Source organism: Camarhynchus parvulus, chromosome 28, assembly GCF_901933205.1.
Source record: "Camarhynchus parvulus chromosome 28, STF_HiC, whole genome shotgun sequence".
NCBI classification, from domain to species: Eukaryota; Metazoa; Chordata; class Aves; order Passeriformes; family Thraupidae; genus Camarhynchus; species Camarhynchus parvulus.
Genome location: NC_044598.1, coordinates 448,852 through 517,039, shown reverse-complemented (window position 1 = coordinate 517,039; position 68,188 = coordinate 448,852). Strand labels below are relative to the sequence as shown.

General features: G+C 52.2%; 3 protein-coding genes and 1 long non-coding RNA gene across 6 annotated transcripts; 1 reads left to right on the top strand and 3 right to left on the bottom strand.

Annotated features, from left to right (window-relative positions):
• Window positions 1-14,747: 14,747 nt before the first annotated feature.
• On the bottom strand, window positions 14,748-17,683 carry LOC115914349. The gene is made up of 3 exons (XR_004061420.1): window positions 17,361-17,683; window positions 16,130-16,265; window positions 14,748-14,938 (listed from the first exon to the last, which is right to left on the bottom strand). It is a non-coding gene; the product is annotated as an uncharacterized LOC115914349 (long non-coding RNA).
• A 2,542-nt stretch (window positions 17,684-20,225) lies between these two features.
• Window positions 20,226-46,386, top strand: UPF1 (UPF1 RNA helicase and ATPase). Of its 2 annotated transcripts, none has more exons than XM_030966871.1 (24): window positions 20,226-20,492; window positions 26,915-27,057; window positions 27,640-27,729; window positions 28,464-28,631; window positions 29,396-29,576; window positions 30,024-30,185; window positions 30,776-30,860; window positions 31,009-31,107; window positions 31,311-31,419; window positions 32,214-32,373; window positions 32,492-32,610; window positions 32,847-33,011; window positions 33,193-33,307; window positions 33,923-34,066; window positions 35,396-35,609; window positions 36,538-36,655; window positions 37,697-37,853; window positions 39,293-39,435; window positions 40,075-40,249; window positions 40,884-40,965; window positions 42,257-42,418; window positions 42,508-42,725; window positions 43,058-43,180; window positions 44,036-46,386. In XM_030966871.1, the coding sequence occupies exons 1-23, from the start codon at window positions 20,268-20,270 to the stop codon at window positions 43,175-43,177; spliced, it is 3,354 nt and encodes a 1,117-aa protein (XP_030822731.1). In that variant the 5' UTR covers window positions 20,226-20,267; the 3' UTR covers window positions 43,178-43,180; window positions 44,036-46,386. The 2 variants fall into 2 exon arrangements, with proteins under 2 accessions (XP_030822731.1, XP_030822730.1); XM_030966870.1 differs by having other exon boundaries at window positions 31,302-31,419.
• Window positions 46,387-46,403: 17 nt separating this feature from the next.
• Window positions 46,404-50,759, bottom strand: GDF1 (growth differentiation factor 1). Its single transcript, XM_030966884.1, has 2 exons — window positions 49,858-50,759; window positions 46,404-48,981 (listed from the first exon to the last, which is right to left on the bottom strand). The coding sequence occupies exons 1-2, from the start codon at window positions 50,123-50,125 to the stop codon at window positions 48,182-48,184; spliced, it is 1,068 nt and encodes a 355-aa protein (XP_030822744.1). The 5' UTR covers window positions 50,126-50,759; the 3' UTR covers window positions 46,404-48,181.
• A 709-nt stretch (window positions 50,760-51,468) lies between these two features.
• On the bottom strand, window positions 51,469-67,444 carry CERS1 (ceramide synthase 1). Of its 2 annotated transcripts, none has more exons than XM_030966886.1 (7): window positions 67,208-67,444; window positions 58,129-58,288; window positions 56,476-56,656; window positions 55,419-55,580; window positions 53,326-53,473; window positions 52,487-52,623; window positions 51,469-51,910 (listed from the first exon to the last, which is right to left on the bottom strand). In XM_030966886.1, the coding sequence occupies exons 1-7, from the start codon at window positions 67,427-67,429 to the stop codon at window positions 51,868-51,870; spliced, it is 1,053 nt and encodes a 350-aa protein (XP_030822746.1). In that variant the 5' UTR covers window positions 67,430-67,444; the 3' UTR covers window positions 51,469-51,867. The 2 variants fall into 2 exon arrangements, with proteins under 2 accessions (XP_030822746.1, XP_030822747.1); XM_030966887.1 differs by having other exon boundaries at window positions 52,487-52,599.
• Window positions 67,445-68,188: the final 744 nt, after the last annotated feature.

The window sequence follows — 68,188 nt, the reverse complement described above, 5'->3', positions numbered from 1 at the left end:
AAAACTGGGAGATTTTTTTTTTTTTTTTTTTGCCGCTTTTTTTTTTTTTTTTGGTGCTAAAATAGGGAAAGAAAAAAAAAAAGCTGGAAGGAAATGAGAGTGGTGGGGTTTTTTTTTTTGTTATTTGTTTGTTTGGTTTTTGTTTTTTGGGGGTTTTTTTTGGGTTTTAAATTTTTTTTTTTATTTTTGTGCTAAAATATGGAAGAAAATCCCAGGTTTTTTTTGCTTTTTGTTTTTTGGGTGGTTTTTTTTGGGGGGGGGTTGGTTTTTTTGGTACTAAAATAGGGAAGAAAATCCCAGGTTTTTTTGCCTTTTGGTTTTTGGATGGTTTTTTGGGGGGGTTGGTTGGTTTTTTTGGTGCTAAAAAAGGAAGAAAATTCCAGATTTTTAAAAAATTATTATTATTTTTTGTGCTAAAATATGGAAGAAAATCCCAGGTGGTTTTTGGGTGTTTTTTTTTTTTTTTGGGGGGGGTGGTTCCTTTTATTTTTTTTTTTAGTGTTAAAATAAGGAAGAAAATTCCATTTTTTTTTCTTGAGCTAAAATAGGCAAGAAAATTCCAAAATTTTTAAATTTTTTTTTTTGGTGCTACAGTAGGGAAGAAAATTCCAGATTTTTAATTTCTTGTGCTAAAATAGGCAAGAAAATTCCAAATTTTTTAATTTTTTTTTTTTGGTGCTAAAGTAGGGAAGAAAATTCTATTTTTTAAAATCGTGATTATTTGTGTTTTAGCAGGGGTTGATTTCTCCCTCACGGACACAGGGCAGACGATGATTCAGGGGTGGATTTCCCTTCATTTTCTCCCAGACCTGCAGAAAATGCTCCCTAAACTCCCCAAGGGCAAATTGCCCCAGCATGAACTCGGATGCGTTTCCATTTGCAGGGTTTTTATTCCCAAACCCTTTTCCAGAGGGACTGCAGGGGGAGTTTTGTTCCTGCAGGAAGGACAAAGTGCAAAAATGAGGTGGGGGGGGAAAAAGCAAATTTTACAGATTTTTCTGTCCATCAGGAAGCACGGACAGCAGTGAGAAATCCACCCTGGAAAAACTTCCAAGAATTTCCCCAGAAAATTCCAGGTGGGAGCTGGGAAGGGCTGGAACATTCCAGAAAAACCCCGGGAGAGGCCCAGGGAAAGCCCAGGAAACAGAAGCTCAGTCTGGAAGAAGCGGGAGCAGCAGGAATTCGGGATATTTACAGAAAATTGGATTTTTTTCCCCTGCTTTTACCTCAGACCTCCCAAGCTCCAGGTCCCTGAGGGCGCTGCTGGGCCCGCCCAGGCCCCAAAAGAAATAAAAAATTAAATGAAAATTAAAAAAAAATTAATTTTTTTTTTTTCTCCTGTCTGGAGTTGACATCACAAACGAGAGGAGCTCACAAACAAACACCAAAAAAGCGAAGCTCCTGCTGCCTGCAAGCTGAAATATTTTCCATTTCTCTGTTTTGAACAGGCCTCTGCCAAGAGAAGGACAAAAGTCAGAAGGAGGAAAATGTTATTTTTCAGCCTTGGAAGGTCAGGGTCTAAAAATAAGTGGAAAACATCTCGGGCCTGGAGCTGGGCTGAGGAGGTTTCAGAGGGGCTCTGATGCATTTCTGGGGTAAAAAAAAAACAAATTACAGAACCTCAAAAAACTTCTCATTCTCATCGCAGTTTGGGCTTCCAGAGGTTTCTCTTCCCCTGTTTTTAAATTATTCCAGCCAGGGGGATGCAGGCAGTGAGATTCCCAGTTCTGAGGGAATTTTAAGGCCATTTCTCCTTTTTTTTCATTCCCCCGGGGACTCCAGGAGGAAATTTGTCCCTTCACTGAGGTTTGGAAAACTTGCAGCGCAATTCCACGCTTTCCTAGGATCCTGGAATTCCAATAAATCCCAATAAATACAAATAAATGCCAATAAACAGAGATAAATCTGAATAAACCCCAATAAACAGAAATAAATCTGAATAAACCCCAATAAATCCCAATAAATCCGAATAAACCCCAATAAACAGAAATAAATCCGAATAAACCCCAATAAATCCCAATAAATCTGAATAAACCCCCCAAACCCCCCAAAAAACCCAATAAATCCCAATAAATCTGAATAAACCCCCAAAACCCCAATAAATCCTAAAAAATCCCAATAAAATGATGCTTGGAAGCCAAACCTTACTTGAAAAGAACCATCCTGGTCCCAAGGTGCCAGGCCCAGCCTTGCCACGGCTCAAATTCCATAAACGGGTGAGAAAAGAGCTGGAGAAATAAAGGACAGAGTGAAACAGTGAGGGGCAACGTTAAAAAATGAGGGGCGAGGTTAAAAAAATTAAGGATAAAGAGAAGAATATTAAGGATAAAGTGAAAAAAATTAAGGATAAAGTGAAAAAACCTTGAGGATAAAGTAAAAAAAATTAAGGCTAAAATTAAAAAAAAACCCCGAGGCTAAATTGCACAATGGAGCTGTCTCCAGGTTTGATTCACTTTGCCACTGATTAAATGGAAAAAGAAAAAAAAAAGCATTAAAGTGATTTAACAAAGGTCTTTAATGGCTTGATTTGCTGAGGAATTGAGAGCGAGACACAAAGCAGAGTGCAGCAGGCTGGCTTTGCTCAGAGCTGGGACAAGCCCGGCCCGGGATGGATTCTTAGTGCTGTTCCCAGGGATTAGTGGGGTCATTTCTCATTTCTGCATCACTCTGGTGTTTGTCTCACATCAGCACTGCTGCTGCTGCCCGTCATTAATTAATGAATGTCTGCAGGTCGTTAGCTCAGCTCTGAGGGGATCCTTTTGGGATCTGTTTGCTGGGATTGTTTTAGCAACGGATGAGATTGGGGCTTGAACGGGATCAAGCTGGAAAATCTGGATCCTGATGTTTTTGAAATCTGCATCCTGATATTTTCAAAATCTGCATCCTGATATTTTTAAAATCTGCATCCTGATATTTTTAAAATCTGGATCTTGATCTTTATAAAATCTGCATCCTGATCTTTTCAAAATCTGCATCCTGATCTTTTCAAAATCTGAATTCTGATCTTTTTAAAATCTGGATCCTGATACTTTTTAAAATCTGGATCCTGATATTTTTAAAATCTGCATCCTGATCTTTATAAAATCTGGATCCTGATGTTTTTAAAATCTGGATCCTGATCTTTATAAAATCTGGATCCTGATCTTTATAAAATCTGAATCCTGATCTTTATAAAATCTGGATCCTGATGTTTTTAAAATCTGGATCCTGATCTTTATAAAACCTGGATCCTGATCTTTGTGAAGTCCTGTTTGTGCGGGCTTTGAGCAGCAGGGCTTTGTCAGGTCTGGGAGCAGGAAGGTGGGCAGGAAGGAGGCTCCGGCCTCCAGCTGTTCCCATGGGGGATTTGGGGAATTTGCAGATGGAGCATCCAAAGTGTGGGATTCTGATTTCTTTGTGGGGTTCCTGATGGATCCTGGTGAGGTGGCTCAGGCTGGTTCCGCTCCACATCACAGAACTCCAGCATGGTTCGTGTTGGAAGGACCTTAAATCCCATGGAGAGCCTCCAGGTGGGCTGGGCTGTGGGGTCACCTGCAGCACATCCCAGGGATCTGCTCGGAACAGGAGGTGACACCAGAGACACGTCCCGCCCCGAGGTCTGTCCAGAACCAGGGATCCTGGGTCACCTTGGACATGATCCTGCACTAAACCAGGAGCCAGGAGCTCTGCTGGATCCCAAATCTGCTCAGGAACAGGAGGTGACACCAGAGACACGTCCCGGCCCCGAGGTCTGTCCAGAACCAGGGATCCTGGATGTGATCCTGCACTAAACCAGGAGCCAGGAGCTCTGCTGGATCCCAAATCTGCTCTGCGCCTCCCAGCCTGGTCTGACATTCCCGCTCCCACACCGGTGATCCCAGCCCTGCCCAAATACCCCAGCCCTGTGCCAGCAGGATCCTGAGAACACCTGGAGTTCACCTGGGCTTGACTCAACCCAACTCAACCTGATGTCAGCAGGATCCTGCCCCAGAACACCTGGAGTTCATCTGGGCCTGACCAACCCAACTCAACCCAACCCAACCCGACTCAACTTGGTGTCAGCCGGATCCTGTTCCAGGAGAACACCTGGAATTCACCTGGGCTTGACCAACCCCAATCCTGGTGTCACCAGGATCCTGAGAACACCTGGAATTCACCTGGGATTGACCAAGCTGAGCCCTGGTGTCACCAGGATTCTGAGAACACCTGGAATTCACCTGGGCTTGGCTCAACCCAACTCAAGCCAACCTGGAGTTCACCTGGGCTTGACCAACCCATGACCAGGAGGCTGAGGCAGGTCCCCCAAAGTCCCCGCGCAGCCCTGGCAGGGACAGAGGGGACAAATCCCAGCGGGAGGTGGGGTCAGGAGGAGCCGTGTCCCATCCTTCCCAGTCTGCCCAGTAAGGAGCCTGCAGAGGGGGGTGGGAATGTGGGAATTGCGCCGGGGCCACGACCTGGGAGGGATTCCTGGCACATCCGTGGCCGGGAGCGAGTCGCCAGGAGCGATTCCCCGTCCATGGCTGGGAGAGATTCCTGGCACATCCTCGGCTGAGAGTGATTCCCAATTCCCCTGGCCCATCCATGGCTGGGAGCGATGCCCCATCCATGGCTGGGAGTGATTCCTGACACATCCATGGCCGGGAGTGATTCCCCATCCATGGCTGGGAGAGATTCCTGGCACATCCATGGCCGGGAGTGATTCCCCATCCATGGCTGGGAGTGATTCCCCAATCCGCCAGCACTGCCATGGCTGGGAGCGATTCCCCATCCATGGCTGGGAGTGATTCCCAATTCCCCTGGCCCATCCATGGCTGGGAGCGATTCCCCAATCCCCCAGCACTGCCACGGCTGGGAGCGATTCCTGGCACATCCATGGCGGGGAGTGATTCCGCAATTCCCCTGCATATCCATGGCTGGGAGCGATTCCCGATTCCCCCGTCCCGTCCATGGCTGGGAGCAATTCCCCACTTCCCAGGCACTGCCATGGCCGGGAGTGATTCCCTGACACATCCATGGCTGGGAGTGATTCCTGACACATCCATGGCTGGGAGTGATTCCCCATCCATGGCTGGGAGTGATTCCTGACACATCCATGGCCGGGAGAGATTCCCCATCCATGGCTGGGAGTGATTCCTGACACATCCATGGCTGGGAGCAATTCCCCATCCATGGCTGGGAGCAATTCCCCAGGAGCGATTCCCCAGGAGCAATTCCCCATCCATGGCTGGAGCGATTCCCCATGAGTGATTCCCCATGAGCGATTCCCCATGAGTGATTCCCCATCCATGGCTGGGAGCAATTCCCCACAAGCAATTCCCCATCCATGGCTGGAGCGATTCCCCACGAGCGATTCCCCACGAGCGATTCCCCACGAGTGATTCCCCAGGAGCGATTCCCCATCCATGGCTGGGAGCAATTCCCCACGAGCAATTCCCCATGAGCAATTCCCCATCCATGGCTGGAGCGATCCCCCAGGAGCGATTCCCGATTCCCGATTCCCGGCCCGTCCATGGCGCAATCCCAGCCCCAGGAGGGCTCTGAACCCCGCAGGAAACCGCTCACATTTTTTCCTGCACGATTCACGGCCTTCTCTAGCGGGGACAATAAAAGGTTTGGAGCTCCGGATTAAGATCGTTTGTAACAACGAGCTGCTCTTCCTCCAGCAGCCAGCGGGAGCCCAGACACGCCAGCGAATCCGGGAATAATTCCCTGGAATTGCGCTGGAAAATGGGGGGAGGCTGGGGGATGTTTTGTCTGAGAGAGATGCAAAGTGATGAGAGAGCGAAGCCATCTCTGCTTGCTGGGAATTGTTGGGACTTTCGTGCTCAGAGTCTTCAGCTTTTCCCACTAAAAGTCCTTTGGCTGCGATCTCCCCTTTTTTAGTTTTCTTTTTTTTTTTGCAGGATTTTCTCCTGCAAAACACTTCCCAGAGCCATAATGACAATAACACACATTTACTGCTCCGTGTTCCCAAAACCCTCTGGGATGGCAAAACTTGAAACCAAAAGCTGTTTGAAGCAGCCTGGCTTTTCCTTTTCCCCTAAATGATGCATCCCACTGATTTCTTGGTGAAATCCCTTTTGACCGCTGTTTTGTCTGGTATCCCTTTTTTGGTTGTACTGGGGTGAACGTTGGTGAACCGTACTGTGGGCCTTGTCGTCCGGTCGTTCGGGGGTGAATCCTGAGTTGGGGTCCAATATATCATGATTTCTGTGGTGAAAACGCCTGGATTTTGGGAGTCAGGGGTTCCAAATGATGCATCCCACTGATTTCTTGGTGAAATCTCCCAGATTTTGGGAGTCAGGGTCCCAAATGATGCATCCCACTGATTTCTGTGACGAAAGCTGCTGGATTTTGGGAGCCAGGGGTTCCAAATGATGCATCCCACTGATTTCTTGGTGAAATCTCCTGGAATTTGGGAGTCGAGGTGCCAAATGATGCATCCCACTGATTTCTGTGGTGAAATCCCCTGGATTTTGGGAGCCGGGGTCCCATGTGCACCCACTGTTTCTGTGGTGAAATCCCCTGGATTTTGGGAGCCAGGGGTGCCAAATGATGCATCCCACTGATTTCTGTGGTGAAATCCCCTGGATTTTGGGAACCAGGGGTGCCAAATGATGCATCCCACTGATTTCTTGGTGAAATCCCCTGGATTTTGGGAACCAGGGGTGCCAAATGATGCATCCCACTGATTTCTGTGGTGAAAGCTCCTGGATTTTGGGAGTTGGGGCTCCCAAATGATGCATCTCACTGATTTCTGTGGTGAAAACTCCTGGATTTTGGGAACCAGGGGTGCCAAATGATGCATCCCACTGATTTCTGTGGTGAAATCCCCTGGATTTTGGGAGCCAGGGGTGCCAAATGATGCATCCCACTGATTTCTGTGGTGAAAGCTCCTGGATTTTGGGAGTTGGGGCTCCCAAATGATGCATCTCACTGATTTCTGTGGTGAAAACTCCTGGATTTTGGGAACCAGGGGTGCCAAATGATGCATCCCACTGATTTCTGTGGTGAAATCCCCTGGATTTTGGGAGCCAGGGGTGCCAAATGATGCATCCCACTGATTTCTGTGGTGAAAACTCCTGGATTTTGGGAACCAGGGGTGCCAAATGATGCATCCCACTGATTTCTGTGGCGAAATCTCCTGGATTTTGGGAACCAGGGGTGCCAAATGATGCATCCCACTGATTTCTTGGTGAAATCTCCTGGATTTTGGGAGTCGAGGTGCCAAATGATGCATCCCACTGATTTCTTGGTGAAATCCCCTGGATTTTGGGAGTTGGGGTCCCAAATGATGCATCCCACTGATTTCTTGGTGAAAGCTCCTGGATTTTGGGAACCAGGGGTGCCAAATGATGCATCCCACTGATTTCTTGGTGAAATCCCCTGGATTTTGGGAGTCGGGGTCCCAAATGATGCATCCCACTGATTTCTGTGGTGAAATCCCCTGGATTTTGGGAACCAGGGAAAAAGGGAATTCTCAGCCTGTCCTGCCCCAGAGGGATGGGAAGATGGGAGTTGGGAATTTCCCAGGAGTTGTGGACTCGAGCTGCCCTTCCCATGGGCATCCCAAGGGAACTCCAGAGATTTTCCATGCCAGGGCTTTGCTGAAGGAAACCTGCCCAAAAATCTCCTGAATACACAGCAAAAACCAACCTTTGATTCACTAATTCAAAATTAACACCACTTTTCTTGCCTCTTCCTCTCACTAACTGCAACAGGGGCTGGGTTTTTTCTCTCAATTTTCCCTTTTTGCATTAAAAAAAACCCTCAACAAATGCAGCGGGAAGATATCTGGGATAATTTAACAGCTGGAAAAAGGCAAACCCAGCAATCAGGTCTTTTCAGGACACCAGCGATCAAAGATTGTGCTCCGTACAGATGATTTTGCAGCCGGCTCTTGGCAGGAGACAGAAACCTTTTCCCTGCTGGAAATGAGATTTAAGTTGTAAGGAGAGGAAGAAAGGGATCGATCGCTGTGTGTTAATTCCCTTTCTCCCAGCTGGAAAGACTGAGCGGGACAGAGAAAACGGGGGGGAAATAAATTGATTATTGAATGCAATATTCTCTGTCTCATCTCAGGAAGAGATTAAATTCACTTAAATTCGGTTTTAATAGGAGTCATTTAACACTTGTGTGAGGAAAAAGGGCTTTTTCTTGTCTAGGAAAATGGGGGAGAAAACCTTTCTGAGTCACAATGAGCACCCTGCAGGAGAGGTGGGGTTTCTGCTGTGGGATGGGGAGATTTGGGAAGAACACAAAGAAAAGAAAACAGCAGATTCTCCACGTTGATCTTTGAAGCGGGCTCGCAAAATGAGAATCTTGAATAAGAAAATGGATTTATTATCAAATTCTTCCTCTTCTGGGGGGTGCTGGAGCCGAGCTTTGTCTCGATCCTTTTTTGCCCCGTGCCCCTTTCAGCTGACATTTCACCCCCAGCACACCTGAAGGAAGTTTCCTGCCCCAAAATCCGCTTTTGGTTCCTTTGGGAGCTGCTCCCAAAATCCTGAGCGCGGGAGGATTCCCGAGCAGAGAGGGACAAGCCCAGGGCGGGTCAGTTCCTCACCCTGTCCTTTGCCCCCTCTCCAAAGAAAGATTTCCTCCAATAAAAAAGATGAATTTCCCAACGGGAAAGAGAGGGAATTCCAGCAATAAAACCCCGCAGCAGTTAGGGAGCAGTGGGAAACACTTCCACGCAGGAGAAAACCTTCTCCGTCGGGAGCTGCAGCTCCCTCCTGCAGGTAATTAACAAATGTAAATCAAAATCATTCATTAAGGAGGCTCGAACCAACTCGTGCTCTCGTGGAAATGCTCATTTCACCCCCTCATGGCTTTTGGGACAACCCCTGGCTCTCAAATCCATTTTTTTTTGTCCTGGCTGCCACCCCCTCAGCTCCCCTCATCACCCATCTCTCGTCTCCCACGCGTTTTGTTTTGCTCAGCTTTGAGACATTACAGATTCCCGGCCCCATGTGCAGATGGTGCTGCTTCGGACATCCTCGGTGAGCTCAGAGGAAAATCCAGCATCATCCAGGCCCCGGGCTTGTTTTGGGGTTTATTGGTCACTTCCAGAGGAATGGAAAAACGGCGTGTGCAGGCTCACAAGGGGCGGGAGGCTCTCCAGAAAGAAGCAGGATGGAGACTGACGCAAACCTCTGGAGTTTTCCAGAAAACCTCAGCCCCAGAAATGCCCCAGGAACGAACTGGCTCTGGAGAGGGCTGGCAGTGCCTTCTCCTCACCCCACCCGGAGCTCAAAAACAGCCTCGAGGGCAAAGCTGCGGTTTGTCCATAACCATTGCCAGGATCACGGGCTGAGCAGAGATCCAGAACCAGCCCCGGCTTCACCCGAACCGCTCTTCCCACCCCAAAATTGCAAGGGCGCACTGATGGTTGTGAGAAATACGTGTATTTCATGATTGGCTTTTCGCAAATATTAAAATGAATATTATACGTGCTGTGTTAGCGAGTAATGCTGTATTAATCCTCTCAAGTACTGTATAGTTTTTGGTGATAAAGAAATTGTTGAAATAGAAACTATGCCATGCAAAACACTTTGTTCAAAGGAGAAAACTCGCAGCGAAGTAGCAGCCGCAGGACACCTGAATCTCTCAGAAAAAAGAATTTATTGCCCTCTTATCACAAGAAACGAATTCCTTCTCGCCTCTCTGGCACCATGAGTATTAGCAAGAAGGAGCTGATGATGACCAGACAGAAATCCTGCGTTTGAATGGAATTTATGCATCATGTATGAGGTGCATGAATATGCAACAGGCTATTATTTTTAATTTTACGAGTGTTCCTTTGTTAAAGGCTGTCCTTTTTCCCAGGCCCGTGCTGCCCGGACAAAGGTACCCGGACATCCATAACTCTTTGTCTTTATTGCCTCATATTGTCCTCACCTAGCTCATCTAAATTATTATTACTCTAATTGTATTACTATTTTATAACCATTGTAACTAATTGTATTGCATTTTTTATTCCTATTAAACTTTTAAAATTTTGAAAACAAGTGATCGGTGCTTTTCACATGGCGGCGGCCCCAAATCGCTTTAATTTGAATTCCAGATGGAATCCGCGTCAACCCGCGCGGGTTTTTTTTGCGGTGTTCCCTCCAGGAATTTCCAACTCCTTTTGGCCGCCACTGGGTCAGGTTCTTGCTGAGCATCCCCTCGACGTTGGGTGCTCGTCAAGAGAAAAAACGCCCAGCTCTCCCCTAAATTCCAGCAGCCTCCCTGTGCTTTCTGCACAAACCATTCCGCGCTCCTTCCAGGAAAACGCGCCCGGTTCCAGGAACCCCACAAAGCCTCAGGTGGAGAAACGGGAGCGACAGAAGCAACGTTCGTGCTTGGCAGGGCTGAGTGTCCCGGACACAAAACGCAGCAGAAGCCGCGGAGAGGGCCGAGATTTCCCGAGGAAATCAAATATCCAGGCATGGCTTGGAGAGGGGGACTTCTGGAAAAGAGGAAAGAATGAGTCCAGCCCTGTAGACTCAGCAAAATCTGATCTCGCAGCCTGAGCTCATTGCTGGCTCCCGGCACAGCGGGAACAGAACTTGTTCCTGGGGAGCTCCAAGTGCTAAATCTCCTCCTAAAACAGGAGCTTTCTGTCATTTCCAGCTGCAGGTGCCCCTTCCTTTGCTTGCTTTGTTGGTTTTTTTTTTTGGTTTTTTTTTTTTTCCCCAAATGAGGTTTGTGGTGGAACGGGGAACGAAGAAAGGACAAAATGTGCGAGGCTTTATCCAAGGCTGAGCAAGGCTCAGCTTTCTAAGGCTGGATTAGTGAGATTTCATTTAAAACCCCACGGAAAGCAATGATCCCACCGCGGAGATTTTCTTGGAATGTTGGGTAAATTCCTTGGGAGCTGCCTCCAGGGGAAGTGGATGCAGCTTTTGGCTGGATTTGGGTTAAATCCCAGGAGAAGATCTGGGATCACTCTGGGATCTCAGTCTGGGGTCACAACAATCCTTCAGGCTGCTCCTGTGCTCCAGGATTTGGCTTCTGACTTCCAGACAGAGCAGTGAAAGCCCTGTCCAGGGTTTGAACATCTTCCTCCCCTCCATTTCCTTGGAATCCTCACACTCACAGAAAATTCCAGGGTTTTCATCCACCTTTTTTTGAGGTTATTCTGATTTGGTTTTCCACCATGACCTTCCACTTTTTGGACTTTCCATTTTGCTGCAGTTCCTCCCCACCCTGGCTGCTGGCCCCGGGCTCTGCTTGCCCAAACTTGAACATTATTTTTCAGCTGAAATGACATCATGGCTGAAGTGCTGTTTAAAATTACTGCTCCAGACCTCCCTCACATTCCCTTTTGCAATCCCCTCTTCCAGCAAAGCCATGCTCTCATCTGGAGCCAGGAAGGGTGGCCTAAAACTGGGATGTCTTGTCCCCATCCATTCCAGGACATTTACTCTGCCCTCATCCTATAGCCAAGAAAAAAAAAAAATCCAATTGAACATTTCAATTTTTTAATAACACTTGCTAACAACTCCATAAAAATGATTCTGTGTTCTGGGCCCTCTCCACATGACATCAGGCTCATGGATTTCTGGGCCAGGCTCCCGAGGCCGTTTGCAAACTTCTGTTTGCTCATAAATCAGGGCCAGCGGTGCCGTTTTTAGCAAAAACAGCCCCAGTTCAGAGTTTCCAGCCTCCTCCATGGCTGTGCTGTGCTGCCACAGGCCCTGCTCAGAATCCAGCAGTCCCACCGGGCTCCACTTCCACCACAGCACCTGTGGCAGCCTCTGGAACGTGAACCCCAGCTCTGCTGGTGATCCTGGAGGGAGCAGCATGGAAAAAGTCTTTATCTCTGAATTTCCATGGTTTTTCCCAGCGATTATTCCCTGTCCAGCTGGCTGCCCTTCCCAATGGGAGCTCTGCCTCCTCACGCAGCCCTTGCAGCAGGCAGGAGGCTCTGCTGGCTCTGGAGGAGGCTGGGCTGGGGCCAGGAGGGGCTGAGGTGTTTCCATCACGATCCTGCCTGGCCTGTGCCGCCACATTGCTCTGCACAGAGCAAAGCAAGGCACAGCTCTCCCCAAGAATATTTCTGGGTTCCAGATCCTCTGAACCTCAGAGAAAGGAAAAATGCAATTCTTACCATTTTCTGTGCCTGTGTTTGTGCCAAAGCAGAATGCAACATGGAGATGGTTTCCCCACAGTGATGGTGTTTGTCTGTCAGGAAATAGCCCCACATTGCTCTGCACAGAGGAAAGCAAGGCACAGCTCTCCCCAAGAATATTTCTGGGTTCCACATCCTCTGAACCTCAGAGAAAGGAAACACAATTCTTATTTCATTTTCCCTGCCTGTGCCTGTGCCAAAGCAGAATGCAATGTGGGGATTGTTTCCCCACAGTGATGGTGTTTGGTTCCTTGGCCTGTCAGGAAATATCCCCACATTGCTCTGCACAGAGGAAAGCAAGGCACAATTCTTCCCCAAGAATATTTCTGGGTTCCACATTCTCTGAACCTCAGAGAAATGAAAAACACAATTCTTATCTCATTTGCTGTGCCTGTGTTTGTGCAAAAGTAGAATGCAACGTGGGGATTGTTGGTGTTTGGTTCCTTGGCCTGTCAGGGCCAGGTGTGCAGCCCCACATTTCACAGAGAAAACCAAGGCACAATTCTTCCCAGGAATATTCTGATCTCATTTTCTGTGCCTGTGTTTGTGCCAAAGCAGAATGCAATGTGGAGATTGTTTACCCACAGTGATGGTGTTTGGGTCCCTCACCAGCCTTGTTGCCCACGTGGAAAAGGAGAAAAAGGGAAAAGGGATCATCCCTGGCAAAGGGAGCAGCTGGAAGAGCCCTGAACACCAGGAGGATGAGGGGAAAAGGGAAAAGGAGCAGCAGGAAGAGCCCTGAACATTGGAAGGATGAGGGAAAAGGGAAAAGGAGCAGCAGGAAGAGCCCTGAACATTGGAAGGATGAGGGAAAAGGGAAAAGGAGCAGCAGGAAGAGCCCTGAACATTGGAAGGATGAGGGAAAAGGGAAAAGGAGCAGCAGGAAGAGCCCTGAACATGGGCAGGATGAGGGGAAGCCCTCCCAGCACGCAGGGGCACAGCCAGAGTCCAAGGGTGTCTCTGTTTTCTCTGTTCCAAGCTGTTGGTGCCATGGTGCAATGGGAATGTTCCCCTCCGGGAGTGTGGGACAATCTGGGAGCCCACAGCCCCCTTGATCTCGTCCCAGGCTGTTTGATGGCTTTCCTGGGGCCATTTCCAAGGAGCTCCTGACTTCTGGGAAGGCCTCACAAAACTACACTGGGAGCATTCATGGCCTGAGGGCAGCCCTGGCTGGGTTCCTCCCGAAATCCGCAGAATTCTGCAAGGAAAACATTCCTTGCCCTTCCTCAAACCGTCCCCCCAGACACCACAAACACAGCTCCTTGCAAGGCCCTCCACCAACACCCAACACTTCTGGGTCGCCTCCATTCTGTTTGATTTTTATTCAGAAAAAAAAAAAAAAAAAAAAGAAAAGGAAACTTAAATTTGATGGAATATCACCAGTTTTTTCCTATAGCTGCAGGAGCATAATTGACTTTACACTCCTTGTTTTCCAAACTTGGGAGTATTTGCAAGGTAAAGATAAGGGCCAAGCTGGGCAAATTTAACATCAGAAGGGACTGAAAAGGAAAATTCTTCAGGGATGGAGGCCAGAAAATGAAATTTTCCTGTTTCAGGCATTTTTGGGTGAGGGTGTTTGGTCCTGGAGCCCTCCTGAAGTCCTGGTGTGGCCAAACACAGCTTGGACACATTGGGACACTCAGCCAAACCCCAACCATTGACTCTTTGCATTATTTCATCATTAAGAGCCAAATTAAGATTTTTCCACAGCAGGAAAGAAGGATTTCCTTGGGAGGATTTATTTTCTATGCAGAGAATGTAAATATGTTACTCCATTACACCAAAAGCCAGGGTGGGACTCCAAAATTCCTGATTTTGAAGTGATTTTTTTTTTTCTTTGACGATACAACCCCAACCTCAGGTTTAACCCTGAGTGTTCTGCCTTGCCCCCAGAATGAAAAACCCGCATCACACAAAATCCGAGGAGAAACCCAAACCTGCCCACGTTCCCAAATTCCCATGGGATAACCTGGAAATCCCCCATTTTCCTCTGGTTTTGGGGAGGATCAGCAGCCCCACAGCCCTGTGGGAAGTCTGGATTTTCCATTACTCCACAATCCCCTGCATCTGCCCAGGAAAGCCGCCAGCAATCCCAACAAACAGGGACATTTTGGAGCTCCACATTTTGTTTTTAAGCTCAGCTCCAACAACATCTGCTTTGGAGAAATCCCTTTTTTTTTAATTATTATTTTTGTTTTCCCCCAGAGCTGTGGATGCCCCTCTGGAAATTGAGGATTTTTAACAACTCTGCTCCTTCCCAGAGGCAGCTTTAATAAGGAACAGATCCTCCCAAAGTTCTCCTTGAATAAATTCAGGAATTCCAGCAGTTTTTCCTTGAATTTCAGGAACTCTTGGCTTTTTTTCTTAGTGAGTTTTAACTCCCCATGGTGATTCTGAACCTACAAAAGGCACAAGTTCTTTTTTCCCCTGCATTAATTCCTTGAATCCAGGTCCTGTCCTGTTGTTTCAGCTCTTTTCAAGGAAAGAAAGTTTTAACACAATTTTGGAGGGGAGGATTTCAACTTTCCTACTTTTAATTCTTATTTTAATATTTAACCCTAATTTATTGGAGTTTATTTATTTATTTTTAGTATCCATTTGGAGCTAGTTTAGAGCACCAAGTTTCACTTCCTTTTCATCTCCTGCTGTTATCTTTTATTATTTATCTTTTATTACCTGTTATCTTCTATTATCTGCTATCTTTTAATGTCACTCACCATTCATTTCCGAGAACTTTCTTCATTCAAAATCCCTGGATTTTGCCCAAAATCTTCTCCTCCTTTTCCTTCATGGAGTTACATCCCCGTGGCTTGTTCTGGGAATATTTATCCCCATTTAAACCTGCAGGTAAATCAAAATTAATCAGATTTATCACAATTTGCTGAGGGATAAAAGCACAAAAAAACATGAGGAAAAACCCTTTTCTGTGAATTTTCTCCACTGAAATCAGAGCTGGATTTGCATTTCCTGTGGCACTAAAATTTCTGGCAAATTAAAGAAATTCTGACATTTATTTAATAACACTTTTTGGAGATGTTCTTAGCTTGTGAAAACATTCTGGGCATTAAAGGGCTTGGTAAAAATACAAAAATAAATATATGAAATAATAAAAGTAAATATCAATTAGGAATATACAACAAAATAAAATTGTAATAGAAATATATAAAATATATAAATACAATATATAATATACATATAAAATGTAAATGGTTATATAAATATAAAACTATACAAATATGTAAATATATTAAAATGACCACTCAGTGTCCCAGCACTCAATGGGCCTTTTAATGTGATATTAAAATGCTGTCCCAGAAATGTAAGACTGAAGTCCATAAAGTTATAATTTTTTTTTAAATCAGGATTTTTTTTTTCCTCCCATTTTCCTTTTTCTCAGCATTTTTATCCCAATCCCAGCCTGCCCAGCCAGGGCTTTGCTGACATTAAGGATGAATCAACTGCAGATCCCTAAAAATCCACTCTGCATTAATTCCAAGCCAGGGCATTTCAGGCCTGGGATTTTGAATTCCACAAGAGCCCACGAAATATTCAATATTTACTTCAGGGGGTTTCATGGGGCCTTTGCTCCATGCAGGAATTTTATGGGATTTGGGATTTCCTGGCATTTGCATCATCAGCTGGTAATGAGTGAAAATTCCCTGGGAATAAACAGAAATACCTCCACAAACATAAATTCACTGGGAATAAACAAAAATACCTCCCCAAACCCACAAAATCCTGGGGGATTTGTTGCTCCAGGAGCTCAGGATGGAACAAAATCCCAGCCAGCCCAACCTCTCCCTGTCCTGACATTCTAAAGGGAAAAAGCTGAGGGAAAATGAGGAAAAACTGGGGAAAAAAAAAAACAAAAAACATTTTAACTATTCACATTTCTTAGCCCGTTATCTGTGAAGATTTTTTAGGATTTTAGGGGATGAATTTAGGATTTTAAGGATTTTTTTAGGGTTTTATGGGAGCTGTAGGAATGCTGTGATTCCCAGACAAAAGGGAAATGTGTTGCTGTGATCCCACCTCGAGCTGTTCCTTGGATTCTTCCTTTCCCAGCTCCTTTTGCTTTCCTTCTGTGTCCCTCTCGTGGTAGCTCAGGAGAAATGGCCCAGCTGCACTGGAAAAACTCATTCCCAATTTTTTCCCTATGGATTTAACCCTTAAAAAAAAAATGGAATTTTGTCAGCATTGAGAATACTTATATTTTTTTAAAAACCAGAATATTTTTGGTTGTTCTTTCACTTATTGGTATTCAATTTATTGGTTGGTTCTTTTATTTATTGGTATTCATAAATAAGTAAAATTTTAAAGTATTTTCATTTAGGATTAGTTTTAAGGAAAAAAGGAAAGAAAAAGGCCATGAAGGTGAAATAAGTAAAATTTTAAGGCATTTTCATTCAGGAATAATTTTAAGGGAAAAGGAAAGAAAAAGGCAATGAAGGTGAAATAAGTAAAATTTTAAGGCATTTTCATTCAGGAATAATTTTAAAGGAAAAGGAAAGAAAAAGGCAACAAAACAGAGACAGAAAATGGAGAATTTGGATGAAATTCTTTATTATGAAAGACACTGGGAGAGATTGGTGTGGATTCCCCATCCCTGGAAGTGCCTGAGGACACCTGGATGGCACTGGAACAACCTGGGATAGTGGAGGTGTCCCTGCCATGGGAATGGATGGGATTTAAGGTCCTTCCACCCCAAACCATCCTGGAATTCTGTGAGTTTTAAACCCCCTGAGCACTAAATTAAAAAATATGACCAGAGTAGGGGGGAAATGAAGCGATTAATTGGCTTCATTTATTATTTATTGTGCTTAACGAACACCCTGGGCGCTTTTATGGCTCGGGGTGGGAGCTTCCCTCGAGCTCCTCCCTGCCCACCTGATCCCTGCTCCACCCTCACCTCGCCCTAACCCCGTTTTTATCCATCCCAGCATAAAAATATCCCGTTTTTATCCATCCCAGGATAAAAATATCCCGTTTTTATCCATCCCAGCATAAAAATATCCCGTTTTCCCCCCGTTTCGGCCAGCCTGGGCTCCATTGGCTGTGCCCCCCTCACGTCAGCAGCCTTATCTCCATGGCTGGGAATTCCTGGAGACCAATCCCATCCCTGCCCCGATGCCAGCGAATCCCAGAGCTGCTGGGCTGCTTTGGAATTCAAATCAGCTCCAGGGAAAGGCCTCAGCTCCTTCCCAGGGCTGGCATTTCTCCCCAGCACCTCCAGCTGCTCGGGTTTGTCACTCCTCATCAGCACCTGGGGATAATCGCCTGCACGCTGGCACCTCCTGCGAGCAGAAAATGCCTGTTAAAATATTAAAATATTAATTCATTCCTGTTTCTTCTCTTCTGGTGAATTCCAGCTTCTGATGTGCGGGGAGATGGGGAGCTCAGCACTGTTTGCAGGGAATTGTGCCAGTTTTTGCCTGTTTAAATTCCACACTGGCTGCACAGCACTCAAGCCCAGTGAGTCACAGCCTCTCTGTCACAGACATTTCTTCCATGAAAAATCCTCTTTCAGGATTTTTCCTGCTGGAGCTGAGAAGTTCAGCAACAAGGCATAAACAACAGGTTATCTGCTGCTGTGGAATGCAACAGGTCTGTCTGGCTTGGCCCAGACTGGGTGTTTATAATTAATGGCCAATCCAGAACTGAGATCTCTCAGACACAGTCCGAGAGAGCTGGTTTGTTATTCATTCTTTACTTTTCTTAGCTTAGCTTAGCAGCTTCTGGAAACTCTCTTTTCCTTTTAGTATAGTATAGTATATGTATATCTCATAAAATAATAAATCAAGCCTTCTGATCATGGAGTCAGATCTACGTCTCTTCCATCACCCCAAAAACCCTTGTGGCAACCACCATCACACCTCTCCTCTGCAGCAGCCCGGATTTGAGGGAGAAAACTTGCACAAAACACCCCAAAAAACACAGCCTGGGAGCTCTGCAGCCTTCCTGGGCGTTCAGTTTATCCTGAAAGGCTTCCAAGTGGCCCCCAGAGCTTCCAGCATTGCAACGGAGCAGAACGATCCCAAAATTCACACGTCCGTGCTCTGGGTTGGTATCGGGAGAATTCCGACCTCCAGTTTGGGTTCCCAGCTCCTTCTCCAGCTCAGGCAGGCCGTGCTGGGGGATCTGCAGCTTCAGCACCTCAGACAGCAGCACCACGGTGTCCCCAACGCCACCGTGAGGGGACACATCCCCTCTGCTGGCACCGCAGGGACTCTCCACGCTCGCACCGTTATTCCTGAGCTGGGCAGGGACAGGCGGAGCAGCGGAACTTCGATCCCTCGCCAAGACTTCTGAGGATTCTGTCAAGCAGCCAAATGTTTGGAGTGTGTTGTGTTTGTTAATAAATAAAAGTGTTTGCAGCGAGCAGCCACCTGGCTTTGCACTGTTTTTTCATTCCACCCCACTCTGGTTCCACTTTCATCCTCGAATGTTATTTCACGCTTTCTCCCCGTTACTCTTTGGTCTGAAGAGTTTATTCTACTCAAAAACGAGATGAATTCAGTCTCTCTGCAGAAGTGGATTCTCTGGATTCGTTTTTTCCCCTCTTTTTGCTGCACAATGCTCCCAGGACAATGATGTTTTCCAGTCTCCATCTTTTCAGCCCAGCAGCTGCAGATCTGGAACACGTTGATTCAGGCCGGGCTTTATCCTGCACCAAAAGCAAGAATATAAAATCCAAGTTATTTATAAGAGAAGATACATATTTGCATCTCAACATGGAACTGAATACCCAGCCTTTCCCAACACACAGAAGATTTCTTTTAAAAGGGATTTATTGAGTGCTGATCAAATGGAATGAGGGTAAATCCAAAGGTTTTTGTATTTAAAGGTAGAAATGTGGTGCTCCCTTCTCTGACCTCAGAGAATCCTCAGTCCAGCAGGCCCAAAGCAGCTCAGCTTCCACTCAGGGCTACTGCAGGTGTGACAGGAATTACTGGAGGAGAAATTCCCAAAATTCCCAATCCTTAATTCCCACTTAACCCCCAGCAGGGAGTCAGTTCCAACAGGAACAAGCAGAGCTGGCAGCTCATGGTGGGCACAGGGGATCCCACTGTCACCACAGGGTCACCCACCTCGGCCTCCCCATCCCCTCACGAGGGTCCAGTGCCACCACATCCCCTCAGAGTGACCTGTCCAGGACCTCAGCCCCTCAGGAGTGTCCAGTGCCACCTCAGAGTGACCTGTCCACCACCTCAGCCCCTCACAAGCGCCCAGGGCCACCACATCCCCTCAGTGATCTCTCCACAACCTCAGCCCCCGCCCCTCATCTCGGTGTCCCATTGGCTGCCAGGGCCGTCACTCAGAGCCAGGCACACCCCACACGTAATCTCAAGCACCCATTGGCTGCCAAGGCCGTCACTCAGAACTAAGCCCCGCCCACCAACGTGGGTGGACCGCGCACTCCCACCCTCACTGGCTGCTACGCCTGTCACTCAGATTCAAACCCGCCCCCATGTGTGTGGGAGGACACCCCCCCCCCGCCAGGCGGCTCTGGACACACCCCAGCCCCCTCTTAGCCCTTATCTCGATGGCCCATTGGCCGCCACACCCATCACTCAGCACCAAACCCCGCCCCTTCCCCCAGCGTGCACTGGGAGGGCGGGGCGCTCACTCCCCCTCCCTCCCCCTCATCTCAACAACCCATTGGCCGCCTCACCCATCACTCAGATCCAAGCTCCGCCCTCCCCCGTGAGGGCTGCGGGGGGGGCAGCGCGCCCCCTGGCGGCCGCGCCGTGCCCCCCCCCCCACCGTACGTGCTGCGTGTGCGTCACCCCCCCCCCCGGCCCCCCGTCCCCTCCCGCGCGCGCGCGCTGCCGTCGGCGCGTCCCCGCGCGCGCTCCGCGTCACCGCTCACGGGCCTGGGCGCGCGGCGGCCGCGGCCGGACGGACGCTCGGACCCGGCCGGACACACGGACGCGGCCCCGCTCCTCTCCCTTCTCCCGCCCGTTGGCTCCGGGGCCGCCCGGCGGAGCGGCTGAGCGCGGCGGCGGCGGCGGCGGCGGGTTCGTTTTTGTGTGTGGGGGGGGCGCGCGGCCTGGTGCGCGCGGCGGATCCCGCCGCTCGCGTAGCGCGGCCGCCCGGGCTCGCTGAGGGGGAGGCCCGGGCTGGGGGGGTAGGAGAACGAAGGCTCCCGGCCTGAGGAAACGCCGCCGCCATGAGCGTGGAGGCGTACGGCCCCAGCTCGCAGACCCTCACCTTCCTGGACACCGAGGAGGCCGAACTGCTCGGCGCCGACACGCAGGGCTCCGAGTTCGAGTTCACCGACTTCACCCTTCCCAGCCAGACCCAGACCCCGCCCGGGCCCGGCCAGGCGGGGCCGGCGCAGGGCCAGGGGCCCCCCGGCGCGGGGCAGGGAGCTCCGGGCCCGCTGGAAGCGCAGGTGAGGGGCCGGGGGGCGGCCCGGGCCGGGGGGCTCCGGAAGGGGCGGGCGGGGTTGGGCGCTCGGGCCCCGCCGGGGCGGGCGGGGAGCGGCAGCCGCGTGTGGAGGAGCCCCGGGAGGCGGAATCGGAGCGGGTTGTTCGGGGAGGAAACTCGCGGCCGAGTCGCGATAGTTGTGTCGTTGCGATAGGGAGGAGGAAAAACCACCGGGGCTGGGTGTCAGTTCGGGTTCTTTCTCCTTAAAACAAACGCGGGTTTTGGGTGTGTTTGGTTATCGGAAGTTGGGCGCTGAGGAAATTCGGCTTTTTTTACTTCCTCTCTTTAAAATACGCTTTAATTTCTTCTTGTTATGACTCTAAATTTTAATTTTTTATTTCTTTGCTGCACGGTTGTTGGGCTGGTTTGTTTGGGGGTTGTGTGGCAGGGCCAGGCCTGAGACGAGTTCTGAGCTCTGGCTCCTCGTGGCTTAAAAACAGGTTTTAGTTTTGGGGTTTTTTATTATTACAGTTGATGGCTGGCACCTAAAAGAGAATGAAATTGTATTTATTTAGCAATTCACAGCTCGTAGGCAGGGGAGGAATTAGGATTACAGCTCCCAAGAAGTGCTGCAAATGAAGATAACAATCTCAGTGTGCCCGTAGTAAACAACAAAAACACCAAAGAACTCTCCCGTATTTTTAAAAAAGCCACACTTTCCTGCAGCTTGAAGATCATGGAATATTCAGGTTCCTCACAGAAATCCCATTATTAACCATGAAATGCTTGTACATCACCCACGTGTTAAGGGATGAGTTTAGACAGGAGCTGAGAGCTCTGGGTGAGTTTTTATCCCCAACCAAACCATCCTGGACCTGGTTTTTGTCCTTTTATTTGCAAAAGCTGCCCCAGCTGGGTCTGTGAGGGGAGCAGGGCAGCGCCGAGGGGGGATTTCTCCTGTCCTGGGGGTTATCCCGGCACAAATTAAATCAATTTTTTATGCCTGAAAGTGCTCGGTGACAGCAGGGATGTGCTCAGGTCGCTGTGTTTGTGAGTCAGAGAGCTCAGAGCTGTTGGGTTATTTTCTGTTCCTTTGCACCTTTTGGATTTGGTAGAATTGATCCAGTTTGGCCAGTGAGAGATCAGAGTTATTTTCTACCAGCAGTAAAATCTCGGTGACTATACATTAAAAGAGAATTTTAATCACATGTAATTTGAAACATTTAATGGGTTGTGATCACTCCAGAGCTCCCAGTAGGGAATTTGTGGCCAAGGAGAAGAAAAACCACCCCAAAATCAGCCTCATAAGCTGAAAGTCCAGGCAAGAGGATTATTAATTGGCCTTTTTTTTTTGTCTAAACATGTTTGGAAAACCTTTGAAGTCAAAGTAAAAAAAAAAAAAAAAATAAAAGCTCTGGAGAGCACCTTCAGGTACTGGTTTTGTCTCCTGGCGAAAAGAAATGGATTTTATGTTGTTTTTTTTTTTTAATCAGGGTGGTTTTGAGTTTCTGCAAACTTTTGTGGTCATCCTGGTGCTCATTTTGACGTTAGAAATGTCATTTTTGGGGAGGGACTCTCAGAGGTGGAGTGGAGTAAAACAAAGCCCAGGATCTGCTCAGACCTGCCCCTCTCAACAGGCTCAGGGCTGATAAAATCACAAAATCTGGGTTTTTTATAAGGTTCTGGGCAAAATTTTTGCTGCCCTCACTAGATAATTGAAGTTTGTTGTTCTTTTTGGCATCTTAAATAATGACTTCTCCAATTGATCAGGATTTGCTTAATGAAATATTAGCCCTGTGATTATAATTAAAGCTAATTAAATAAAAAAATTTATTTGGGGCTGAGGAATATTGGAGGTGGAAACTTCTGCTCTGCTGTTTCTGGGGTCTTTTTAAAAAGATGAGTTGAGCAATGCAGGGCACCTCATGTTTTAGGAAAATCTGATGTATTTAGTTTAAAAGAATGCCCTTTCCCAGTATATTTAATTAACAGTTTAATAGTGCTACAATTGATTAACGGTCAATTGCCAAAAGTAGGAGTAGAGCACGAACATTTTCTACAGAAAATTCTATTTCCATTGTTTCCTAGAATTAATTAAACATAAGAATCGATTTTCTGAAGTGTTTGAAGGGGAATTTAAAATCCTCAGAGCAGCTGTGGCTGCCCCTGGATCCCTGAAGTGTCCAAGGAGCACCCTGGGATCACGGGAGGTGGTTTAGGGTCCCTTCCCACCCCAAAACACCCTGGGGTTCTCTGCAGTGTCCAAGGAGCACCTGCCTCCGGGGTTACTGTTTTAGGGTCCCTTCCCACCCCAAACCATCCCTGGAGTTCTCCCTCCTGCCTCCCTTTCCCCTGCTGGACCCTCGGTGTCAGGGTGAGCTCAGCGGGGCTGGGGCAGCTCCTAGGCTGGCGCTCTGGCCTAGGCAGGCCGGGTTTAATTTGCAGGGCTAACAAAGGCCGTGTTGTCCGGGCCAGACGAGTCCTTGTTGCTCAGGTCCCATCTGGAAGCGCCGCTCCCTCCCAGGGGCGAGGCTTTCCCAACTTCCTCCTCGGGAAAGGGAAAGCCAATCGCCCTCGAAGGGAAATGCACAAACAGCAGCAGCTGCCTTTGCCAGCCCACCCCAACATGTGGCGTTTGGGGGATTCCCTGTGACAATCCAGCAGCGGGGTGGTGCTGAAGCCTCGCTGCAGGACTGTGCTAGCACAAAACCTGCTGGAGTTCAGGTGCAGTTGCAGCTCTTGTTGCAGCTTGAATGCAGCACCTGAAAGCAGAGCTGGGTGAGGAAGCTGCAGGTGTGCTCCCCTGGGGCTGTGTGTGCTCCCCTGGGGCTCTGTGTGTGCTCCCCTGGGGCTGTGTGTGCTCCCCTGGGCTGTGTGTGCTCCCCTGGGGCTGTGTGCTCCCCTGGGGCTGTGTGTGCTCCCCTGGGGCTCTGTGTGCTCCCCTGGGGCTGTGTGTGCTCCCCTGGGCTGTGTGTGCTCCCCTGGGGCTGTGTGCTCCCCTGGGGCTGTGTGTGCTCCCCTGGGCTCTGTGTGTGCTCCCCTGGGGCTGTGTGTGCTCCCCTGGGGCTGTGTGTGCCCCCTGGGGCTGTGTGTGCTCCCCTGGGCTGTGTGTGCTCCCCTGGGGCTGTGTGTGCTCCCCTGGGCTCTTGTGTGCTCCCCTGGGGCTCTGTGTGCTCCCCTGGGCTCTGTGTGCTCCCCTGGGCTCTGTGTGCCCCCTGGGCTCTGTGTGTGCTCCCCTGGGGCTCTGTGTGTGCTCCCCTGGGCTCTGTGTGTGCTCCCCTGGGGCTCTGTGTGCTCCCCTGGGCTCTGTGTGCTCCCCTGGGCTCTGTGTGTGCTCCCCTGGGCTCTGTGTGCTCCCCTGGGGCTGTGTGTGCTCCCCTGGGGCTGTGTGTGCTCACCTGGGGCTGTGTGTGCTCCCCTGGGCTCTGCTCCTGGCCTGGGTGGCTCTGGGGGCTGGGAATGTTCTGTTTTCCTGATCTGGGACCCACAGGCAGCAGGATCCCCCAATCCCGGCCTGATTTGGGATGGAAAACTTAAATCCTTAAAGTCCCAGAGGCAGGGACACCTTCCACTGTGCCAGGTGCTCCAAGCCCTGTCCAGCCTGGCCTTGGGCACTGCCAGCGATCCAGGGGTGGCCACAGCTGCTCTGGGAATTCCATCCCAGCCCCTCCCCTCGCTCCCAGCCAGGAATTCCTGCCCAGTGTCCCACCCAAATCTCCCTTTTCCCAGTTTAAATCCATTCTCTGTGTTGGGATTCTAGTCTTTGTCCCAAATCCCTCTCCAGCTCTCCTGGAGCCCCTTTAGGCTCTGGAAGTGGCTCCAGGGTTTCCCTGGAGCTTCCCTCCTGCAGCCTGGCCTTGAATCCCGCAGGGAACAATCCCTGATTCCCAACATCCCACCCAGCCCTGCCCTCTGGCACTGGGAGCCACTCCCTGTGTCCTGTCTGTCCCCCCATCCCTTGTCCCCAGCCCCTCTGCAGCTCTCCTGGATCCCTCAGGGGCTGCAATCCTGGTGAGCACCATCTTGTCAGCTCCTTGTGGGATCAGGGTGGTTGGAAGGGCCTTAAATCCCATCCCAATCCCATCCCAATCCCATCCCAATCCCATCCCAATCCCATCCCACTCCCATCCCAATCCCATCCCAATCCCATCTCAATCCCATCTCACCCCAATCCCATCCCAATCCCAGGGACACCTCCCACTGTCCCGGGCTGCTCCAAGCCCCCTCCAGGCCATCCTGGGACATTCCCAAGGATGGAGCAGCCCCAGCTCCCTGTCCCCCGCTAGTTCCTGTCCCTCAGCTCTGTCCTGGCCTGTTTTGTGTCCCAGGGAAGGTTTTGAGGCCAGCAGAGGAGCGAGGCAGCCCCGGCAGTTTTTGGGAGTAGTTCTGTGGCACCTCAGAGCTGGGCCCGGAGCTGCCAAACTCGCCGTGCCAGGAGTTGCAGCCAACAATTTTTGGAGCAGAGCAGCGGCCCCCCTGCCACCAGCGCTGCCCGTGCCAGGTTTTTAATGCAGGGCTGACATCACAGGAGGGTGTGCAGCAATCACTTCCTCCTGCACAGCCTGCCAAGGGCTGGGGCTGCACTTCCCAGCTCAGGTGACATCACTGCCGCCTCCCCGAGGGCTGGGACAGCACAGCCGCTCCTGCCCTTGACACTTCTGCCTTAAAAAATCCCAAACTGAGCCCAAACTTTGCTGCTTTGTTTAAAAAACAGGAAGGCAGTTTTGTATGAGCACCCAAAAAGTGTATTAAAATCAACCAACCTTAAAATAATACATTGTGGGGTAGAAATACCTGGGAATGCTTGGAAGGAGTTCAGATCAACTCCACGCTTTGAATCCCACCTGGGCCAGACCAGGCCTTGTTTATCTTTTCTGAAATGGCTCTGTCAGTTGGAAATGGAGATTTGAAGTGGGTATATTTGAAGAAATGGAGATGTGAAGTGGATATTTATGTGCTGACACCTGTGCAGAGTCTGTTCCACAGCGAGCTGGTGGGATTTGCCCTCACCCCACTGATGGGGTTGTGCTGCTGCTGCTGCTCCTTCTGTGGGCTTTGATTCCTTTTTCCATCTTCCCTTTTGCACTTTCAGTTCCTTTGGGCTGATTGTTCCTACTAAAAGGCAGAGCTTGGAGAGAACACCAATAAAAGGCAGCCCATTTATTTATTTCATTTTATTTTATTTAAATGCTCCTCATTTCATTTGCAGGGCTGGAAACAGAGCTGGTGGCTTTGAGGGCAGGTCCTGATGGCTCAGGGCAAGTGGGAAGTTGGCTTTGGACTTTAACTCTTGCAATTGGCTGTTAAATTTTTAATGTGGATCTCTTAAATGAGAAATAAGCTGAGTTTGCTTCATTACAGCTTGAAGAGGGCAACTTTTTAATTTATTTTTTGATGTCTTTTACAAAAGGTTTTGTGTTCTCAGCTTTCTGTCAGAATTGTTGCACCTCCCAGAGAAATTGCATTAAATCCAAGTTGTTCAGATATTGTATTCAGAGACAAAGGCCTTGAGTGATTTTTGTCCTGTTTGGCTGGTTAAAATTTATAAATCAATATTTAACCTTACAAACATTGGGGGTGTTAATTATCCCTTTGATAGGGAAATTACCCCGGCCCTCCCCTCAGATGTGTTGGGAATATTCCAGTCACTTTGGTGGCCCCTTTCCAACATTTCCCACTCAAAATTAACATGGATTAAGTAAACTTATCCCTGTTCAGCTTTTGGTGGGAACTTGGCTAAAGAAGGCAGAGAATAAACCAAATTTTGGGGTCTTTCCCAACTCAGTATTGAGGTGCTAAAGCCCCTCAGGGCTGGAGAAATTAAACCAGGACACCAAGGGGCAGCACCTGCAGTGGCCATGCCAAAATCCCAGCGTGACATCCACACCTCCTGGTGCTAAAAGTGCCCAAAAATGGAGTTATTTTGATCAGGAGAAAGGCTGGGGGTGGGAAAGTTGCTGAGACAGCACCAAATGTTGCAGAATTCTGTGGTTCTGGCAGTCCATGGTGGGTACAGGAATAGGTGGGGGAAATTCCTGTTCCCAGGTAGATCCCTGGGGTAAAAAGAAGGGTGAGAAAACAGCTGCTGGAATTGTTGAAATGGAATTTTGTTATGTAAGGCTGTGGAAAAATGTAACTGCAGAAAAGCAATCTCCCTGTTTTCCTGCTTATCAGTTGGAGTTCAAATAATCCTGTGAACCAGGAGCTGATGGAGCAGGTATTGATTGTGGGATTGTATGGAAAAATACAATCTGCAGGAAAGCAATCTCCTCCTGGAAACTTTATTCCAACTTATCAGTTGGAGTTGAAATAATCCTGGAAAAAATGGAGCAGATCCTGGTAAGGGGTATCCCTGTGTAATGGGTGGGTATTTAATGCTCCTGGCAGCGTTTTCTGTGGGGGTTCAGAGATTCTGGGGTTCATTTTGGCTGTGCACCCCAATGCCAGGTGAACGGTCCCGATGGGATCCTGCAGAACGGAGCTGTGGATGAGAACGTGGCCAAGACCAGCCAGCTCCTGGCAGAGCTCAACTTCGAGGAGGATGAGGAGGACACCTACTACACCAAGGATCTGCCTGTGCACGCCTGCAGGTGGGGCTGCCAGAGGGCACCGGGGAGAGGGGATTTGGGAACAGCTTCCTGGGGCTCCTGAGCAGATTTGGGAACAGCTCCTGAGCAGATTTAGGAACAGCTCCCTGTGCTGCTCCTGAGGCTCCTGAGCAGATTTGGGAACAGCTCCCTGTGCTGCTCCTGGAGCTCCTGAGCAGATTTGGGAACAGCTCCCTGTGTGCTCCTGGGGCTCCTGAGCAGATTTGGGAACAGCTCCCTGTGTGCTCCTGGGGCTCCTGAGCAGATTTGGAGCAGCCACATCCACTTCTGGCCAGCTCAGAGCTCCCTGGGGGATAAACCCCAGGTTCAGCCAGCCCAGTGATGGGAATATTAAATATTCATATATTTAAAATTAACATTAAAAATATTGATTGAATATTGAAATATTTAATTCGTGACTCACAACAGGAATTTGGCTCCTGTTTGATGCTTCTCCCAGCACTGATGTTCCCCAGTTTCCACTTCCCCTTTTTTTTGTGCCCTGTAAATCCAGCTAGAGCTTGGATTTGGATTTTCCTCTCAGCAATAACCAATCACTTGCTGCTTTTCCCTTTGCAATTGCAGCTACTGTGGGATCCACGACCCTGCCTGTGTGGTTTACTGCAACACCAGCAAGAAATGGTTCTGCAACGGCCGTGGAAACACCTCTGGCAGGTAAAGGATGGAACCATGAAACAAAAAATTCAACTCTGTACCCATTTCCTCTTCTTCTCACTCTCAGAGCACCCATGCCCTGAGAAATATTCCCAGCATGGATGGAAAGAGGCAAACACAACTTTGTACCCATTTCTTCTTCTTTTTACTTTGTACCCATTTCTTCTTTTCTATTCTTTAAAAAGAAACACAACTTTGTACCCATTTTTCTTCTTTTTTTACCCATTTCTTTCTTCTTTTACTCTTAGAGCACCCATGCAAACATAAAGAGGACAAATATTCTCATCCATTAATGGAAAGGCCAGGACACAACTTTGTACCCATTTTTTCTTCTTCTTTTTTTACTTTAAACCTGTACTGAAAATGTTCAAAATTAAAAGACACAACTTTGTAATTTGTTCTTCTTTTCACTCTCAGAGCACCCATGCACTGAGAAATGTTCCAAACATGGATGGAAAGAGGCAGACACAACTTTGTACCCATTTCTTCTTCTTTTAACTCTCAGAGCACCCATGCACTGAGCAATGTTCCCTGCATGGATGGAAAGAGGCAGCCAACATCCTCGCCCAATGCGCGAGCAAGTGCTGGATGGAAAGAGCCACATCCTCCCAATGTGCGCCGCGCTAAACAGATTTATTTGTGCGTTACTAATTGCCAACAAACGCGTTTCTGGTGTGAAACCGCTGTCAATGTGAGCTGTAAATTGAGCTGTAACCTGTGCTGTTTGCTTGCAGCCACATTGTGAACCACCTGGTGAGAGCCAAGTGCAAGGAGGTGACCCTGCACAAGGACGGGCCCCTGGGAGAGACCGTCCTGGAGTGCTACAACTGCGGCTGCCGCAACGTCTTCCTGCTGGGCTTCATCCCAGCCAAGGCTGACTCCGTGGTGGTTCTGCTCTGCAGGTCAGACAGGCCTCTGCTGCTTTTACAAAAAACAGCCCTTGCTTGCATTTTAGCCCAAAATATATTTTATTTTCTGGTTTGCCACCCTTTTTCCTTCAGGCACAGAGTTTAGGGGTGCAGGTGGATAATGAGCAAAGGGAGTTCTGTTGTGTTGGGCAAACATCTTAGTGCTGTAGAAAAGTATTTTTTTCCTAAATTCTGCATTCCTTAATGGAAGAAAGGTGTTTTTTCCCTCTGTTTTGAGCTTTGGAAGAGGCACAGCTCCGTTCAGGAAGTGACTCTGGAGCCGTGGAACAGTGACTCTCACTCAGGGTGTTTTTCTCTCAGCTCACAGAGTCATTTGAGGCCACAATAAATCAGAAATTGTTCTGACAGGCTAAGTCAGAACTGAAAATGTATCATTGTGTGTGTTTTAATTGGGTGCTGTCACTGTGTGGTTGCTGGTAGAAATTGTATTTCTGTGGAGGAAGTTCTGTTTGGGAAATAACCTCTTTTTCTGGTCTGTGTGTGCACAGTCCTCATGGATTATACCCACCTCCAAAGGTGTCATATTTAATATTTTAAATGCATTTTCAGTCCTGGAAACACCCAAGCAACACTTCTCACAATACTGAAAGAAGAAGTGAATTTTCCCAGCAGACTGGGGTTGTTTTTGCTTGGGTTTTCCCTGGTTTTTGAGCAGTTTCAGGAGCACACCAGCCCACACCAGACTGTCCCTCGCTCTGGTGCGATGTCACGACTCCTGGCTGTGTTTGGTCCTGCAGGCAGCCCTGTGCCAGCCAGAGCAGCTTGAAGGACATCAACTGGGACAGCTCGCAGTGGCAGCCCCTGATCCAGGACCGCTGCTTCCTCTCGTGGCTGGTGAAGATCCCCTCGGAGCAGGAGCAGCTCCGCGCCCGCCAGATCACCGCCCAGCAGATCAACAAGCTGGAGGAGCTCTGGAAGGTACAGCCTGGACTTCCAGGGGTTTGTTTCACCAGTTCTGGCGTTTTCAAGGGACGGACAAGAGTTTTAGGAGCTCTGGGAGGAAGAAATCACCCAAGGTTTAAATCCTGCAGTGCTCAGAGCATTCAGGGAATTGTTGAAAGCTTCACCAAGCTGAAAAACAACTTTCCTTGCTCATATCAAGACTTTCAAATAGTTCTGCTTTAAGTGGTGCCCAGCAGAGAAGGGAAGTGTTGCTCATTCAGTTATGGGGGTTTTGAGAGGATTTTTGTGCATCCTTTAAAATTTAAACTGTGTTTAGTATGATTTGTAATGCCCTGGTGTAGCTTTAAGGGTGGTTCCACCTTGATATCACTCCCTGTATCAGTAAAACACAGTTTTACCAGTCCTGCTGTCCATTTTTATACTTCACACTGTGAAACAAAACATCTCTGCTTTTATTTCCAGGAAAATCCATCTGCAACCCTCGAGGACTTGGAAAAACCTGGTGTTGATGAGGAACCCCAGCATGTCCTGCTTAGATATGAAGATGCTTATCAATACCAAAATATATTTGGTCCTCTGGTCAAGCTTGAGGCAGATTATGACAAGAAACTCAAGGAATCTCAGGTAAAATGTGTGAAATTTCCCTTTTGAGGGATTCCTCACAGTGCTGGGGTCAAACATGGAATCACAGCACAAAACCTTGAGTGCAATAAATAAATAAATGTTTGAATTGCTGTGGTGTAGCAGCAGTATCAGCAGTGATGGCGCTGTGAGATCAGGGAGAGGAGAATCCTCACAGTGAAGGGTTTTAGGAGCTTAAAACACTTGGGAACTTCTCACCTTTGCTGTGTTCAAGTTTTCCTTTCCAAAAACCACCTTGTGTCCCAGAGGTGCAGCTGTTTGTTACCCTCAGAAGCTGCAGCTCCCTGGCAGGGAAATGGGAGTTCTGAGAGCTCCTGGAAACATTTCCTGGGTGTTTGAAGAGGGGGAGAATTCCGCAGCTGGTGAGCAGGACTTTGTTTCTCATCATTAGCTCTCAGAACAGAATTCACCCTCTGCAGGTGCTGTGAACTCGGCCACAGGAATGAGCACAGATTTTTGTGACATTGGAACAGAAAGTTTTGTCATTTCTGCACTGTTTGGAAGCACAGGACTGTGGTGGTTGGCAAACAATTCTTCAAGAAAATAATGGTTGCTCTTTTTCTTACCCTCAGACCCAAGATAACATCACAGTCAGGTGGGACCTGGGCTTGAACAAGAAGAGAATTGCTTATTTCACTTTGCCAAAGACTGATTCAGGTGAGGACACTTGGGCTGTCTCTTTGTCAGGGTTTTTTTGTACTTTCTGAATAAAACCAGAGTTGGGAGCACTCTGGGGGCTGGCCTGGGGAGGTTCTGGAAGGGTTTTGTGGTTGTTCAGAGCTTTTTTTCCCCCCTTTCTTTGCAGACATGCGCCTCATGCAGGGAGATGAGATCTGCCTGAGGTACAAGGGAGACCTGGCCCCCCTGTGGAAAGGAATTGGGCATGTGATCAAAGTTCCTGATAGTATCCTTTACTTGGAGAGCCTCGGCAGGGCTGGCCAAAGCTGGAGTCGGTAACAAGCCATTAATTATCTCCCAAAGTAATTCTCTGCTAATTAAAAATTCGGGGTGGGTGGGTGGGGGGGATCTGCTGAAGAAAATCACCAGAATTGGGGAGAATAAAATTCAAATTTTTGCTCGAAATTACTACTTAACGAGGTTCTACAGATTATGGTGATGAGATCGCCATCGAGCTGAGGAGCAGCGTGGGAGCTCCCGTGGAGGTCACCCACAACTTCCAGGTGGATTTTGTGTGGAAATCCACTTCCTTTGACAGGTATGGAGGCAGCACCTCACAGCTCGGCAGGCACTGCATGCACTCGCTGCAGAGTTCTGTTCTTTGCCTTCACTGAGTGCTTTTCAACCAAAAAACTTTGTCGTGGTTTGGCAGCACCCATCAGAGATCTCCGTGTGTGGTGAGCACCTGGTGCCTGGCTCAGAAATGGAATTAATGGCACAAAATGGCCAGTTGTTCTCACTTTGAAGGGTTTGTTGCAAAGACATCAAAGGGAGAAATCAACCTTAGGTTTAATTATACTTGAAACAGAAGAAGAAAAACAGTTTTATAGTTGAGCTTCCTGAAATTGTTTTAAACTGTTAAAATATCAAAATTTGGCTGTGGAGCCCACAGGCTTCAGCCAAGTCTGTGTTTGGTAAGACAGGAGTTGGCTTCTTATCCTATTATTAGAATTTCCTATTAGTAATGTATCCTATTACTATTATCTCCTCTTATCCTATTATTTTATTCATGATGGCTGCAAATTTTCTTCAAATCTTGCACCTAAATTCTGTCCCAGATTTACTGGGACATTACTGTCCCAGATTGTGTCCCCAAAGCTGCTGTTCCTCTCCACGTTTTTCTGGGAATACCTTGTAATGGTCACATGGGGAAAAAGCAAAATCTGAGTTCTCAGGGTGTAATTTCTGTGATTTTAATTCTGTGTTTCTGTGATTTAAATTCTGTTAATGAGTGTTGGCTGTTCTCTTTCCCATTTGTGTCTGCTGTAGGACACCTGGGGCTGCTTCACACTGATCTTTAGGAATCATTTTCCTGCTTTTCCTTCATTTCAGGATGCAGAGTGCTCTGAAAACGTTTGCAGTGGACGAGACCTCGGTGTCTGGGTACATTTACCACAAACTGCTGGGCCATGAGGTGGAAGATGTCATCATCAAATGCCAGCTGCCAAAACGCTTCACAGCCCAGGGACTCCCTGATCTCAACCACTCTCAGGTAACCTCATCTCCTCTCTCTGCCCAGGATGACAGAAAGGATTTATAAATAGAGGTTAAACAACTTAAATCCTGTGCCAGGAATGTTAAATAACAATAAATCTTATTTTTTTTCTTAGGTTTATGCTGTCAAGACTGTCCTGCAGCGTCCTCTGAGCCTTATCCAGGGTCCCCCTGGCACTGGGAAAACAGTGACATCAGCCACCATCGTGTATCACCTGGCCAGGCAGGGCAATGGGTGAGAGCTGCTCTCGCTGAGCCTTTATGCATGAGCTTGATTCATGCAAAGAATCACCTTGATTTAAAAAGCAAAAATAATTTGTGTCCTTGAACTGTATTGTCTGGGGAGACTTGGGCTCGTTGCACAAAATACCCTTCCCCAGCATGTTTTTAGTGATGTGTTCCTGCTTATATTTTATTGCAAGTCCAGTTTATTATTGAGATTTTTGGCTGATTTTTGGCTGATTTTGCCAGGCCTGTGCTGGTGTGTGCCCCCAGCAACATCGCTGTGGATCAGCTGACGGAGAAGATCCACCAGACTGGCCTCAAGGTGGTTCGTCTGTGTGCCAAGAGCCGCGAGGCCATCGACTCCCCCGTGTCCTTCCTGGCCCTGCACAACCAGATCAGGAACATGGACAGGTGAGGAACGAGGGAAAAAACTCCATTTTTGGTGTTTGTGGTGGGCACAGCTGAGGGGTGTTGTCACCGCAGCACCGCTGTTTGCTTGGTGGGTTTATTTGGTTTTAGTTACAAATCACTTGCACTGCAATCCTGCAAAGTTGGTTGGGCTGCAAAGCAAAATTCCTGGGTTTTTTTTCAGCATGCCAGAGCTTCAGAAGCTGCAGCAGCTCAAGGATGAGACTGGAGAACTTTCCTCTGCTGATGAGAAGCGTTACCGGGCGCTGAAACGCACGGCGGAGCGGGAGCTGCTCATGGTGAGGGCCTGGGGCTGCTCCCCAAAAATCCCTGGGGCTGATCCCCAAAAATCCCTGGGGCTGTCCCCTGAATCCCTGGGGCTGCTCCCCAAAAATCCCTGGGGCTGTTCCCCAAAAATCTCTGGGGCTGTCCCCTGAATCCCTGGGGCTGCTCCCCAAAAATCCCTGGGGCTGCTCCCCAAAAATCCCTGGGGCTGATCCCCAGAAATCCCTGGGGCTGTCCCCTGAATCCCTGGGGCTGCTCCCCAAAAATCCCTGGGGCTGTTCCCCAAAAATCTCTGGGGCTGTCCCCTGAATCCCTGGGGCTGCTCCCCAAAAATCCCTGGGGCTGCTCCCCAAAAATCTCTGGGGCTGTCCCCTGAATCCCCGGGGCTGATCCCCAAAATCCCCGGGGCTTGCCCTCCTGAATCCCCATGGCCACTACCCCAAATCCCTGGGACTGCTCCCCACAAGTCTCTGGAGCTACTCCCCCAAATCCTGGCTGTCACCCCAAATCCCCACTGCTACCCCAAATCCGTGCTGCCCCGTCGCGGTGCCCCCGTCGCGGTGCCCCCGTCGCGGTGCCCCCGTCGCGGTGCCCCCGTCGCGGTGCTGACGCTGTCCCCGCTGTCCCAGAACGCTGATGTGATCTGCTGCACGTGTGTGGGAGCTGGGGACCCCAGGCTGGCCAAGATGCAGTTCCGCTCCATCCTCATCGACGAGAGCACGCAGGCCACCGAGCCCGAGTGCATGGTGCCCGTGGTGCTGGGGGCAAAGCAGGTAAAGCCCTGGGTACCCCAAAAACAGTTTGGGAACAGCAGGGAGCAGCACTGAGCAGCCACATTCCCAGGCCAGGCACACAGCATTCTTCCTTTTCTGGAACATAAACGTGCCTGGCTTCATTTGGGCTCATCCCTGTTCATTTGGGCTCATCCCTGTTCATTTGGGCTCAGCCCTGTTCATTTGGGGTTAGCCCTGTTCATTTGGGCTCAGCCCTGTTCATTTGGGGTTAGCCCTGTTCATTTTGGGTCAGCCCTGTTCATTTTAGGCTCAGCCCTGTTCATTTTAGGCTCAGCCCTGTTCATTTTAGGCTCAGCCCTGTTCATTTTGGGCTCAGCCCTGTTCATTTGGGCTCAGCCCTGTTCATTTTGGGTCAGCCCTGTTCATTTTAGGCTCAGCCCTGTTCATTTTAGGCTCAGCCCTGTTCATTTGGGCTCAGCCCTGTTCATTTGGGGTTAGCCCTGTTCATTTTGGGTCAGCCCTGTTCATTTGGGGTTAGCCCTGTTCATTTTGGGTCAGCCCTGTTCATTTGGGCTCAGCCCTGTTCATTTTGGGCTCAGCCCTGTTCATTTTGGGCTCAGCCCTGTTCATCTAGGGTCAGCCCTGCTAGTTTCTGTTTCCATGGCCTGGAAGGTGTTGGTGCTGTTGGAACAACCTGGAGAGTTACCAAGGTTTTATATTAAAATTATCATCTGAGAAGAGAATGACACTAAAGGTTTCTGAGCCTTTGGGGAGAGCTGAAGCCTATCACAAGTTGGAATGATTAATTCCTAATATGTCAGGGAATGGTTTAAACTGACAGAGAGTGGGTTTGGGTTTTATATTTAGGGGAAATAATTTCTGGGAGGGAGGGGAGGGGCTGGGATGGAATTCCCAGAGAAGCTGTGGCTACCTCGTCCCTGGGATAGTCCAAGGCCAGGTTGGAGAAGCTCCAGGGAGATCTTAAAACCCCTTCCAGGGCCTGAAGGGGCTCCAGGGGAGCTGCAGAGGGACTGGGGACAAGGCCTGGAGGGACAGGACACAGGGAGTGGATTTAAACTGGGAAAAGGGAGATTTGGGTGGGATATTGGGCAGGGATTCCTGGCTGGGAGGGTGGGGAGGGATGGGATGGAATTCCCAGAGCAGCTGTGGCCACCCCTGGATCCCTGGCAGTGCCCCAGGCCAGGCTGGAGCCACCTGGGGATGGTGGGAAGTGCCCCAGGGGTGGCACAGGGTGGGATTTAAGATCCTCCCACCCCAAATCACAATCCCCCATTTTTATAGGATATTTCTGTTACTCCAAACAACCTCCAGCCACCAAACTGAGCTCTCCCCAAACTCTCCCCACAGCTGATCCTGGTGGGTGACCACTGCCAGCTGGGGCCTGTGGTGATGTGCAAGAAGGCAGCCAAGGCTGGGCTGTCGCAGTCGCTGTTTGAGAGGCTGGTGGTGCTGGGCATCCGGCCCATCCGGCTGCAGGTGCAGTACCGCATGCACCCCGCGCTCAGCGCCTTCCCCTCCAACATCTTCTACGAGGGATCCCTGCAGAACGGCGTCACTGCAGGTAAGGGGGGCTGGGGCAGCTGCAGCCTCAGCAGCAGCACGGGCAGGGCAGCGCAGAGGGACTGGCTGTGGGAGCGCAGCAGGGAGCAGCACTGAGCAGCCACATTGCCGGTGCAGGCACACCACATTTCCCTTTCCATCATACACACCTGGCTGGCTGCATTTTGTGATAGCCCTGCTCATTTGGGGTTAGTCCCATTCATTTGGGGTTAGCCCTGTTCATTTGGGGTTAGTCCTGTTCATTTGGGGTTAGTCCTGTTCATTTGGGGTTAGCCCTGTTCATTTGGGGTTAGCCCTGTTCATTTTGTGATAGCCCTGTTCATTTGGGATCAGCTCTGTTCATTTGGGGTTAGTCCTGTTCATTTGGGATTAGTCCTGTTCATTCGGAGTTAGTCCTGTTTATTTTGTGATAGCCCTGTTCATTTTAGGGTCAGCCCTGTTCATTTAGGGTTAGTCCCGTTCATTTGGGGTTAGTCCCGTTCATTTGGGATCAGCTCTGTTCATTTAAGGTTAACCCTGTTCATTTGGGATCAGCTCTGTTCATTTGGGCTCAGCCCTGTTCATTTAAGCTCAGTCCTGTTCATTTGGGGTCAGCCCTCTTCATTTAGGGTCAGCCCTCTTCATCTAGGGTCAGCCCTGCTAGTTTCTGTTTCCATGGCCTGGAAGGTGTTGGTGCTGTTGGAACAACCTGGAGAGTAAATAGGATTTTATATTAAAAGATCACCTGAAAAGAGAGTGACACTAAAGGTTTCTGAGCCTTTGGGGAGAGCTGCAAATCTTGAGCAGGGATCAAAGCAGGCATTCTCTCATCTGGGTTTGGTTTTTTAATAAAAAAATTTTGCATCACGCTTCATTTTGAGGCTCTTTGATATGGAAATTGCCAAGTGGTGTTGCTGATTCGTTCTGCTCCCTGTTGCTGTGCTCCTCAGCTGACAGGGTGAAGAAAGGCTTTGATTTCCAGTGGCCCCAGCCTGACAAACCCATGTTCTTCTACGTGACCCAGGGCCAGGAGGAGATTGCCAGCTCGGGCACCTCTTACCTGAACAGGTGAGCTCGGCTCTGGGGTCTGAACTGCAGGGCAGGGCTGGTGGCTCCTCATGTTCATTTGGGGTCAGCCCTGCTGGTTGCTGGTGCCGGGGGGGGAAGGGGTGGGGGGGGTTGGAAAAACCTAAAAAAAATTTTTTTTTAAAAATGGTCTTAAAAAAGAGAGACACAGCGGGAGGTACCCCGCCCGCGCGGGGGCCGGCGGCGTTGCTTTTGCTTTTCCCCCCCAGCAGGGGCGGGGAGAGCCGCGCCTAGTGGGGGGCGGCGAAGAAGGAGCAGGCCATGATCAAATGCCTGATGTGCAGGAATTGCTGATCAAGTCACATTTTGAATTCCAATAACTCCTCAAGCATAATTCTGAATCTCAGATTTACTTCAAAAGGGATGGAAATGCAAGTTTTTTTTATCCTATCCCATTTTTCTGCACATTCAACCTTCTTTTTCAACAAATAAATGTAAAATCTGCTCCTCTTGGGTCATGATAGTTCACGTGCCTGGCAGGGAAACCAGCCCAAATTGTGAACAAAATATCAGCTGAGATATTTTTAATCTCAGTCTGTTTCCTGAGCAGCATGTGCAAGACTGGATACAGTGGAGCAGATTGTGCACAAACAAACAGCACAATGCTTGGCTGACAGGGGGCATTGACATTCAAAACATTCTATATTTAAAGCTTTAAGATAAAGCAGCTGAAGGATCTGGGGGATGTTTGGAACGATGCTGATTGTAAAAGTTCCGCGTGTACATTTAACTCCAGCAAGAAATCCCATTTGCAATTGAGGTTTTGCTGTTTGTTGTGCAGCCCTGAGGAGGTGGAGGTGAAATCTGTGTGGTTCTGAGCCCTTTGGGATGTTGGTTTTGGCCCCAGTTCCTCTGTGCATGTCCAGAGTGAGGAGCTGGAGCTGAATTAATTGCAGTGCTCGAGCAAAATCGATCTTTCCATTGAAGCACCCTCACGTGGGAGCCTTTTAAACCCCATTAACTTGCTAAAAACTGAGCCCTGCTGGCCTGACCCTCTTTGTCTGACCCCATGTGCCTGTGCAGGACCGAGGCTGCCAACGTGGAGAAGATCACCACGAAGCTGCTCAAGGCTGGGGCCAAGCCTGACCAGATCGGCATCATCACGCCCTACGAGGGCCAGCGCTCCTACCTGGTGCAGTACATGCAGTTCAGCGGCTCCCTGCACACCAAGCTCTACCAGGTACTGGGCTGCACAGCCCAGAGGGCACCGACTGGGAAATCCTCAGTGGTTTTCATGTTTATTCCATCTTCAGGCTCAGCCTTGGGAATTTTTGAGTTGGTTTTGGTTGATATAGATTGATTTTTGAGTTGGTTTTGGTTAATATTGATTGTTTTTTGAGTTGGTTTTGGTTAAAATAGATCGATTTTTGAGTTTTTGAGTTGGTTTTGGTTAATAGCGATCGATTTTTGAGTTGGTTTTGGTTACAATTGATTTTTGAGTTTTTGAGTTGGTTAATATCGGTCGATTTTTGAATTTTTGAGTTGGTTTTGGTTAATAGCGATCGATTTTTGAGTTGGTTTTGGTTACAATTGATTTTTGAGTTTTTGAGTTGGTTAATATTGATCGATTTTTGAATTTTTGAGTTGGTTTTGGTTAATATCAATCGTTTTTTGAGTTGGTTTTGGTTAATAGTGATCCATTTTTGAGTTGGTTTTGGTTAATGTCAGTTGATTTTTGAATTTTTGAGTTGGTTTTGGTTAATATCAATCAATTTTTGAGTTGGTTTTGGTTAATATCTATTGATTTTTGAATTTTTGAGTTGGTTTTGGTTAAAATAGATTGATTTTTGAGTTTTTGAGTTTGTTAATGTCGATTGATTTTTGAGTTGATTTTGGTTAATATAGATCGATTTTTGAATTTTTGAGTTGGTTTTGGTTAATATCGATCGATTTTTGAGTTGGTTTTGGTTAAAATCAAGGAGAAGAGTTAGGAGTTACCCATGGGAACAGGGAAAGGAGGAAGGCCTGCTAAAATCTGTGTGGAAAGAGCTTGTAACAAATCCTGTGAGACGCAGAAGGGAGAGGTCACTGTGGAAAACCTTGTGCCTTCGTCAGCCCTCCGTGCCAAGGGACGTGCAGGAGACCAAGCAAATAAATCCTGGTGGCCACACAATTTATTTGCTTGGGAACACATCCTGCCACCAGTGGAACTCCTCCACCAAACAGAAAAATGAGCTGCTACAAACAGGACAATTCTGTGTTTAATATGATCTTGTTTTGCAAGATTGAGAACTTGAGCAGTGTTTTCGCTGCAGGGAAACTTGGTGGAAAGATTTTTCCCTGTGCCAGGAATGATGTGTCCCTCTCACTGAGGTTTCCCAGGGCTAATTTGGACCTCTCATCCTCCAGCATTTCGGAACAGTCAGAACTTTTTGGCAACATCCACAAGCAAAGAGCTGCTTTGCACAGTTGTGGGGAAACAGGAGAGCCATAAAGCTGAACATGAAAGGAATTTCTCCTGGACTGAGACTCCCTGTTCCCCTCTGGGGCAGCTGCTCAGTGCCCAGAGGAATTACCAAATCACTCCTCCCTCCAAAAACAACATTTTTCTCAGCTGATGGAAGGCTCGGTGCCGGCCAGGCCCTTTGGCAGTGCCTGAGGTGTTTTCCCGTGTTGCAGGAAGTGGAAATTGCCAGTGTGGACGCCTTCCAGGGCAGGGAGAAGGATTTCATCATCCTGTCGTGTGTGAGGGCCAACGAGCACCAGGGCATCGGCTTCCTCAACGACCCCAGGCGGCTGAACGTGGCCCTGACCCGAGCCAGGTGAGGACACACACGGGGAATGGCTTCCCTGAGGGCAGCCCTGGGGGGATATGGGGAAGGAATTCTTCCCTCTGAGGGTGGGGAGGGGTTGGGCTGGGATTCCCAGAGCAGCAGCAGTGCCCAAGGCCAGGCTGGAGCAGCTGGAAGGGGTCCCTGCCATGGCAGGGGTGGCACTGGATGAGATTTAAGGTCTCTCCAACCCAAACCACTCTGTGCCATTTTCATCTCAGCCCCTGTCACCATCTGGGAAGTCACCATGTCCTTCCCATTTTCAGCACTGATCCCTTCCCTTCATCTGCTGCTTTATCACTTCCACAACCATTTTGTGCCCATTTGGCTTTTTTTTGATGCCTTTGATTCCAGAGAGGCTGAGGCGGAGCCCAGCACGGTGCTCCTTGGCTTCCCTGCTGTTCCCAAGCCCCAAAACCCACACTGGGACACAGAGCGAGCCTGGAGGAGGAACTTGGTGCTGCTGCAGTCTCCTTCCAGCTGTTGAGCCACATCTGGAATGGCTGCTGTGAGCAGTTCCAGCTGCATCAGGCTCCTCCTGCAGCTCCCAGAGAGAGGAGCCCAGGGGCTGCTCTGTCCAACATCCTTTTAACAAATCCCCAGTGAATTGTGGTTCCTGTGCGTTCCCAGGTACGGGGTGATCATTGTGGGGAACCCCAAGGCCCTGTCCAAGCAGCCCCTCTGGAATCACCTGCTGAATTACTACAAGGAGCAGAAGGTGCTGGTGGAGGGGCCCCTGAACAACCTGCGCGAGAGCCTGATGCAGTTCAGCAAACCCCGCAAGCTCGTCAACACCATCAACCCTGTGAGTGACCCCGGGCTCCTGACAGCAGCCAATTAGCCCCTGATGCCTTAATTAATCCTAAACGGGTGGAATGAGCCACCCACACAGCCTCACACCCCCACAGGTTTCCATTTTTGCTGCCGTTTGGTGCAGCGTGACTGCAGGGGGAAGCAGCTGCTGCTGTCCCTGGGCTGAGCAAACTTCATCATTTATTTCTCTTTAATTGCAGGATTTTACTGGGGGTAAAGCTTGAGGTGAATGAAATGAAGGAGCTGGTTTGTGTAGAAAGGGAAAACTCACTTGTAACCCTCAAGCTGCAGGTTTTATATAAATTATTATTGGGGGAGCTTGGCAGCCCCCACGGGACAGTGAATGGAGCAAGGGAATTGCCAGGGCCTCAGAATAGACTAAAAACTCATCAAATGTCTCACAGCTTGGGACAGGCTGCTGGAAAATCTTACTTTTGGTGTTCAGGATGTGGCTGAAATAATAATTAAAGCTTTTCTATGTGTTAGAATTAATTTCCACAACATTTGCTCGATCTGTGGAGTTTTGTGGATTTTTACCCAAAATAGCTTCCACTGAGGTTGCTGTGCAAGGTTTTCTGGGGGAAAATAAAATGAGGATGAATGTCTAATTGCCAAAATCCCTGCAGGGTGCCCGTTTCATGACCACTGCCATGTATGATGCACGCGAGGCCATCATCCCTGGCTCTGTCTACGACCGCAGCAGCCAAGGTAAAGGAAATTCCCAAAATTCCCTTTTTAGGGGTTTCTTTTTCCCCTAACCAGCCCCTGAGGGGGTCACATCTTACACACTTCAAACTTTGAAACTTCTTAAGAGCTTTTAAACTTGTGCAAATTTGGAATTTGTCAAAGATTTAAACTTCAAACTAACAGAAATGGAATTTGAGAACCGGAATTGATGGAATTTGAAGGCTGAAAATGTTTGGGATGAGTTTAAGGGCTGAAAATGGAATGAATTTAAAAATGTTTGGGATAAATTTGAGTGCTGAAAATGTTTGGGATGAAGTTGGGGCTGAAATATTTGGGGTAAATTGGAGACTGAAGTGTCTGCCATGAATTGGAGGCTGAAATGTTTGGGATGAGTTTAAGGGCTGAAAATGGAATGAATTTAAGGACTGAAAATATTCAGGATGGATTTAAGGAATCAAAATGTTCAGGATGAAATCGAGGACTGAAAATGTTCAGGATTTAATTTAACAACTGAAAATGTTTGGGATGAATTTGAGGGCTGAAATGTTCGGGATTTAATTTAACAACTGAAAATGTTTGGGATGAATTTGAGGGCTGAAATGTTCGGGATTTAATTTAACAACTGAAAATGTTTGGGATGAATTTGAGGGCTGAAATGTTTGGGATTTAGTATAACAACTGAAAATGTTTGGGTTAAATTTGAGGGCTGAAATGTTTGGGATTTAGTATAACAACTGAAAATATTTGGGGTAGATTTGAGGGCTGAAATGTTTGGGATGAATTTGAGGGCTGAAATATTTGAGATGAATTTGAGGGCTGAAATGTTTGGGATGAATTTGAGGGCTGAAATGTTTGGGATGAATTTGAGGGCTGAAATGTTTGGGATTTAATTTAACAACTGAAAATATTTGGGATGAATTTGAGGGCTGAAATGTTCGGGATTTAGTTTAACAACTGAAAATATTTGGGGTAGATTTGAGGGCTGAAATGTTTGAGATGAATTTGAGGGCTGAAAGTGTTGAGCCTGGATTTTGCTGTGAATAGAATCCCAGCCTGACATGCGCAGAGCAGGTGCAAAATGAGGGGAAAAGGAGCGTGAGCGGCATTTCAGGGATCTCAGGTGGTGCTGTGAGGAGGAGCTGTGGGACGAGCCTGTGCTAGGTGGATTTATGGGATGTCCAGGTGTGGAATCAGCAGCGAGGCAGAGACGCTGCTGCCTCTGCCGGGGGGCTCGTCCTTGTCGCTCCTGCTGCAGGCTGGGGATTGCTCCTGGGACAATCCCTGCAGTGTGCCTGTGCTCTCCTCTCCCCAGGCCGTCCATCCAACATGTACTTCCAGACCCACGACCAGATTGGGATGATCAGTGCTGGCCCCAGCCACGTCACTGCCATGAACATTCCCATCCCCTTCAACCTCGTCATGCCGCCCATGCCGCCCCCGGGCTACTTCGGCCAGGCCAACGGCCCCGCTGCAGGTGAGGGGTTAAACCAGCCCGGGGGGCACCTGGGGGAGGTGTTTGTACCTGTCAGCCTTCTCACTGCTGCCTGCGTGGGTCTGTTCCAGGCCGTGGGGCTCCCAAAGGGAAGGCGGGCCGTGGCGGGCGGCAGAAAAACCGCTTTGGGATTCCTGGCACGAGCCAGTCCAACCTGCCCAACAGCCAGGCCAGCCAGGACGTGGTGTCCCAGCCCTTCTCGCAGGGCCCCCTGACCCAGGGCTACATCTCCATGAGCCAGCCCTCCCAGATGAGTCAGCCTGGGCTCTCCCAGCCGGAATTATCCCAGGTGAGCGTGGATTTTGGGGATATCGGGAGCTTTTCCTGGGGTTTGTGTTGGTGATTTGTGCCTGCACCTCCTCCCTGCTGAGGGAAACGAAACTGAAACTGCTCTCAGTGACTCAGCTGCAGCGTTTACAGCCTGCACTGGGGGGGGCATGGAAGGGAAATGTTGCTTCAGCTGATAAACAGCTCAAAACCCCTTTAATTTAGGGAAATTCTGCACAAAAAAAAAGCAGATTTAAAAAACCCAAACGCTCTCAGCTTTGTGATTAACCTGGTTCTGCCTTGCACTTGAGCTGGACACTGATGCTGAGGCTCCCCTCGCCTCTCCCCTTGCAGGACAGTTACCTTGGTGATGAGTTTAAATCCCAGATTGACGTGGCGCTGTCACAGGACTCAACTTACCAGGGGGAACGAGCTTATCAACATGGTGGAGTGACGGGACTGTCACAGTATTAGAGTGTAAGGACCCCTGTCCCCTCCCCTGAGCCCAACTGTCCCCGTTCCCTGATTTAAACTGTCCTATACCTGATGTAAACTGTCCCCATCCCCTGATTTAAACTGTCCTATACCCTGATTTAACTGTCCCCCTGATTTAAGCTGTCCCCTCCCTGGTTTAGCTGTCCCCTCCCTGGTTAGCCCTCCCTGGTTTAGCTGTCCCTCCCTGATTTAAGCTGTCCCTCCCTGATTTAAACTCTCCTGGTTAGCTGTCCCCTCCCTGGTTTAGCTGTCCCTCTGTTCCTTAGCCCCCTCCCTGTAACGCTCCCTCCTTACCTCCCTGTAACCTCCTGGTGCCCTGGTTTAGCTGTCCCCTCCCTGGTTTAAGCTGTCCCCTCCCTGGTTTAAGCTGTCCCCTTCTCCCCTGGTTTAAGCTGTCCCCTCCCTGGTTTAGCTGTCCCCTCCCCTGGTTTAAGCTGTCCCCTCCCTGGTTTAAGCTGTCCCCTCCCTGGTTTAAACTGTCCCCTCCCTGGTTTAGCTGTCCCCTCCCTGGTTTAAGCTGTCCCCTCCCTGATTTAAACTGTCCCCTCCCTGGTTTAGCTGTCCCCTCCCTGATTTAAACTGTCCCCTCCCTGGTTTAGCTGTCCCCTCCCTGATTTAAGCTGTCCCCTCCCTGATTTAAACTGTCCCCTCCCTGGTTTAGCTGTCCCCTCCCTGGTTTAGCCGTCCCCTCCTCTAATTTAAGCTGTCCCCTCCCTGGTTTAAGCTGTCCCCTCCCTGGTTTAAGCTGTCCCCTCCCTGGTTTAGCTGTCCCCTCCCTGGTTTAAGCCTGACTGGGTGAGCAGGACTCCCCTAACTGAGCTCTCCTTGTGCCCCCAGGTTGAGGAAGAAGAGCTAAGCTTGTGTGGAGCTTAGTTCATCAGCATTTTATTCTGGGTAATAAAAAAAATAAAATAAAATGGATACCTGTTTTCCACTGCTAAAACTGAAGCACCACTGTGTGAGAGCAACAGGAGAAAGAAAGAAACCAACCAACGGAGAGGAGGAGAGAGAGAAGAGAGAGGAGCGCGCGAGAGAGGAGAGAGCCACTGCTGGAGCTCACTGAGCCACGGAGCCTGAGAGAGGAGAGAGAGCCCTGAGGAAGGAACTCACCCAGCAGAGCGCTCAGCTGAGTCCCCCCAGCTCCGGAGAAGGGCCTTAAACAAAGCAGGTTTCACTTCATTCCATACTTCTCTTGGCGAGCAGGGCATTATTAACCTTTCAGAGCAGATGGGGAGGGGAAAACCCTCATCTCAGAGTTGGGCTCGTTTTTTTTGTGAGGGTACTGAGAATATTTTAGCAGGAACTGTTTACATTTTAGAAGCAGAGTATCTGAGAGAAAGGGGGGGGATAAAAAAAAAGAGAGAAAGTCCCTGCCTGGGTGAGAGCCAGCCAAGCAGAAATCCAGCTGCTGCTCAACTCTGAGGTGCAGGTTTTGTTGTCCAACACTGGCTCTGAAATTTGTTGTCATCGTGTCGCCCACATTCTGAACGAGGTGGTTTTAAAGAGATTCTTTCAAAAAGAGCACTGAATTTTTTAAGAAGTTTTGTCTCTGAATTCTTAGTGGTGGACCTGGGAGATTTAGATCCTTGTTCTGAGAAGCTTATATTACAAAAAAAAAAATCTTAAAAAAAATATGTTTCAAACAAAAATTAGAGCACCATCCTTGAGAACTTTCAGTGTGATTTCAAGTTGCAGCAATCAGCCTCTTCTTCCTACATGGGATAGGTTTAGAGTGAGAGGAGCCTGCGTGCTCGAGCAGGAGGGTTTCAAAGTGTTTTCTGTATGCTTTAATTGGCAACTGTCTGGACTCTACTCTGTGAAAAACAGCCTTTCTGTAAGATGAACTTTATGCTTGAAAGGGGACGGGTTCCTGTGCCCTTCGGCCCTGGAGGGAAGGTGCAGCCAGGCCTGCTTTGGTCCCCGCAGCCTCGGGGGAGGAGCAGTGGAAATTGGGGATTATTTGGGACGGAAGGGAAGGCTCCACGCCATTGCAGGAGCGGGATGGACAAACGGACAAAGCAGGCAGGTGGTGGAAGGTGGTGGCCTCTGAGAGACAGAGCTGGGTTTAATTTGGGAGGACGGGTCAGGCTTTGGGGTGGCTCCTTGGGTGGCGGAGGCAGGAGAGGACAGAGCGAGGAGTCGGAGCGGATTTTCAGGGGGAGGAAAGTTTGTTCAAGCTTTGCTTCGCGGAGCAGAGTTGTGAGCCCAGCTGGGAGCAGGGCTGGGAGGAGAAGCCATCCACACTCTGAGGTGTAGCCATGTCTGAAACACTCACAGGGGAGCACTTGGGAGCTTTCCATTTCTGTCAGAACCTTTTTTAGGAGCAGCACAGAGGGAATTGATTCCTCCGGCCCCGTTGTTAGCAGATCCTGAGTTAGAGGAGCCTCTACCTCCCAACTGGGCAGCAGCAGAGATTGATCAGAGCCTGGCTGTTCTCAGCCTGAGTTAAGCTTTACACTCAAAGGGCTCCAAGCGTTTCTAGTCCTTTTTTTGGGGGGGGGAAACTCAAAATACCTCTCATCTGAATGTACTTAAACAGCTCAGAGCCCCTTTTGTACCCGGGGAGGGGGGAACCCTTCCATTCCTGTCCTTCCTGCAGATCCTGCCCTGGATTTGCTGGGTTTGCCCCAGAGCAGCCCTGGTGTGGAGCACCCCCAGCCCGGGGGGGATTTGCTCCCCCAGCCCCGGGGGGGAGCTGCAGAAACTGCAAAAACCACAAAAATCTCAACTCACAAAACCCATTCTTTTCTCATCCAAAGCCTCCAGAGTTTAGATTCTACAACAGTGAAAGAATGGAGACACAGGCCACCTTCCTTCCTCGTGAGATGGACTTGTTTTATTTATTAACATTGCCGAAGGGCTTTTTAATTTTTTTTTCCTTGGTAGGCAGCGTAGTGGCGTAGATTTTCGGGTAGGTTTAAGCTGAACCCCTCTGTGCAAAGCTTTCCATGAGTATTGTAGCCCCCTCCTCTGCCCTCACCCTTTATTTCACTGCTGGGAATGCTTGCCTCTGCTTCGTGCTGGTTTTTTCCTTTGTAGCAGTTCGAACTCTTTTTGAGTTTTACAAATCCAGACATCAGTGCTAGCACGGTGTTAAAACTCTTTTTTTTTTTTTTTTAATTAATTAATTTTTTTTTGTCTCAGTTTTGTTTTAAAACCTGTTTGTCATCAATAAAAAAAAAAAAAAAGAATAAACAGCTCTTGCATTCAAGGTGGCCCCCTAAGTTTCAATGAGGAAACCATGCAAAGTTCATTAAAGCTTTAGTCTGATTGTATAAACTTCAAGTTTATTACTTTTTTTAAACACAAGACTAGTACAAAAGTGGGGGTGTGCATAGCAGAGGGGGTGAGCGGCTCAACTGGGGGAACTGGGAATACTGGGAAGGGCCCCCGCTCTCCTCCAGCCCCAGGATTTGGGGGAAGCTCCCCCTGCCCTGCAGGAAACACAGAAATGGCTTTGCCCTGCCAGGCTGGGTCTGGGGGGGTCAGGCCTGGCCTTGGCACCACCCCGGGCACAGACTCAGGCCTGGGGGAGCCCCAGGGTGGCACAAACCCAGGAACACTTCAAGGTTTTCTTCCTCTGCCCGTCTCAAATCAGAATTAAATGGCTCCTGCTGGCTGGAGCTAAGCCCTTTAAACACTGAAATGGAGCAGAGCGGGGCTGGGTGGGGAACACCAGGATTTGGGAATGGGAATTCAGCTCAAGCTGCTCCAGGCTGGGTCTTCAGCTCCAGTTTTGGGTGTGAAAACAACAAAAAAACCCAAAAAACAAAAAAAACCCAACCCAAGCCCCCCCCCCCCAGTGGTTAAACCCTCAGTGCTTCCCCTGGGGAGGGAGGAGGTGGGAAAACCATCAGAGCTCAAGGAGAAAACAGCAAAAAAAAAAAAAAAAAAACCCAAAAGCTGCACTACGGCTTCACAGTTCAAAATAAAGAGAAAAAATTCAAGTCTAACTGGGATTTGCCCCAAAATCCTGGCTCTGGTGGTTTCACACCCAGGGCTCCAAAGCTCAGCTCAGGGATGGGAAATGGCCCAAGCTGGGGTCCCTGCTGCCCCTCGGTGACACCACAGAGGGGCTGGGGCTGCCGGGCGGCACAAAACCCGACAGCTGCACCAAAAACAACCCGGGAAAGCCAAAATGTGCAGAGCTCTGAGCCCTGCCCTTGCCTGAGGCTCGGCTGCCGCCCGGGGACACTCAGGGGACAGCCTGGGCTCGTGGGTTTACAAATGAGGTAAATGAATCCTGACCCACGGGCTGGGAGGGGAGAGAGCCGCAGAGCCCAGCACAGCCCCTGCATTCCTCAGCCGCGTTCCTGCAGGATCCTGCCCCTCGCACCGCTTCTTAGGTAAAATCTCCTCTTTTTAGATAAAAGCTCCCTTTTTTTTAGGCAAAATGTCACTTTTTTTAAGCGAAATCTCAAATTTTTAGGTAAAATCTTTTTTTTTTTTTTTTTTTTTTTTGGGGAAAACATTCATTTTTTTAGGCAAAACCTCCACTGCATTTGGCCACCCAAGACGAGCCCTGTCCCCGAACCACCCCATCACCAACCACAGCACAGAGGAAGCTGCTGCCTGGCTCTGCCTCCCCTGGGAAGGGATTTGGTCACCGCATCATCCCTGTCCCTGGGTTCCCACAGCCCAGGGAACCCCCAGCCCCTTTTCACCCAGAAAAATCATTTATGCCCTGAGAAATCTGCAGAGTTCAGCCAAAAACCCCGAAACCTGCAGCCCTGGGGGTGCCTGGCACGAACAAGGGGGGAAATTTGGGATTCACAGCCCGGTGCCAGCATCCCCTGAGGAGAAGGGACCCAGCACCAGCCTTGGTCATAATCCCACCCCCCCATCCCAACTAATCCTAAACCAGCACCGCCCTCAGCGCAGCCTGACCCCAGCACAGCCCCCGGGCACAGCGGGGATTTCCCAGCGGGAATAAAAAGGAATTTCCCCCCCCCTCGTTTGTCCATCGTTCCCTCGCACACCCCGCTACCTGCAGCCGCACTCGTCCACCACCATGTCCTCGTAGTGCCGCAGCACCACGTTGTCGCTGTTGTCGTAGTAGAGGATGGAGATGGGCGAGAGGCGCACGGGCACGCAGCAGGGCTGCGGGGTGCCCTGCGGGTCCAGCGAGTGCACCATGGTCTGCAGCACCGCGTGGTTGGTGCTGTTCAGCTCGGCCGCCAGCGGGAACGGGCACTCCCCGCCGCAGTAGTTGGCCAGGTAGCCCTGGGGGGCGATGATCCAGTTCTCCCAGCCCACGTCGCTGAAGCTGATGTACAGCCGGCGGGGCTTGCACAGCGGGCTGGCGCTCGCCGCGGGGCTCGGCGCGCTCCTCCTGCCGCGGCCGGCCCGGCACTGCCGGCCCAGCGTCACCAGCAGCAGCGAGGCGGCCGCGAAGGCGTCGGAGCCGCCGCAGGGGCTCCGCGGGCTCCCGGGGCCGCCGCTCACCGACATCTCCAGCACCAAAGCCAAATAATCCCTGCCCGGCACCGCCCCGGCCCTCAGCGCCGCGCTCAGGTCGAACAGGAGCGATTTGCGCAGCTGGACCAGCGAGCGCTCCAGCAGCGGGGCCCGGCCGGGCTGCGGCGAACCCCGGCGGGATGCGCGGTGCAGCCGCAGCTCCAGAACCTGCCCCGGGCTCGGGCCGTGGTAGGAGTTGTGCTGGAAGCGCAGCTCCAGCTGGGCCATGGTCGGGCGCTCGCCCTCCTCGAGCGCGGAGAGGTTGAAGAGCAGGAGCTTCCGCAGGCACAGCCGGCCCTGGGGCGGCCCCGCGGGCAGGAAGCGGCCTGGCGAGGAAGGAGAAACAGCGCTGGGGGCGGCTGGACGCGGGGCTGGGCTGGATCGGCTCCAGGGATGGGCTGGGGGAACCCTTGGGATGAGCAGGATCGGCTCCTGAGATGGGAAACCCTTAGGCTGAGCAGGATCAGCTCCAGGGATGGGAAAACCTTGGGATGAGCAGGATCGGCTCCAGGGATGGGGGGACCCTTGGGATGAGCAGGATCAGCTCCGGGGATGGGAAAACCTTGGGATGAGCAGGATCGGGTCCAGGGATGGGAAAACCTTGGGATGAGCAGGATCAGCTCCTGGAACCCTCGGGGTGAGCAGGATCAGCTCCAGGGATGGGGAACCCCAGGGCTGGGCAGGATCGGGGAAAAGAGAGAGAACAGCAGCGAATTTGGGTTTAGCCAGCCGGAGCCAGACTGGGGCCACGAGAGAAAAGAGCTCTGGGATGCTTTGAGCCCTCAGGGACACCAATCAGACAGTCCCCAGGGGAGTGCGAACGGCTCAGGGCAGCCAGATGTGCCCCAGGGTCAGCCAGATGTGCTCCGGGGTCAGCCAGATGTGCCCCGGGGTCAGCCGGAGGCGCTGGGACAATGAGGAGGGGGGACACAGCCCGGGGGTCGAGCATCCCATCCCTGGGATCGGGACTGGGATCAAAGCAGCGCCTCGGGAGGGATTTAGGGGGCTCCAGGACCGAGCCAGGCCCAGCTGCCCCCCTCACCGCCCATCTCGGGGTTCCAAACCCATCAACCATCACCGGCAGCATCCACAGGACTCCATCCCGCAGGGATTTCCCCTGGAATCCAGCTCCGGCCTCGGGACACGGGGAAGGAAGGAGCGGAGCCCGGGGGAGCCCAAGCGCGGCGTGGCCGTGGCTGTACCTTGGTCGGCGAAGACTCGGACGATGCTGCCGGGGACGTTGAGCTCCTCCACCCTACAGGGCTCCAGCTCTGCCTCCGGCCGGGGCAGCGTCCTCCTCTTGTGGAAGATCCTCCAGAGCACGGGCGGCACGGGCGCGGGGCTCTTGGGGCTGGGCTTGGCGCTCAGCCCCAGCGATCTGAGCAGGGAATTTTCCTGCGGGCCCGGCTCCGGGGCCAGCGCGGGGCTGAGCAGAGCCCAGGCGAGGCCGCGGAGGAGCCACATCCACATCGCTGCTGTGCTCACAAAGAGCGGCGCCGGGGGCTGCGGCCGCGAGCGGAGCCTTTGATGGGCTCGGAGCTCAATCAGCGCCGCGGGATCCCGGCTCTGGGTGGGATCCCTGCGGCTCCGGCACCCCTTAACCCTTTCAGGGCTCCGCCGGCTCTCCCGCAGCTCCGGAGCGCCCGCTGCGGCTCCAGCGCGGTCCGTGGGGTCGGGATGAGGATGGAAATCCAGCGTTGTTCCTAAAAACCCTGCCCGGGGCTGGGGGCAGACCTGGCGCTGGCTCTTCCTCCAAAAAATTCCCTTTTTAACTCAATGTGGGCTCAGAATGAGGATGGAATCCAGCGTTGTTCCTAAAAACCCTGCCCAGAGCTGGGGGCAGACCTGGATCTGGCTATTCCTCCCAAAAATTCCTTTTTTAACTCAATGTGGGCTCAGGATGAGGATGGAAATCCAGCGCTGCTCCCAAAAGCGCTGCCTGGAGCCGGGCGCAGCCGGTTGTTCCTCCCCAAAAAATTTCCCCTTTTTTAACTCAATCACGGCGTCCAACGCTTCTCTCTTAAAGCCATCGACCTCCAGCACATCAAACCACCAAAGTCCTGCTTCGCACGGCCCCAAAAACCACCGGCCCTAAAACCACCGGCCCCAAAGCCCCCAGTCCCCACCCAGCACCGGGTCCTGCCCCCCAGGCACCCCCAGGTCCCCCAGTCCCTTCCTGGCCATCACAGCAGAGCTGCCACCGCCACCTCGATGTCACAGCCCCCAGAGCCAGCCGGAGCCACCCAGCTCAATGCCAGCCCTGGGAAATTCAGTTTTATCCCCCCAAGGTCACCCCAGCCCTGCTCCGGCCCATCCCGGGGGTTCAGTTCCCTTCCTGCCCTGCAAACCCCACAGAAAACCAGGAATTCCAGCACTGGGAGGCTCCTCTGACACCCTGGGAGCAGGAATTCTCTGTTCTTCCCAAAATCCCAGCCCTGACAGCAGAAATTCTCTGTTCTCCCCCAAATCCCAGCCCTGGCAGCAGGAATTCTCGGTTCTCTCGAAATCCCAGCCCTGGCAGCAGGAATTCTCTGTTCTTCCCCAAATCCCAACCCTGAGAGCAGGAATTCTCTGTTCCCCTCCAGCAAGGGGGCAGTCCTGGGGGGAATGCCCCAGCAGGGACCTGCAGGACCCTTTCTAAGCCTCTCCAAGACCCACACGGGGATTTTTTCCCCAAGCAAATTGAAGCCCCTGGGCCTCTCCCGAGGGCTGGGCTGGAGCCCCTGAGGTGCATTCCCAGGCAGTGGCAGCTGCAGGGGACAGCGGCTCCTGCAAGGTCACCTCTGCAGGGCCTGGGGCACAGCTGGGGCACAGCTGGGGCCTGGGGCACAGCTGGAGCACAGCTGGCCTCAGGGGTCCTTCCCAGGGCAGGACAGGAGCTCTGCTGCCCAGGCTGGAGCAGCTGGGAGGGCTCAGAGGGAGGGTCCGGGGGTGTCACAGCGGGGCTGGGGACGTGGAGCAACACCGGGGACACAAAGGCAGCCCCAGGTCCCACCTGGCCAGCACAGCCACCAGTGTCCCGGCCAAACTGGGCCAAACTGGGAGCCCGCAGGTGCAGGGGACAGGGCCAGGGCACAGCCCAGCCCCGAGGGGCCCTGTCCTGGCCGTGGCCTGTCCTCCCCAGGGCTGGCAGGGGGGCAGGGGGACAGTTCTCCTCGGGCCTGTCCTTGGCAGGGTTCCTGGGCAGTGCCAGCCCTGCGGCCGCGCCGCCCTCACAACCTCTTGTCCTTGACGAGGCCGTTCTTGAGGTGCAGCCTGGGGGAGAGCAGAGCCCGGGGTCAGCCCTGAGCACACAGAGCCCCCTCAGTGCCCTGCCCCCAGATCTGTGCGCTTCGGGGGCTCCAGCCCCTGTTCACAACAAATCCCTCCCTCAGTGCCCTGCTGGTGCCACTCCTGCCCCCACATTTGTGCACTTTGGTGGCTCCAACCCCTGAACACAGCAAATCCCTCCCTCATTTCCCTGCCAGGGTCACTCCTGCCCCCAGATTTGTGCGCTTTGGTGGCTCCAGCCCCAGGGAAAAGCTCCAGGGAGAGCTCAGAGCCCTGGCAGGGCCTGAAGGGGCTCCAGGGGAGCTGCGGAGGGACTGGGGACAAGGCCTGGAGGGACAGGACACAGGGAGTGGATTTAAACTGGGAAAAGGGAGATTTGGGTGGGATATTGGGCAGGGATTCCCGGCTGGGAATGGGATGGAATTCCCAGAGCAGCTGTGGCTGCCCCTGGATCGCTGGGGATGCCCAAAACCAGAGCCCGGGCTCATGGGGATGTCCCAGGTGTGGAGCTGGAGGTGCTTTAGGGTTTTCTGACCCAAACCAGTCTGGCATTGCACGTACCCTTCCTTCAGAGCCCGCGGCAGTTGGATCCCGGGCTCCTTGCCGGGTTTCCTGCTCTCCTCCAGGTCGTACTCACGGACATCGTTCACCTCCTGCATCTGCCCCAGCAGCACCTTGGCCACGAACAGCACGATGTACTGGGGACAGGAGGGGGACAGGAGGGGGACAGCGACCCTCAGGCACGGCCCCAGCCCGGGGGGGACCTTTCCCTGCTGCCCCCAGCCCATTTCGGGCAGGGCAGCTCCCCCAGGATGGTCACAGCCCCGGGATGGGGTTTGGGACTCCATGGAGCAGGACTCCAGGGACAATTCCGGGTTTCATCCCAGGGGTGATGGGATCAGCGGCTCCCTGCCCTGCTCTGCCCCACGGATCTCCGCTGTCCACCCCTCCCGCAGCCTGGGGCAGGCAGGAACATCCCCAGACTGTTCCCACCTCTCTCAAATCCCCTTTCTGGGATGCAGGAACATTCCCAGAACATTCACACCTCTCCAAATCCCCTTTCTCGGATGCAGGAACATTCCCAGAACATTCACACCTCTCCAAATCCCATTTCTGGGATGCAGGAACATTCCCAGAACATTCACACCTCTCCAAATCCCCTTCGGAACATCCCCAGACCGTTCCCACCTCTCTCCGTGCTGTTATCACTCCCCCCGGGGGTGTCAGACACTCTGAATTCCGAAGGGAGCCCCCCCAGCCTGACCCCCCAAACCTCCCCCATCGCTGCCACCCCGCAGCAGCAGCGAGGACAGGGCTGGCCCCAGGGACAGGGGACATGTCCCTGCTGTCCCCAGCCCCAGTTTGTCCCCGTGGGGCGGCAGCTGCCCCGGATCACCCACCAGGAACCAGTAGATGTTCATCAGGGTGAGCACGAGCAGCAGGGCGTTGAAGAAGAAGTAGAAGGGGATGTTGGGCACGGACTGGAGGCTGGAGTGGCAGGTGGCGTAGAGCACCTTGAGGGGGAACCAGTAGAGACGGAACCAGAACCTGCAGGGACGGGGACAGTGTAGGGTCAGTGTGCTCCTGGCAGGGACAGTGTGGGGTCAGTGTGCTCCTGGCAGGGACAGTGTGGGGTCAGTGTGCTCCTGGCAGGGACAGGGACAGTGTGGGGTCAGTGTGCTCCTGGCAGGGACAGGGACACTGTGGGGTCAGTGTGCTCCTGGCAGGGACAGGGACAGTGTGGGGTCAGTGTGCTCCTGGCAGGGACAGGGACAGTACAGCCTGCTGCTCCCTGGGTCCCAATTCCTGCTCTGGGAAAGGGACAGAGCCAGCACAGCCTGTTCATCCATCCATCCATCCATCCATCCATCCATCCATCCATCCATCCATCCATCCATCCATCCATCCATCCATCCATCCATCCATCCATCCATCCATCCATCCATCCATCCATCCATCCATCCATCCATCCATCCATCCATCCATCCATCCATCCCTCCTCCACCTCTTTGTTTTCCAGGATTAGCTGGAATTTAGGACAGCTCTGCCTCCCTTTTCGTCCTCCTCCTCCTCCTCGTCCCCCCCTGCCGGGTCATTTGTCGAAGCAGTGTCCCAGCAGTGTCACCAGCAGTGTCACAGCAGTGTCACAGCAGTGTCACAGCAGTGTCACCAGCGGTGTCCCAGGAATTTCACAGGCACTCACACCCCGCACTACAGAGGGATTCCGAGCCCAGCAGGAGCTCGGCCCCAGGAGATGATGGGGGATCCCAAAAACCGGGAGGGGAGAGGGGACTGGGGCCATGGGGCACAATAGAGAGCACCAGGATTGGGATCAGGGGGACAAAAATCCTCCAAAGAGGTCAGGACTGGGATCAGGGGAGGGTCAGGAGTGACATGGACACACCAGGGAGGGTCAGGTTTGGGATCAGGGACACAAATCCAGCAGGGAAGGTGGGTTTGGGATGGAGACACAGACCCACCAGGTCAGGATTAGGATCAGGGGAGCCAGACCCACCAGGGAAGGTCGGGTTTGGGATTGGGGGCACAAATCCAGCACAGAGGGTTGGGTTCGGGATCAGGGGCCCCAAACCCAGCAGGGAGGGTCAGGATTGGGATCACGGACCCAGAGCAGACCCACGAGGTTGGGATTAGGATCAGGGACACAAATCCAGCAGGGTTTAGGATCAGGGATCCAGACCCAGGAGAGTTTAGGATCAGGGATCCAGACCCAGCATTGTTTAGGATCAGGGCTCCAAACCCAGCAGGGTTTAGGATCAGGGATCCAGACCCAGCAGGGTTTAGGATTAGGGATCCAGACCCAGCAGGGTTTAGGATCAGGGAACCAAACCCAGCAGGATTTAGGATTAGGGATCCAGACCCAGCAGGGATTAAAATCAGGGATCCAGACCCAGCAGGGTTTAGGATCAGGACCCAAACCCACCAGCTGACGCTGAAGGCCAGGCAGCCGGCGTTGGCTGCCAGGTTGGATTTAGGATCAGGGCCCCAGACCCAGCAGGATTTAGGATCAGGGATCCAAACACAGCAGGGATTAAAATCAGGGATCCAGACCCAGCAGGGTTTAGGATCAGGGATCCAGACCTAGCAGGGTTTAGGATCAGGGAAACAAACCCAGCAGGGTTTAGGATTAGGGATCCAGACCCAGCAGGGATTAAAATCAGGGATCCAGACCCAGCAGGATTTAGGATCAGGACCCAGACCCAGCAGGATTTAGGATCAGGGCCCCAGACCCAGGAGGATTTAGGATCAGGGACCCAGACCCAGCAGGATTTAGGGTCAGGGGTCCATCCCAAACCCACCAGCTGACGCTGAAGGCCAGGCAGCCGGCATTGGCTGCCAGGTTGGATTTAGGATCAGGGCCCCAGACCCAGCAGGGTTTAGGATCAGGGAACCAGACTCAGCAGGGTTTAGGATCAGGGACCCAAACCCACCCAGGAGGGTTGTGTTTAGGATCAGGGGTCCATCCCAGACCCACCAGCTGACGCTGAAGGCCAGGCAGCCGGCGTTGGCCAGGAGGTCGTTGAGGCGGTGGAAGGCGCCGCCGCGGTGCTTGAAGTACACGTTGAGCTTGGTGAACTCGAGCTGCACGTCATTGACATCGTGCAGGAACAGCACCAGGACACCCACGTTGTGGTACCTGGGGGAAACGACGGCGAAAATGGGGGAAATCTGTGGGGAATTGGGGAAAACAATGGGGAAAATCGGGAAATGGGGAAAACCACAGGGAAATGGGGACAAATGGGGAAAAACTGCAGGGAAATCGGAAAATGGGGAAAAAGGGGTAAATGGGGAAAAACCATGGGGAAATGGGGAAATGAAAGGGGGCAAATGGGGAAAAACTGCAGGGAAATGGGGAAAAACCATGGGGACATGGGAAAAACCACAGAGAAATGGGAAAACCATGGGGAAATGGGGAAAAATGGGGAAATGGGGAAATAGGGAAAACCACGGGGAAATGGGGAGAATGGAGAAAAACAGGAAAATGGGGAAATGGGGAAAAATGGGGAAAAATGGGGAAAAATGGGGAAAAATGGGGGAAAACGGGGGGAAAATGGGGAAAAATGGGGAAAATGGGGAAAAATGGGGAAAAATGGGGAAAATGGGGAAAATGGGGAAAAATGGGGAAAATGGGGAAAAATGGGGAAAAATGGGGAAAATGGGGAAAAATGGGGAAAATGGGGAAAATGGGGAAAAATGGGGAAAACGGGGGGAAAATGGGGGAAAATGGGGAAAATGGGGAAAATGGGGAAAATGGGGAAAATGGGGAAAATGGGGAAAATGGGGAAAAATGGGGAAAATGGGGAAAAATGGGGAAAAGTGGGGGAAAATGGGGGAAAATGGGGAAAAATGGGGGGAAAATGGGGAAAAATGGGGAAAAACAGGGGGAAAACGGGGGAAATGGGGAAAAATGGGGGAAAATGGGGAAAAATGGGGAAAAATGGGGGAAAATGGGGAAAATGGGGAAAAACAGGGGGAAAACGGGGGAAATGGGGGAAAATGGGGGAAAATGGGGGGAAATGGGGAAATTTCACCTGAAGGCGTAGGAGGAGGCCAGCAGGGTGAGGGTGACCACGTGGTGCAGCAGCATCACCAGCGAGTCCTTGCGCCACGTGTCCATGTAGGCCGTGGCGTAGAGGGAGTGCCCGTAGAAGCTGCCCTGCAGCAGGTACGCCAGGGCGATGTCCCCGGGCACCTCCATGCCCCGCTGCCAGCCTGCCACCGCCCATCGGGTTTGGGAGAGGGGAAAAAATATGGGAATGGAAATCAAAATAATTCCTTTTTGGTTGTTATGGGTGAAAAATTAAAACACTCGAAATAATCATCGTCGTCATCATTGTAATAATAATAATAATAATAATAGTGTTCTGCTGCCAGCCTGGAACCGCCCTGAGTTGGTTTGTGTTTGTAGGAGTAAAAATAGAAATAGAAATAGAAATAGAAATAAAAAATAAAGATAAAAATAAAAATAAAAATAAAAATAAAATAAAAATAAAACAAAAAATAAAAATAAAAAATAAAATAAAAATAGAAATAAAAATAAAAATAAAAAATTAAAAATAAAAATAAAAATAAAAATAAAAATAAAAATAAAAATAAAAATAAAAATAGAAATAAAAATAAAAAAAAAATAAAAATAAAAAATAAAAATAAAAATAAAAATAAAAATAAAAATAAAAATAAAAATAAAAAAAAAATAAAAAATAAAAATAAAAATAAAAATAAAAATAAAAATAAAAATAAAAATAAAAATAAATCATCGTCATCATCATCATCATTGTAATAATAATAATAGTGCTCTGCTGCCAGCCTGGAACCACCCTGAGTTGGTTTGTGTTTCTAAGAGTAAAAATAAAGATAAAAATAAAAATAAAAATAAAAATAAAAATAAAAATAAAAATATAACAATAATAATGACAAGCATCTATATTATTATAGAAAAATTAATATAATCTATGTAATAATAATAATCTATATCATGATAGAAAATAAAAAGTAATCTATATTATTACAGAAAATAAAAATAATATCGATTATTATAGATTATTATAAAAGAATAATTTGTATTATTATAGATAAAATAATCTATATTATCAAAAATAGAAATAAAAATAAAATAACCTATATAATTATATAGCATTATAAAAGAATAATATGTATTATTATAGGAAATAAAAATAACATATGTAATTATATAGTATTATAAAAGAATAATATGTATTGTTATAGGAAATAAAAATAACCTACATTATTATTAAATAATAATCTATGCTATTATTGGTTAGTTTTTGCAAATTGCTATCAATCACAACGGGTTTATAAATGATTTATATGTGTGGCTTTGGGTTTGTGTGTCTGTCCACAGCAGTGGGGGGAATGAGGAGATTTTTAACCCTGATTTGGTGCAGGGGTTGCAATGGGGAGATTTTTAAACCCTGACTTGCTGCCCCTGCCCATGGCCATGAGCTGATCTTCAGGATCCTTCCCAGCCCAGCCCATTCCATGATTTAATCGCCCGTTATTTAATTGCCCATGATTTATTTCATTGGTTCCTGATTCACTCAGCCCCTCCAGCAGCCCCCAAAAGAAAGGGACACCCAGACACGCCCTGTGGCCTTTGTGCACCCAGAGCAGGACACAAAAAGGGATAAAAAAAGGGAATTTCGGGGTGGCTGTGCCGCCCTCACCGTAGAAGACGGAGGGGGGGTCGTGGAAGAAGGGGTAGTCGGTGCCGAAGAGCAGGTAGGCGCCGTAGGACCACGACACCGAGTAGAAAAACAACTTCCAGGCACTCTCGGGCATCTTGGCAGCATCCTTGGGCTGCAGCTGGCACCACTCCCCTAAGGGCTGCGGGGAAAAGGGGAATTTCATCAGCACAGCCTCCTCCGGGGGCTCGGCAGCGCCCGGGGCGGCGCCAGGGTGCCAGAGCCGCGCTCTGCCCGCAGGAATGAGCGCGGAGGGGAAATGGGGATGGGGGAGAGCCCTCTGGAGCAGCGCGAGGGGAGCCTGGGGCATCCCCGAGCATCCCCGGAGCATCCCCTGAGCATCCCCGAGCATCCCTGGAGCATCCCCGGAGCATCCCCCGAGCATCCCCGGAGCATCCCCGAGCATCCCCGGAGCATCCCCTGAGCATCCCCGAGCATCCCCAGAGCATCCCCTGAGCATCCCCGGAGCATCCCCCGAGCATCCCCAGAGCATCCCCTGAGCATCCCCCGAGCATCCCCCGAGCATCCCTGAGCATCCCTGAGCATCCCCGGAGCATCCCCCGAGCATCTCCTGAGCATCCCCGAGCATCCCCGGAGCATCCCCCGAGCATCCCCGGAGCATCCCTGAGCATCTCCCCGGAGCATCCCCGGAGCATCCCCTGAGCATCCCCTGAGCATCCCCTGAGCATCCCCCGAGCATCCCCGGAGCATCCCCGAGCATCCCCCGAGCATCCCCTGAGCATCCCCGAGCATCCCCGGAGCATCCCCTGAGCATCCCCGGAGCATCCCCTGAGCATCTCCTGAGCATCCTCCTCCTCCCCGGAGCATCTCCTGAGCATCCTCCTCCTCCCCCGAGCATCCCCGGCGCATCCCGCTCCTCCCCGCGGCGCCCCGGGCACGGCTGGCTCTGGCAGGGTGCAGCCGGGAATGCAGAAAACCCCAATAAACGGCAGCAAAGCCCCGGAGGAGAAGCTCTAACAGCATCACCCGGGCGGCTCCCGGGAAAAAGGGAAACGGACGGGCGGGGAAGGGCCGGGCACAGCGCTGGGCACAGCCCTGGGCACGCTGGCGCTGCCACCAGGTGCCACCAGCGGCTGTGCCAGCCCTCCCCGCGTCCCCAGCGCCTTTTCCAGCCGCGATTTCCCTCCCCAAAGCTCCCCAGGGCAGCCCAAGGAAATTCCTGAAATTCCTGTCCTGGCTGCCCAGGGGGACAGGGACGGGCTGGGAGTGACAGGGAAACACAGAACAACCTCATTTTTTGGGAAATAAATGCACCCAGCCTCATTTTTTGGGAAATAAATGGACCCAGCCTCATTTTTTTGGGGGGAATAAATGGACCCAGCCTCATTTTTTGGGGGAAATAAATGGACCCAGCCTCATTTTTTGGGGGAATAAACTGATCCAGCAAGTCACAGTCTCAAGGTTTTTGGAAATAAACTGATCCAGCTTGGCACAACCCTGGGTTTTTGGGAATAAAGGGATCAGGGGCACTGCCCTCCCCTGTGCCCCAGGGAGGGTTTTGTGTGTCGGGGGGGAATTTTTTGTGTCCCAGAGGAGATTTTCCCTGTCCCAGGGAGGGTTTCCAGCCCCTGCTGGCAGCTCAGCCCTTCCAGACCCCATTCCCGCCTCCCATCAGGGCAGTGACAGCACCGGGCTCCCTGAGAAATCCCAAATCCCCCCCAGAACTGCTCCGGGTGAGCCCCAGGTGAAAACAAAACTCTGCAGGGTAACAGGACCCTGCCCGGCTCAGCACTTTCGGCTCCTAAATTAAGGCCCCAGCTGTCCCTGGTGCTTGGCCCCTTCTCCAGGGGCTCCAATCCCAAAAGCTCTGGGGTTTCTGGGCTCCAATCCCAAAAGTTCTGGGGTTTCTGGGCTCCAATCCCAATCCCAAAAGCTCTGGGGTTTCTGGGCTCCAATCCCAAAAGCTCTGGGGTTTCTGGGCACGTCCCCTGCTGCTGAGGCCTTTTCCAGGGGGAGAAGAGGAGCAGGGGGAATCAAAAATGCACAAAAAGCTTTGGTCCCTGGGGCGCCCACACGGCAGGGACACGGGGCAGCCCAGGGGATTTGGGATCCTCAAAGCCACGCTCACCCCACAGGGGTTTGGGGTGGAGGGGACCACAGGGATCTGTGGGGTCTGTGGGGTCTGTGGGGCAGGGATCCTCTAACCCAGGGTGGATTTGGGATCCGTACTTGGCCTCAAAGCCCTGCTGACCCCGGACAGGGGGACAGGGGGACAGAGGGACAGAGGGACAGGGGGACAGGGGGACAGAGGGACAGAGGGACATGGGGACAGGGGACAGGGGGACAGGGGGACAGAGGGACAGGGGGACAGAGGGACAGAGGGACAGGGGGGACAGAGGGACAGAGGGACAGAGGGGACAGGGGGACAGGGGACAGAGGGGACAGAGGGACAGAGGGACAGGGGGACAGAGGGACAGAGGGACAGAGGGACAGAGGGACAGGGGGACAGAGGGACAGAGGGACAGGGGGACAGAGGGACAGAGGGGACAGGGGGACAGGGGGACAGGGGGACAGAGGGACAGGGGACAGAGGGACAGAGGGACAGGGGGACAGGGGGGACAGGGGGACAGAGGGACAGGGGGACAGAGGGACAGGGGGACAGGGGGACAGGGGGACAGGGGACAGGGGACAGAGGGACAGAGGGACAGGGGGACATGGGGGACACGGGGGTGTCCCCGGGGCTGCCCACGGACCCAGCTCTGCCCCGAGGTGGGGTGGGGGTGGGGTGGGGGATGTCCTCCCATCACCCGGCTGCCGTTGCCATGGTGACGGCGCAGGGATGCCTGTTGCTACGGGCGACGGAGCCGCGCCGGGATCTGGCTGGGGCTGGAGGAGCCCGGGGCTCCGGGCGGGGATGTCACGGGGCTCTGCTGGCAGGGCAGAGCCTCCCCTCCCGCCTCCTCCTCCTCCTCCTCCTCCTCCTCCTCCGCGGGGCCCGGCAGGGCGGGGGAAGGGGCTGGGGCTGCCCCGGGGTCGGGAACACCCGCGGGGAGCAGAGAACGCGGCGGCTCCTTTGCCGATCCAGCACGGCCGGGATCCCGCTGGGATCCCAACTGAGACCCAAAGAACACCAGAACGACCCCCAACGAGATCCCTACCAGGACCCTATCCTGGATCCCTAAAAGACCCAATCAGACCCACACCCCGGGACCCTAAATCCGTCCTTAGTCCCAGCAGCAGGAGCTGGGAGAGCCGGGCAGGGGGAAGGGGCATCCGGTGCCAGGGCTGGAAGGAGCCCAGTGGTGCCAGGGCCGGTGCCAGGGCTGGCCGGGGCACAGAACGTTCCCCGGCGACACAAAGGAGCGGCTGGCACGGAGCAGCCCCGGAACTGGCAGTGCCAGCGGGGAGGATGAGCCAGGGCAGCTCCCGAGCCCTGCGGCCCCTTCCCCCTGCCAGGGCTGGGGTGCCCCAGGGGGCTCGGGGCCCTCGGTGTCCTCTGTCCTGCTCTGTCCTCTCTGTCCCTTCTGTCCTTCTGTCCCCCTCTGTCCCCTCTGTCCCCTCTGTCCCCCTGTCCCCTCTGTCCCTCTGTCCTGCTCTGTCCCCCTCTGTCCCCTCTGTCCCCTCTATCCCCTCTGTCCCTTCTGTCCCTCTGTCCTCTCTGTCCCTCTGTCCCCCTGTCCCCCTGTCCTCTCTGTCCTCTCTGTCCCTCTGTCCCCCTGTCCCCCTGTCCTCTCTGCCCCCTCTGTCCCTCTGTCCCCCTGTCCTGCTCTGTTCTCTCTGTCCCCCTGTCCTGCTCTGTCCCTCTGTCCCTCTGCTCCCGGCTCAGCCACCGCAGCCCTGGGGGCTCCCAAAGGGTCCCTGAAGGGATTTGGGACCCCAAACCCGGCACCTCCCACCCCCCAGGGTGCAGCAAACCCCCCCGGGCACTGCCAGGGGCGGGACAGCCGCGGCTTCTTTGTTCTTTGGGAATTCTTTGGGAATTCTTTCGGGAATTCTGCCCCAAATGGAACCGTTCCTCCCCAAAATCCCACCCGGTGCCGGCCTGGCAGCCCCAAAAAGGAAAACCCAGGAAAAAAACCCAGGAAAAACCAGGAAAACCAGGAAAAACCAGGGAAAAAAAACAGGAAAAATGAGGAAAAACCAGGAAAAGCCAGGAAAAAATGAGGAAAAACCAGGAAAACCAGGAAAAACCAGGGAAACCCAGGAAAACCCAGGAAAAATGAGGAAAAACCGGGAAAATGAGGAAAAACCAGGAAAAACCAGGAAAAATGAGGAAAAACCAGGAAAAAGTCCCTGATCCGTGAGGCCAGAGCACCCTGGGGACACCGGGGCAGTGTCACCCACCCCAGCTCTCCTCTCCCCGCCCCCGCAGCAGCTCCGTGCCTCAGTTTCCCCACCCCGTGGCGAGCTCTGGCCGGCACTCCCCATCTGCACGGGTGGGAAAAGGCGATTTTCCCACCCAGCTTGGCAGCGGGAGCGATTTGACTGCACCGGGAGCGATTTGATGGCACCGGGAGGGATTTGACGGCACCGGGAGCGATTTGGCGGCACCGGGAGCGATTTGGTGGCACCGGGAGGGATTTGGTGGCACCGGGAGCGATTTGGTGGCACCGGGAGCGGATTTGACGGCACCGGGAGGGATTTGGCGGCACCGGGAGCGATTTGGTGGCACCGGGAGGATTTGGTGGCACCGGGAGCGATTTGGTGGCACCGGGAGCGATTTGACGGCACCGGGAGTGATTTGACGGCACCGGGAGCGATGTCCCGGCGCGGGCTCCGCGTCCCGGGGAAGGAGGAGCGGCGCTGGCGCAGCAGAGCGGCCGCGGGGCACAAAGGCGCCTTTGTTGCGGTTCCTCTCCCGCTGCAGCCCCCGCCGTGCGCTCGGCGGAGGGAAGGGCAGAGCCTGGCCCGGCTCGGTGCGCTCTGCCCCCGCACGGGGCTGGGGACAGCCTGGGGACACCCCCCCGCCACGGCGGGGAAATGAGCTGCTGCAGGGCTGCGGGGGGAAAGGACGCCAGGAACCCTGGATTTCCAGCATCCTGGATTTGCAGAATCCTGAATTTCCAGAATCCTGAATTTCCAGAACCCTGCATTTCCAGAATCCCGAATTTCCAGCATTCTGATTTTCCAGAATTCTGAATTTCCAGAATTCTGCATTTCCAGAATCCTGAATTTCCAGAATTCTGAATTTCCAGCATCCCGAATTTCCAGCATTCTAATTTTCCAGAAATCTGGATTTCCAGAATCCTGAATTTCCAGCATCCTGGATTTCCAGAACCCTGGATTTCCAGACCCCTGGATTCCTTGAATTTCCAGAATTCTGAATTCCAGCATCTAAATTTCCAGCATCCTCAATTTCCAGCATCCTGGATTTCCAGAAATCTGAATTTCCAGCATCCCGAATTTCCAGCATCTGGATTTCCAGCATCCTCAATTACCAGAATCCCAAATTTCCAGCCTCTGGATTTCCAGCATCCCGAATTTCCCGCTCCCACATCCCCCTGGGGCTGCTCTGGATCTCTCCCCTCCAGCCCCGCTGCCCTGAGCACATTTTCCAGCATTTTTCCCTGCAGAGGACACAGGGATGTCCTAAAAACCTGGACACCAGCAGATCAGGGTCAGGTTTAGAGTTAGTTTTAGGTTTAGGATTAGGTTTAGGGTTAGGATCAGGATCAGGGTTAGGCTTTGGGTTAGGGTTAGGATTAGGGTTAGAGTTAGGATTTCTGTTAGGTTTAGGATTAGGGTTGGGGTAGGGTTAGGATTTGGATTAGGGTTAGGTTTAGGATCAGGATTAGGGTTAGGTTTTGGGTTAGGGTTAGAGTTAGGATTTCTGTTAGGTTTAGGGTTAGGATTAGGGTTAGGGTTAGGATTAGGGTTAGGGTGAGGATCAGGATTATTCATTTCAGCCTCCAGGTGAGGACGGATGTCCCAAGAAGCCAAATCCTGTTCAGGGGAGGGATCCCTGCGCTCACACATCTCCTTTTTCTGTCCTTGGCCCATCCTGACCCAGCCCTGCCCTGCCAGGGGCTCTGAGACCCCAACCTGGCACCTTTTACAGAAAATCCACACTTCCCACCCCTGCCCTCAGCGATTCCCGCCAGGAAATTTTCCAATCCTTTTAAAATACAGCCCTGCAGCCCGAGCTGTCCCTCCCGGCTGCCGGGGGAAAGCTGATGCCACCAGAGCCCTGCTCAGCATCTCATCAGCATCAGGCGCAGGCAGCTGGAGCCACAGGAACCCCCCGGCCCCCCTGGCCCTTCTGCAGTTACAGACGTGACCCATTTCCCCAGGGGAACGGCACCTCGGGGCTGCCAGGACCTGCCAGGACCTGCCAGGACCTGCCAGGGGCTGCCAGGGGCTGCTATGGGCTGCCAGGACCCGCCAGGGGCTGTCAGGGGCTCCCTGTACCTGCCTGTACCTACCAGGACCTGCCAGGGTCTGCCAGGGGCTGCCAGGACCTGCCTGTACCTGCCATGAGCTGCTAGGGTCTGCCTGTACCTGCTTGTACCTTCCAGGACCTGCCAGGGGCTACCAGGGTCTGCCTGTACCTGCCTGTACCTGCCTGGGTCTGCCTGTACCTGCCAGGACCTGCCTGGGGCTGCCAGGACCTGCCAGGACCTGCCTGTACCTGCCTGGGTCTGCCTGTACCTGCCTGTACCTGCCAGGGTCTGCCTGTACCTGCCAGGACCTGCCTGGGGCTGCCAGGACCTTCCAGGACCTGCCAGGGGCATCCAGTCTGGCAAAAATTCTCAGCATTTTCCTCACCCCCAGCCCCTTCAATGCATCGTGGACAGACAGGGCCTGGGGGAAATCCGGCCTGGCACAAATTCCCAGCACAATTCTCATCTTCGGTCCCTTCAACGCACATGGACAGACAGGGGATGGGGAATTGGCCTGGCACAAACTCACAGCACAAATTTCCCCTCACAATTCTCATCTTTGGTCCCCTCAGTGCATCATGGACAGACAGGGGATGGGGGAATCGGCCTGGCACAAATTCCCCTCCCAGTCCTCGTCCCCAGCCCCGGAGGGCTCGGCTGGAGCTCGCCCGAGGCCGGGAGCCCCCGGGAGCCCTCGAGGGACCCCCAGAGCACCCAGCTGAGCCAGGGAAGGGCGGCCAGGCCCAGGGGGGGACACAAAACTGTCCCCAACCCCAAATCCTCCAAATTGCCTCCAAATTCCCCCTCCAAATTCTCTCCGTGCTGGAGGCCGGGGCAGAGCCGGCAGCACAACCCGAGGAACCGGAGCACAGGGACGGAGGGGACAGTGGGGGGACAGAGAGGGGACAGAGAGGGGACAGAGAGGGACAGTGGGGGGACAGAGAGAGGGGACAGTGAGGGGGGGACAGAGAGGGGACAGAGAGGGGACAGTGAGGGGGAGAGGGGACAGTGAGGGGACAGTGAGAGGGGACAGTGAGAGGGGACAGTGGGGGACAGAGTGAGACAGTGAGGGACAGTGAGGGGACAGTGAGGGGACAGGGGACAAAGGGGACAGCAGGGACAGCAGGGGAAGCGCTCCGGGGCCGGGTGACGGCAGCGCTGCAGCAGCGAGCAGGGCACGGAGATCTGCTCCAAAAACGGCAGGAATGTGTCCCCTCTGTGTCCCCTCCGTGTCCCCCCCGTGTCCCTTCCGTGTCCCCCCCGTGTCCCTTCCGTGTCCTTTCCGTGTCACCCCTTCTTCCCCCCGGGCAAGGGACGAGCCGGGAAGGAAAAATCCGTGACCTTCTGGGGATGCGGGGATGGGAACAGCGGCGGGGGAGGAGGAGCAGGGGGAGCTCAAATCCTTCGGGATGCAGCGCCGGGAAAGGCACAAAAAACCGGGAATAACCGGGAAGAAATGACCTCAGCCTTGTGGGCATGGAAACGCGGGGGGAATAAGGGGAAAAAGGAGCAGGGGGGGCTCTGCTGCCGGTGCTCGGATCCTGCAGGATGCAGCCCCGGGAAAGGCACGGAAGGACGGAAAAAACCGGGAATAACCGGGAAGAAAAACGCCTCAGCCTTGTGGGGGCAGGGATGGAAACGCGGAGGGGGAAATGGAGCGGGGGGGGCACCGGGATGCTCAAATCCTGCAGGATGCAGCCCCGGGAAAGGCACGAAAAACCGGGAATAACCGGGAATAAATGACCTCAGCCTCGAGGGGATGCGGGGATGGTTCGGGGAGGGGGAAACGGAGCAGGGGGGCTCTCCCGGTGCACCGGGGTGCTCAGATCCTCCCGGGGAAGGGCGCGGAACAGCACGGGAATAACCGGGAAGAAATAACCTCAACCTTGAGGGGATGGATCCGGGGGGGGAATGGCGGAGGGGGAAACCGAGCAGGGGGAGCTCTCCCGGTGCACCGGGATGCTGAAATCCTGCAGGCACAAAAAACCGGGAATAACCGGGAAGAAATGACCTCAACCTCGAGGGGATGCGGGGATGGATCCGGGGGGTGTGGGGCAGGGGGAAGCGGAGCAGGGGGGGCTCTCCCGGTCAGATCCTCAGGGCTGCAGCGCCGGAGGAAGGCGCGGAACAACCTGCGAATAACCTGGAAGAAAACGCGCTCAGCCTTGCGGGAGCTGCAGCGGCGGCGGGGGGAGGCGGCGGAAGGCGGCGGGGAGGGGGCGGGGGGGCTCTCCCGCAACCTCGGGATGCTCCGCGCTCGGGGATGCGGCTCTCGGGGCGCAGCCCCGACCCCACAAACGCATCCCCAAATCCCGCAACGGGTGCGGGCGCTGCCCCCGGCGTTCCCCCCGCTCCCAGCCCGGTTCCATCGCTCCCAGCCCGGTTCCATCGCTCCCAGCCCGGTTCCATCACTCCCAGTCCGGTTCCATCGCTCCCAACCCCGTAGCCTCGCTCCTAGCCCGGTTCCATTGCTCCCAGCCCGGTTCCATCGCTCCCGGCCCGGTTCCCCCGCTCCCGGCCCGGTTCCCCCGCTCCCAGCCCGGTTCCCAGCCCGGTTCCATCGCTCCCAGCCCGGTTCCCCCGCTCCCAGTCCGGTTCCACCGCTCCCAGCCCGGTTCCCCCGCTCCCAGTTCCATCGCTCCCACCCCGGTTCCCCCCGCTCCCAGCCCGGTTCCCCCGCTCCCAGCCCGGTTCCCCGGTTCCCGGAGCCCGGCACTGACCCGAAAGAGGCGGCGGGAGCAGGCGCGGCGCAGCGCGGTCCAGCCCAGCGCGCAGATCCCGCACAGCAGCACCTCGGCCCAGCCCAGGTGCGCGTTCTCGGCCCAGGTGCGCAGCGCCAGCTCCCAGCCGCAGTCCCCGCAGCCCCGCGCCGCCGCCGCCAGGCTGCCGTAGCCCCGGCGCAGCAGCTCCCCGTAGCCGGGCATGGGCTCCGGAGGCGGCATCGCGGAGCTGGCACGGCCGCGGCCCCGCGCAGGCTCCGGCGGGGCGGGCACCGCGCTCCCCCCGCGCCCGCACCGGGCTGGAGCCGCCCCCTGGCACGGCACGGCCCGGCCCGGCCCCCGCGGGGACAGCAGAGGGAGGAACGCGCGGGAGGAGCCGCGGGACGGGGAGGGCAGAGGGGAAATAAATGAGAATTTCGGTACCGGGGGTGAGGGCAACGGGGGGAGCGCTGTGCCCGCTGGGAGGGGCACGGGATGGCACGGAAATGGCACGGATATGGCACAGGGATGGCACGGAGATGGGGATGGCACAGAGATGCACGGCATGGCATGGATATGGCAGAGAGATGGCACGGCATGGCAATGGGGATGGCACAGAGATGGCACAGAGTTGGCACAGCATGGCATGGCATGGGGATGGCACAGTGATGGCACGGATGATGGCACAGGGATGGCACAGAGATGGCACGGCAAGGCAAGGCAATGGCACAGAGATGGCACAGCATGGCATGGACGGCATTGAGATGGCAGAGAGATGGCACCGCAAGGCAATGGGGATGGCAGAGAGATGGCACGGTGACGATGCACGACGATGGCACGGAGATGGCACAGCATGGCATGGATATGGCACAGAGATGGCATGGAGATGGCACGGTGATGGCATGGATATGGCACAGAGATGGCACAGAGATGGCACAGAGATGGCACAGCATGGCACGGAGACGGCATAGAGATGGCAGATAGCACGGCATGGCAATTGGG

Bases quoted from the DNA above. Each gene is read 5' to 3' on its own strand.
- UPF1 (XM_030966870.1), top strand. From the start codon at position 20,268: ATGAGCGTGGAGGCGTACGGCCCCAGCTCGCAGACCCTCACCTTCCTG. The intron at 30,861-31,008 runs GTGAGGACACTT...CTTTCTTTGCAG, and splicing joins TTTGCCAAAGACTGATTCAG to ACATGCGCCTCATGCAGGGA. The intron at 36,656-37,696 runs GTGAGCTCGGCT...GTGCCTGTGCAG, and splicing joins GGCACCTCTTACCTGAACAG to GACCGAGGCTGCCAACGTGG.
- GDF1 (XM_030966884.1), bottom strand. From the start codon at position 50,125: ATGTGGATGTGGCTCCTCCGCGGCCTCGCCTGGGCTCTGCTCAGCCCC. The intron at 48,982-49,857 runs GTACAGCCACGG...CTTCCTCGCCAG, and splicing joins CCGAGTCTTCGCCGACCAAG to GCCGCTTCCTGCCCGCGGGG.
- CERS1 (XM_030966886.1), bottom strand. From the start codon at position 67,429: ATGCCGCCTCCGGAGCCCATGCCCGGCTACGGGGAGCTGCTGCGCCGG. The intron at 58,289-67,207 runs GTCAGTGCCGGG...TTTTCCCCGCAG, and splicing joins GCTCCCGCCGCCTCTTTCGG to CCCTTAGGGGAGTGGTGCCA. The intron at 52,624-53,325 runs GTGGGTGATCCG...TCCTGTCCCCAG, and splicing joins TGAACATCTACTGGTTCCTG to TACATCGTGCTGTTCGTGGC.